Raw genomic sequence first — 72,089 nt, forward strand, 5'->3', positions numbered from 1 at the left:
AAGTAATATGCACAACAAATCTCTAGGATACCCTATGCATTATGCATATGCACAATAGTGGATAGAGGTGGCTTCGCAATTTGAACTTCCTCTTTCCGAGAAGGAATTGGAGGATTGGTTCATGGACACCTTACAACCAATGTTTATGAAAGAATGGTGAGTAGCATATCGACAAACTTCTATGACCTAGTTGTCGTGGGTGTAAAAGTTGAGCTTAGCATGAAAATTGGCAAAATGATGGTTGTTACTGGAACCTCTAACAACAACAATGTCAAGAAATTTTTCGGAGGTTTTTAGAAGAAAAAGGAAGGGGAAACAAATGTTGTGTCAGTCGGTCAAGGAAGAAATCGCTCGTGGAGGAAGCAACGACGATAATTTTCCCGACAACAACCAACTTATCCAATTAAGTATGTACAACAACTGTATGTGGCAGAAGTCACACCGGCTTTCGGCCAACCATAAGCTCCTGTCTATCAACATGTTCAATAAGCATTAGTATATTGATCCGCTGTCGCACACGGGTCAAAAACAAGTTTAAAAGTGTAGTAAAACGGAAGCGACACTCGAATATCGTATCACAAGGACTCTTGAATGTTATAACCAAACGAATGAAAATAAGGGGGTTTTTAAGGTTCAAAACTTAAATCGATGATTATTAAAGGTAAAATCAAAATTGATAAATAAGTTAATCTATTGTATCGATTTCCGACTTATCATCGATTCTTATAATTTCAATTCCCTAGCGGGTTCAATCTCATTCGATTACAATATCCACTGACAAGCGCAAATTGGTATTATATGATGTATGTTTCTAATTTCCGAATTAAGCAAACGGATTTAAGCAGACGCGAATTAAGCAAACGCGACATAATCAAACACGATAAGGAAAAAGCTACGATAACGTGATTATAATTAAGGATCATACAAACAATCAAATTTAATCAACTCTATCCTATAAGAAACAATCGAATTAAGCAAACGAAACTAATCAAATTAAGCAAACGAGTTTATAGGAAGAATTGAAAAGAAATTGAAATTAATAAAAACCTCAAAGTGGAATTTGAATACAACAAATCAACTCTTTGGGAATCAGCTCTCCATGAAATCTTCTAAGCAATATTGTATCATCAAAATTCAGAATTCAGATTACTATAGTAGTGAAGGACCTAATATAATAAAAGACAAATTTGGGCCATTATAGCATCCGACCCGAAAATTATAAAAGATGGTCGAAACTAACTATTTTAATTAAGTCTGGAACTTCAACGAATTATTCGACCCTCCTTCACTTAGGATCAGCTTTTGACTTCAACATGGAACTTGTAGCTCTTTCTCTTATCTTTCCAACGCATATTAGGACACATCAATCCGACTCTTATAGCCCAAGTTATGATCTGCATAGTGATAAGGTATCAAATAACTATTTATGCTGAAAATAAAGTACGAAAATAAAATAAAGGCAAAAATAAACTTAAATATTAAAATACACTAAAATATTAAAAGTAATATAATAAACTATATATTTGACTAAGTACAATAGTAGAAGAAAATGCATCAAAATGCACGGATCAAATTCCCCCACACTTGAACTTTTGCACTCCGAGCAAAATTATAAATTCAAAACTCAAAACAGAAAAATGAGAATGAACAAAACATGCAATTCCATAGGTTATCAAAATACAAGGTGCAAGCAAAATTCTAAGTCTAAGCTTTAAGAATATGGTATTAGTAAATAACTTTTTGTGACATTCAAAGCAGATAGGAAAACAAGTTACCAAAGAGTACATCAACCGTAGTAAGATCCTCACAGGATATAATTCACTCAACTCTCAAGTGTTTAGATTAACTGTTTACACTCAAAGCACAACATGAAAATTAGTACTACCATAAGATTGAAAATACTCTAACATTCACAATTGAAATACATGCACACAAAGATCAAAAGGACTTTTATTTGGTTGTAACGTGGTCAAGGTAAGGGTGAGATAAATCCTAAGGGGTACTAGGCTAAAATTCAAAGAGACAAAAGAGACTTGAAAGAAATTGCGGGAGTTGAATTAACAAAATATTTCATTCACTTCAACAACTCTATATTAACTGTTTTCATTCATATATTTTTTTCTCCTTTCTCTTTTTTCTTCTTCTTTTTTTCTTTTTCATAAGGAGTATGTATCGACATGTATACATCCTTCTATTTTTTTTCTTTCATTTTTTTTCTATTTTCTTTTTCTATTTTCTTTTTCTATTTTTCTTTTCTTTTTCTACCAACTTCTGAAATATTACAAACATAATCATTCAACCCCACACAACTCCAAACAAGACTCTTTCAATCCTTTGAATAAGACGATAACATTGTTTTTCACTTCTCGGTTTGTAATGAGTTTTAAAAAAACAAAAAAGGATAATAGGCTCAAGGGGGTTTCAAACAAGGGATGATATTATTTCGGGGTTGGCTTTTTGGCTAACTGGCTAAAAAAACAAAAAACAAAACTGTCTTTATCATATCAGTGTACACAAGTGAACAACAGCATCAACAAGAGTCAATTCAAGTTCTAGAGACTAACATACATGGGTGAATCACACAAGAAAGAAAGAGATGGATTTTTGTATGTTATCCATATAAGGCTCAAAGCTCACAAGGTTAATTGATCTACCACAAATGATGTACAATTCAAAGTTTAGTCCTATCTATCATACTAAAAATGCACATCAAATTTTTCACATCACACCACAAGACTTTAGTCAAGAGAACTAAGAAAAATACTCATAATTGTAACTCAAAACCCAAAGGAAAAAGCATGCAATTTTTTTTTAAGAAAGCAAACAAAAACCAAAATAGAGAAAAACTGGAAAAAAAAATAAAGAAAACAAAACAAATAAATGGTTCCCTCCCCCACACCTAAAACATGCATTGTCCTCAATGAAAGACCATAAATATAAAATAAGAGTGGGAGAAAGGAAAGAACACACCCGAGGAGTCAAGGCAGATAAGTGATTGCATAAGCAGCCTTTCCCAAAGAGAGCTCTTCTACAGTTTCTTCTTCCAAAGTTGGATTCTTATGGAGTAGCTTTGGGTAGTGTCCATTGACCTTGAAATTTTGATTAGTGCATTTGTCTTGTATTCCAGGATCAAAGAAGAATCTTTGATAAGTAAAAGTGTTGAATGAGAACGTGAAAGTGATCTCCTTTTTCACAACATCAAGAATCAAAGGATTACGGGGCTGCCTCACTATTTTTATTACATCTTTAAGTGAGATCCTATGCATATATATGGATGGGCTAATATCATGAGTGTCGGCCAAGGTCCATCTAATTCCCTTCTTATGTTTCTGCTTAAGTTGAAGCTTTGATGAACAATATGGATCCTCGGGAAGTGGTTTAGGCTCTACATAATATGGTTGTTCAATGGATGATATATTTGGGACAACTGGGATGTCAAAAGCGTCAACTACATAAACAACTTCGTTTACACTATCACCCTGCAAGTCATCATCAATCTCAGCATAAATGTTAGTGTTAGTACAATCATCACATGAGTAAATATCATCAAAATCAGATAAAGTTAGAAAATCAGCTGAAAACAAATCAGAATAAGCTTCATCAACAACTTCAGAAAGCAACTCTATTTGAAAAATATAATGCTCTTCCTCGTCAATCTTCTTATTTTTCAGTACTCTTTGTGGGAAAAGGATTGGTGGTACATACTCTTTTTCAGCCTCAACAACAACAGAAGGTTCATATGTTGCACTGACAATTTTTTTATTTTTTTCTGGGGCTGGTTCTATAACCTTTTCGGTCCTCAAGGAAATTGCACTCACATTAGGGCCTTTTGGATTAAGTACTGTTTGGGCAGGTAGTTCGTTTGATCCTTGAGCTTGTTGCATGACACTCATTGAAGTGGCAAGTTGTCCAATTTGTGTTTGCGAAGTCCAAATACTAAAATTTGGTCGGTGCTGAAATTGGAGACTGTTTACAACCATTTGCTTGACAAGTTCCTCTAGTGAAGGTTCAGAATGTGAAGAGGTGGTTACTTATGGAGGGTTATATGGTGGTGATGGTGGAATGGGTAACATCAATTGTTTCACTAAAGAGGTAAGTTCATCAATTCTGGTTTCTAGAGCCTTGTTGGAAGAAGAAACCTGAATCTCATTCATACCTTTTTCTTGAACCATAAAATTATCCCTTGTTGTGAATTGTTGGGAGTTAAGTGACATATTCTCAATAAAGGATTTGGCAGTAACATGATATTCAATACACAAGGCATTATAATCAACATCAGGGGCAACAAGTTCTCTCAGAGTTCTTTGGTCAGTCATGTTAAACTCAATAGAAAAGAAAAAAAAATCAACAAACAATGAGAAAACACAACTAATTCAGTAATGCAGCAACAAATAGAAAAATACCGACAATGTCCCTATTAAGTAAAAACAATTGAAATACGAAAAAAATGATTAAAATAAAATACAAAAAATACAAAAACACAAAAACTAATCTAATAACGTCAATTAAAATTTTTGATAATTTTTTCGAAATTTTCTGAAACTATCAAAACAGAAAATAAATCACAAAAAATAGAAAAATAAGGAATTTCGAGTTTTTAGGACGGCTTCCACTATTTTGTTCATAAATAGAGACTTTTGATCCTTGATTTTTTCCTAGTTAATCGACAAAGAATCGGAAAAATTTGAGACAATTTTCTTAAAAAAAACAGATTTTTTTTATCCTAAAACCTAAAAAGACCAGAATGCAAGAAATTTAGGGCAAAAAAATGCTAAAACACAATACCTAAGATTATAATAATGATTAGACTATAATAATGATTAAGATCTACAAGAGTCCCCGACAACGGTGCCAATTTGATCCGTTGTCGCACATGGGTCAAAAACGAGTTTAAAAGTATAGTAAAATGGAAGCGACACTCAAATATCGTATCACAAGGACTCTTGAATGTTATAACCAAACTAATGAAAATAAGGGGGTTTTTAAGGTTCAAAACTTAAATCGATGATTATTAAAGGTAAAATCAAAATTGATAAATAAGTTAATCTATTGTATCGATTTCTGACTTATCATCGATTCTTAGAATTTCAATTCCCTAGCGGGTTCAATCACATTCGATTACAATATCCACTAACAAGCGCAAATTAGTATTATATGATGTATGTTCCTAATTTCCGAATTAAGCAAACGGATTTAAGCAGACGCGAATTAAGCAAACGCGACTTAATCAAACACGATAACGAAAAAGCTACGCTAACGTGATTATAGTTAAGGATCATACAAACAATCAAATTTAATCAACTCTATCCTATAAGAAACAATCGAATTAAGCAAACGAGTTTATAGGAAGAATTGAAATTAAATTGAAATTAATAAAAACCTCAAAGTGGAATTCGAATATAACAAATCAACTCTTTGGGAATCAGCTCTCCATGAAATCTTCTAAGCAATATTGTATCATCAAAATTCAGAATTCGGATTACTATAGTAGTGAAAGACCTAATATAATAAAAGGAAAATTCGGGCCCTTATAGGATTCGGCCCGAAAATTACAAAAGCTGACCCAAACTAATTATTTTAATTAAGTCTGGAACTTCAACGAGTTATTCGACCCTCCTTCACTTAGGATCAGCTTTTGACTTCAACATGGAACTTGTATATCTTTCTCTTATCTTTCCAAGGCATATTAGGACGCGTCAATTCGACTCCTATAGCCCAAGTTATGATCTGCATAGTGATAAGGTATCAAATAACTATTTATGCTGAAAATAAAGTACGAAAATAAAATAAAGGCAAAAATAAACTTAAATATTAAAACACACTTAAATATTAAAAATAATATAATAAACTATAGATTTGCCTAAGTACAATAGTAGAAGAAAGTGCATTAAAATGCACTGATCATATATCAGCATGCACGGGTTGCGCATGTGTATCAACACACTCATGTAGTGCCAGCTTATCAACAGCTGAGGGCTCAATCTCCGCGTTTACAGAATCCTCCTGATCAAAATAAAGGATAAATGAACAGGGTCTTCTTTGATCCAATTCCTATGACATATAATAAGTTGTACCCTTCTTTGTTGCAAAAAGGGCTAGTGGTTCCAAGACCTTTGGGTCCTCCACCTGATCATCTACCAATGTGGTTCAATACAAATGCTCATTGACCTTTCCATGAGAGAGCTCTTGAACATGATCTAGAAGTATGTTTTGCATTGAAGAGCAAGGTATAAGAATTTGTGAGAAGCAAGGTTCTGTCATTTAGAGATGTTGGGACCAACGTAACGAGTAATCCTTTGCCTACACATGGTGTTATTAATGCCATTGAAGATACATATGATGTTTGTGTGATCCAAAATGTTAAAGATGTTAAAACTCTTTTGCTAGCATTCCATGCAAGATTGGTGGGAGCTAGCATGGTTAGTACTTGCCATGATAATTATGAAGAATGTGACATTCATCCAAGAGGGTGTAAGGTGGTACCAGTTGATATTCAAGACCTGATGGATCAAGGTGTTTTGCAAGTTTGTGGCCTTGCGAAGAATGAGGAAGTTTCGGTAATTGAACCTTGTTTCAGTTTGCCAAAGCTTGTTGAGATAACCTATCAAATAAGGGATAATGTCTAATCAACTAACCATCCATCTCTTGTGGTGGTTTGTATGCCTACCCCATTTCCATTTGGGAGCACCAAGGTCGTTCCTTTGAAATACGACATAACTATTGTGGGTAGGGAGCCTGAAGATGTTGAACGTGAGAAGAGCCTGGAGGATGTTAGTGTCGATGTCACAAACATTGCGGGAACGAGTAGACTGACCCGTAGTGGTCGAATTTATACTCCCGATTTTAATATGACCTCTCAAGCATGAACAAAGGAAGCTACAATTGCAGTTCCTGCTAAGGAATAAGAAGTAGTACAATCTGGTGAAGCTGTTGAATTTTTAAAAATGACAAAGAAGAGCGACTACAAAATAGTCGATCAAATACATCAAACACCGTCGAAGATATCTATCATGTCCTTGTTGTTGAAATACCAAGCTCATATGGATGTTCTATTAAAAGTGCTTGCACAATATCATGTTACATTAGATATAATGGTTGGCCAATTTGATGGGGTGGTCACCAATATCACAACTTGCAACACTTTAAGCTTCAGTAGTGAAGAGTTGCCTAAGGATGAACAAAATCACAATTGTGCCTTACATGTGTCTATAAAATGCAAAGACAATGCTCTATCTAGAGTATTAGTTGACACTGGGTCTTCACTCAACGTCATACCAAAAAGGGAACTTGCTAATTGTCTTACCAAGGATTAGAGATGAAACCTAATGCACTAGTGGTAAAAGCGTTTGATGGGTCCCGGAGGACAGTAATTGGGGAGGTGGATCTACTAGTCTAAATCAGCCCACATGTATTCCCAATCACTTTTCAAGTCATGGATACTAATCCTGCTTATAGTTATCTTTTGGGATTCCCATGGATACATGCTATCGGGGCAGTAACTTCTACTTTTCACCAAAAAATGAAGTTTGTCGTCAACAACAAGCTCATAACCATCTCAGGCGAAGAAGATTTCATCGTCAGTTAACTTTCCTCCTTTCAGATACATTGAGGATGATGAGGATTCCATGGAAACTTCTTTTAGGGCACTCGAGATAGCCAATGCCATGTTTGTGGAAACTATGGACCCTATTGAGAAGGCCAATTCGTCATTTGCATCTTTGAAGAGCACAAAATCAACAATTGAAAGAGGAAACCATGTGGTTGGGGACAAGTCATTAATATCAGCGAGAAGAAGGATCGTTTCGGTTTGGGGTACAAGCTTTCTGCTAAGAAGGAGCCCTGGTCCCTGCAAAGGACCACATACGAAACATCCAGGAAGTGTTCTTTAGTACAGGTTACATCCATGGAGATTGAGTTAGTGCCATTAAATATGACACCGCAGAGGAAGAAAATTCAAATTTGGTGTACCGTCGTACCGGTGTGAAGTAGCCTTGATAAATTGGGAGGCAGTTGAGATCCCAGAAGTCTTTCCTGTGTCAAAGTAATTGTGTTTTCCTTTGTTTTCAAATCCTTAGCTCTGCCCAAGGCTAATGGATCATTTGTAGGGCCACTTTAAATTTCAAAATATCATTATGATAAATAAAAGGCATTTCTTTTTCAAATTCTTATTGTTCATTTATTATTTTTCCTTTAAAAAAATGGCAAGCTATTCAAAAACTACAAATTTTTTTCCTTTTGGCATTTTAATTTCCACTTTTTTCTTTCCAAAAGTAATCATTCAAAAACGTATAGAATAATCAATAAACCAGTTGAATATGATGATGCTACTACTTCTTATAACTTTGAAGTCATATTTACCAATAAGAAGAAGAGAGTGAGGAAGATTGTGACATACCGAAGAGATGGAAAGGCTACTCGAGCATGAGTCCAAAGCCCTTCAGTCACATCAAGAGCCGGTGGAGACAATCAACCTTGGCACAGAGAAGAGAAGAATGAGGTTAAAGTTGGGACTACACTCGGGGCAAGCATCAAGGAAAGATTAATCAAGTTGCTACCAGAATATGTGGATGTATTCACACGGTCATACAAGGATATGCCAGGTATAGAAGAACAAAACCCAACATGGCTCTGAAGATTTATGAAGAGGTCAAATGTCAATTGGATGCTAGTTTCATAGCAGTTGAAAAGTACCTTCAATAGGTAGTTATAATCGTTCTAGTACCTAATAAGGATGGCAAGGTCATAATGTGTTTCGATTATAGGGATTTAAACAAAGTTAATCTGAAGGACGATTTCCCTCTGCCACACACTGACACTCTGGTAGACAATATTGCTAAGTTCATTGTCTTCTCCTTCATGGATGGATTCTCAGGTTATAATCAGATCAAGATGGCTCCAGAAGATATGGAAAAGACCACGCTCATTACCCCTTGGGAGACTTTTTTCTATAAAGTCACGCCCTTCGGTCTCAAGAACTTATGGGTAACCTACCAAAGAGCGATGGTCACTCTCTTCCATGATATGATACACAAGGAAATTGAGGTTTATGTCGATGATATGATCTCTAAATCTCAAAGTGAAGAGGATCATATGGACCACTTGCAGAAGCTATTTGAACGTCTCCAAAAATTCTGACTACGGTTGAACCCTGCTAAATGCACCTTTGGTGTTCGATCAGGAAAGTTGTTTGGCTTCATCGTTGGTCAACGAGGAATTAAGGTGGATCCTGACAAGGTTATAGTAATACAAGACATGTTTATTCCACATACTAAAAGATAATTCATACCTTGGACGATTAAAACTACATCTTCAGGTTTATCTCCCATATGATTGTTATGTGTGAGCCTATATTCAAGTTGCTTAGTAAAGATCAAGAAATTGAATGGAATTCTGACTTCTAAAGAGTTTTTGAGAAGAATATAAATTATCTACAAGAGCCTCTTATTCTGATTCCACCTGTTTAGGGGAAACCACTCTTTATGTATCTGACTATGCTTGAAGAGTCAATGGGATGCATGTTAGAGCACATGACGAAACTGGTCGGAAAGAACATGTTATTTACTATCTGAGCAAGAAGTTTTCCAATTGTGAAACTCGATATTCACTCTTTAAAAAAAACTTGTTGTGCTTTAGCATGGGCTGCTCGCCGTCTGAGGCAGTATATGATTTGTCATACTACTTTGTTGATCTCAAAAATCGATCCAATAAAGTACATATTTGAGAAGCCTGCCTTAACTATAAGACTTGCTCGTTTTCATATGTTGTTGTTTGAGTATGGCATCCAATATGTATCCTACAAAGCTATTAAAGGAAGTGTGTTGTCTAACTACCTTACACACCATCCAGTCAAAGATTACCAACCACTGAAATATGACTTCCCCGATGAAGATATTATGGCCATAAAGGATTATGAAATCCCATAACCTGAGGAAGGACTCGAACTAGGATCTCGATGGAAGCTCATATTCGATGGTTTCTCCAATTACACGGGGCATGAAGTGGGAGTTGTTTTGATGAATCCAAATGGTGTTTATACTCCTTTCACGTCAAGGTTGTGCTTTGACAGCACGAACAATATAGCAAAATATGAGGCATGCATCCTGGGTGTTGAAGCTGCAATTGACCTTCGAATCAAAATCCTTGAGGTATATGGTGACTCAACTTTGATAATCTATCAAATCAAAGGCAAATAGGAAAATCGCGATGCCAAGCTGATCCTGTATCACGTTTATGTCATGGAGTTGATAAAGTATTTTGATGACATTACTTTTCATCATATCCCGAGGACATAAATCAAGTAGTCGGTGCTCTGGCGATATTAGCCTCTATGTACCATGTTAGGTTCTGTAATGAAGCTCCTATTGTTCTGATAGAGCAGAAAGTTGAGCCTACCTATTGTCAATTGGTTGAAGAAGAGGTTGATGGTAAACTTTGGTTTCATGACATCAAATGCTATCTGTGAAACCAGTAGTATCCAACAAATGCTACAACCCTTGACAAGAAAACTTTGAGGAAGCTAGCATCCAAATTCTTCCTGAGCAATGATGTATTATACAAGAGAAACCACAACATGGTTCTGCTCAGATGCGTGGATAGACACGAAACAGATCTGTTGATCAAAGAGACTCATGAGGGATCCTTTGGAACCCATGACAATGGGCATGCCATTACAAAGAAGATCTTAAGGGATGGTTATTACTGGTTGACCATAAAGTCTGACTGTTTCAGCTATGCCAGAAAGTGTCATTGTTGTACCCCAAAATTTTCGCTCCCTTTTTCATCTCTTCATTCAACCCTTAACTTGGGAATTATATGTATACATTCATGCCTCTTTCATATGCATCATTCATCCATTAGTTAATCACTATAGATTCAAAGCTTTTGGCTTGCAAAGCTAGGGTTTGTGTGTGGATCAAACTTCAAAAGTATGGCTTGGTTATTCATCTGATCATATGAGATGTAAAACCCTAATTGCCTGATCTTGGAGGTGGGGATTCAACAAGACCTTATCAAGGAACTCCCTAGGGCCTTCAAACCCTAATCTTTGATGATATGCTTATGAAACCTTGTGGAGTTTCTTTGGACCTTGTATTAGTTATCAAAACCCTAATTGGGGAGGTTCATCCATTGAAGACTTGTCTATGAAGCATCATGATTGATTCAAAGACCTTGGTTGAAGGGTATGCTTCATGTAACCCTAATTAAGGAGGATTTGGTCTTAAGGCTTGACTTTTCATCTGGATGGCCTCCAAACCCTAATTGCATCCCCTTCTTCACCTATTGTGTGTTTGGTACCCTTGCTTGATCACTGTCCCCCATAACCTCTTATTTTTGGTCCATTCATGTTTGTTATTTGGTTGGTTCCATTCATTTGTGCTTAAGGCCATTGGTCCCAACTCAAGTCTTGGGTTTATCACAATCATTTGCTTCCATTCTCATGGCATTTCATCTAGTCATATCTTCATTTTTAGCCCATAACTTGTTCATGCCTTGCTTGGTTTCAATGCCTTGGTGTTTTTGTTCATGGATATTTAGTTAGGTCATACTCATTGTCCACTTTGGTGTTGGCTAGGGTTTAAGAATTCATATAAGTCTTATATCATCTATACACTCACATTGGTTTAAGTCATAGTCCATTCACATTCAAGTCTTGCCATGTATCATTCATTCAAGGTTTGGTTTCATGGGGTTATGTGGTTGGTTTGTGCAAAGTTCATTGGCCATATCATATAATTCATTTCATGCCATGGTTTGATTAATCCAATTTAAAGTTAAGTCTTGATTCATGTTCATTACAAGTCATTTCAAGTATCCATTCATATTCAAGCATCAATTCCAAGCATAAAAGTCATTCAAATACAAGTATCAATTTCATTCAAATGATCACCACAATCCATTACAATAATCATTACATGGGAAATCATAAATTTTGGCAACTTTGACCAAGTGTGACTTTGGTCAACAGTTGACTTTTTGGTCAACTTTGACCAAAGTCAACTCACATCTCCCCTAAACCTAATCCTACTTACTTCATGCTAATCTTCCATTTCAATCCCATGACTCATTGTTGCTTCATGAACAAGTTAGATACAATGGCCATGTTTTAAACAAACCAAGTCAAAACTATAAAACCATGAACTTGCCAAGTCAGGAATGTAAGCTATGCTGCAGAATGAATGATGACCAATTCCACTACTCAATGCATTGCTTCAAGCTGGTCCAGATTAGAAACTGCAAATGGCAAAAAAAGTCAAGGCAAAATATGTCCAATTGAGTGCATTGTTCAATCTGTCTATCACTACCAACATTGAACATGATTGATGAAAACAATGCAACCATGGGGATCATTAAATCAGTTTGCAATCTAGGACTAAACCCTACAACATCTCAGAATCAACCAAACTGCCAATCAAATTGAACATCAAATTGCAAACCTAACTATGCAAACTTGCATCACCATTGAGTTTACAGCACACATGCTAAAGCTAAACAAGTCAGTATGGAAAATGGTCATGGAGCCAGAACCACACCTTGCAGAACCATCAATAATGTAACATGACACAAAAACTACTTGCTCAACAGTTCATACAACATTCATGGAAAATACCAACCAAAACAGTAATAGCAGGGCACATCAAACCAGATAATGCACAACAAAGACTTACCATTGAAGCTCAAGGCAATAAGCCATGTGACTGACCTGTAGCAGAACAAAGTCACACTAAATCAGATAACAATCCATCAATGCTAAAACCTGTCATTTCATACCATTTACACCATACAAGCCCTGCAAAGCTAATGAACATGAATAAGTCTGCATCCAAACCATCAAACCAGCATGAGCTTTGAGCAACAAGTCCAAGCATCCAAGAAACCCTACCCTGGTTCAACCATGGAACCAAATGCATTTATGCCAGCATGAGCTTTGAGCAATAAGTCCAAGCTTCATTTAAGCCACTTAATCCTGCAAACCATATGCATTCTAAGTTGTGAACAACAACACAAAGTGATAAATCATAAACCTACTACAAATGACTTGTAATTAAAACCAAAATCTCATAAGCCTTACAAAACCATGGATTTGCAATGGTCATTCCTGTCCTATACCATTTCACAACACAAAATCTGTTACTACCTGACATAGTCCCTGAATCCTGCAATCAAAGGCAAGGTTCAACACATGATAACAACATGACAAAGCACCACAAGGTTAAACTCAGAAGCATCACAATTGTTCACACACCCTACATAAGCAGAACAAAAATCACAATTAGCCAAACATAACCACACTTGAGTTAACCTATATTTGCAAGTCATGTTTAAGCTCACTTGTTCAACTTGTAAATGAGCCAACTAAGCCACAGATCATCATTCAAATTGTAACCTGCAGTGGCCAGTCAGAAGTAGAATTGGACTTGAACTCATTCCCACTCAATCCATTAACTAACTAACTGATTTCTAATTCCCTAACTAACTGAGTTGTCAGTTAACTCAGTGAGTTGATCCCAACAAACTTCAAGCTTAAATTCCAAGCCTATTCTAATTCGAGCCTAACATATATTTAATCATCATCATCATTTCAGCACCTTGGAATCATTAGCCTCAAGCTCAATTCCCAAACTCCATTAAAGCTTCACGTTGAAGCTTCAAGAAGAGAAAGCTTAGCCACTCAACAATCTCAATTCGATCATACTACCAAGATTCAGAAGAATAAGAATTGGTATGGAAGAAAAGAAAAATCAAAAGAAGAGATATACAAGACTGTACCTGTTAAACAAGTAATTTTCCATCTTCATCTTCTCCGATCAACACTCGTCGAAGAAAGTCTCAACTTTGGAGGTAGGTTCATCCTTATTATTTCTTCGCATTCTGATTACCTTGATATACCTTACATCAAGCTGATGCAAAGCCCTATCATGAGGAGCTTCGAATCTTGTTCATGAAAGTGTAATTTGGGATTGAATTCTTAGAGTTCTTGAGGACATTGTTTCGGTTATAGACCTAGGCTAAAACTTAGGGGAATTAGAAGGTAGATTCATGATCAGGAGGTGGAGACGGAGATAAAGATAGATGAAATTTTCATTTCTGGTATCCACCGCCGCTAGAAGCGATTTCCGGCGTGGAGGCCTACGGTGGAATTCAGGTGAGTTGATTTGAGACAACTTCAATGATGAGCGCGCGTGTTAACACATTCAAATCCAGTTGATCATTTGCCAATTAACGCCCCTTTCCTTGGGTTGCTTATGGATGGGCCTCAGTCATTCCAGCCCAATGTAAATTGTTGTCTCACATCAACTTTGCACATACACCCCCAGTCCAAAGTCAATTGCAGTGGGCCTTGAACCTTGAAGGCCCATGCACCAGATTTAGTTATTTACCCTATTTTCAAGGTCTGCACCCCCTCTTGGCCCATTTTTTAATTGCCTTTAATTTCTCTTTCTAATCTTGCTTTGTTATTTTTGTTAATTGTTTTTTAGCATTTTAATTTTGGTTAATTAGGCTAATTAGGATATTAAAATTAGGATTTAATTTGATCTAGAATTTAGAAGTATTTAGGATTAGTTTCTAATTAGAAATTAATTAGCATTATTAACATGTTAGATCATAATTATAAATTAGGATAAAAAATGATTAATTGGATTAATTTGTCTTGGTTAGAAATAATTAGGATGATTAACCTTTAATTTGATTTAACCCTAGTATAATTCTCAAATTGGACATACCATGTAAAATGACATTTTTGCCCTTTTAGGTTTATTTTGGTATTTGGGCCATAGAAAGGCATGCTCCCTTAGAATTTTTGACTTAGAATTTTTTATCATGTTTTGATATAACATGCATGTTCCCCTTAAGATTAGCCTGTGAATATAATTATAACCATTAGAGTAAGATTAATCATATATCTCAAATTAACTCAAACCCTCAGATTCAAATTGATCAAAAGCAATTTTGATCAATTAAATCCTTTGACCTTGTATAACTCCACAATCCATTAAAGTGATCAAAAATCACTTGATCACTTGATAGGATTAATTCTAACGCCGTGGATCCCCAAGCTTCAAGACCAGTCTTTCATGCAAGATATCCTAGTCACATCGAGCAACGAATTATACAAGATAAATCAAAGGTCAACACTTGATAAATACGATTCAAATTGTACGCCACGAGCCTTAAGTAATAAGGAATGATGAGACGGAGTTTATTCTATCCTTGTCTAAAGTGATTCTGCATACAAGACATAGGGCCTAGCTATTCAGAGAATTCGCCCTTGTTCATAGACTTTAGTGCAATGCGAATCGAGTAAGCTACCAAGTCTTTTTCATACAAAACAACATCAACACAAGGAGCAACAACGAGGATTCTTCTCCCACAACTTGTCAGTTATGAGAAGTATCATGCGCCATGAGCCTTAAGTAATAAGGAATGATAAGACAAAGTTTATCCTACCCTTGTCTAGAGTGACTTTGCGTACGGGGCGTAGGCCCTAACTATTCAAAGCATTCGCCTTATTCTTAGACTTTAGTGTGATTCTTATCAATCAACTGTCAAGTCTCTTCATATTTCACTATCAATCAATCATTTCTTTTGCCTCAATCATCTAGCTTTCAACCCTAATGGGCTAAATTGCAAAAGCTCTGATTTCCTTATTTCACTATAAGGATACGTAGGCAGGAGAACCCAGATTCTTCGCGAGTTACCCTATTCATAAATCCTTCATTCTTTATTCATTAAATTAATACCATCTTTTTGAGATCAACTATACTTCTCCTTGGACTCCATGTACATCCTTTTAGGATAACATTCGACAATCCACCTCATGAATCAAGAGTTGTTTGGATCGTCCCCAGACATTTAATTCATTCTTTTTTGGCTAAGACGTCAGGTTACTCTTCGGTTCAGAGTCTATCTTCTTCATGGATCCAAGATACCATTCTTCTTTGATCTCAAACGGTTTGTTCCCTAGCCAGTGATATATTGTTCCTTGTACATAACAATACTTTCTTTTGGGCCCCACATATACCATTTTAGGGCGACATAATGGCAGTCCACCTTGTGAATCAAGAGTTGTTTAGATCGTATCCAGACATTTAATTCACCTTGTTTTCGGCTATACCATATAGTGGCAGCCCGACTAGTCCACATATCGGTTAATGTCAGTTTTACTCTTTAGTTCCAAGTTCACTTTCCACTTGTAAGTTCCCTTGATACCATTATGTTGATACAAGTTATACTTTCCATCACTTTCATTCCTCTTTATTTTCGTGGTTCCACAAACTACAATTGCTCTGACTTTCTCATTGCACAATGAGAATACGTAGGCACAAGGATGTGAATCCTTGGCGAGCATATTCCTAATTATTCCCCATTTCGCCTTAGGCCACCACTCATATCTTTCATGATCCATTATCTACCTTCAATCATTGAACCGCTCACCCAGTGACATACTATTTCTTTGACACTGAAATACACTTTCTTTGGGAATTTCATATATACCCTTTTAGGACGATATAGCGGCAGTCCACATTTGTGCCTAAAGTTGTTTGGCTCGTACCTAGACATTTAATTCCTTCTTTTTTAGCTAAGACGCCGTTTAACTCTATGGTACAAATCCCATTTCTTCTATGGATTCCAATACACCTTCCAATGGTCATTGCTTCATCCTATTTGCCATCCATTACTTTACCAAATGGATAGAAGTTGCCTCATACGCCAACTTGGCGAGACAAATGGTCACCCATTTCCTCAAGAAGCAGATTATCTTCCGCTATGAAGTTCCATGCCGGATTATCACAGACAATAGGGCGAATATGAACAACAAGATGATAAAAGAGTTATGTGAGAGCTTCAAGATTGAGCACCATAACTCTTCCCCATATTGTCCGGAGATTAATGACACTGTTGAAGCCGCTAATAAAAATATCAAGAAGATCTTGCAGAAAATGGTGAAAACCTACAAGGATTGACATGAAGCGCTACCTTTCTCACTTCATGGATACCGGACCTCAGTCTACACTTCAACAAGGGAAACCCCATTCTGCTTGGTGTATAGGATGGAATCAGTTATCCCAACCAAATTAGAGATACCTTCAATGAGAATCTTGATGGAGATCAAGCTAGAAGAAGTTGAATGGATCCGAAACAGATTTGACCAGTTGAACCTCATTGAAGAGAAACGTATGACCTCTCTGTTCCATGGACATTTGTACTAGAAGCGCCTCAAGAGGGCGTTTGACAAGAAAGTCCATCTTTGGGAATTCAGAGAAGGAGATCTCGTGCCAAAAAGATTATGCTTATACCCAAGGATTCACGTAGGAAGTGGACTCCTACTTACGAAGGCCCATATGTTGTAAAGAAAGCTTTCTCCGGAGGTGCCCTGATTCTTAAAACTATGGATGATAAAGAGCTCTCACACCCCGTAAACTATGATGCAGTCAAAAAATACTATGCCTGACAAAACCCCACTAAGTTGAAAACCTGAAAATGCGACTTAGGCAAAAATGGGTATCCCGGTACTAAAAACCCGAAAGGGAGGTCCAGCCAAAAGTTAGGGATAAATAAAAAAAATAGCTCGCTAAGTTGAAAATCTGAAAAGGCGACTTAGGTAAAAATGGGTATCCCGATGGACTGAAACCCCGAAAGGGTGGTCCAGGCAAAAATTAGGGACAAAAGGCAAAATATCAATCTAACTGCTCCTTTCGGAAGCAAGGTGTTGTGGAGTCATGGTTATTAGGGATTGTAGTGGTTATTGTGATTCAATGTAGACCCTTTCCAATTTATGTTTTCAAAATTGTAACATTCCATGGAGTTATTCCATTTGCGTGCTACCATCCTTGAATAAATACAAATTGTTTATCAATTATTGGCATTCATGTCTTTCTCTGTTTTTCTTTTTTATGCAAAATGTCATTTGTTTGTTAATAATGAAATTTTGAATTTAAAAAGAATTTTTAAAATATATTGAAAAAACACAAATTTGCTTTGACATATGTGAGGATTAGAAGGAGATCATTTGTCTCTCGAAAGTCTCAAGGTTGTAAAAGCACTCCTAGATCACCACAACAGGAATCTCCATGGAGCTCAACCTATCAATCCTCTGGAATGACCTCTTATTTGGTTACAATTGTCAAGCTTGGTTGATTCTCCCCTGACAACATCTATCACACATACTTGGCCGAGTTATTGATGTTGAGGAATCAAAGCCTCCATAAACAACCTTTATAAACTCCTAATATGCATCGTGTCAGCATTTACATATCATGATCATTCATAAAATAAAATTCCAATCATGCATAACCGAAGTGTAATTCACACTCATCGAGTGTTTTTTCTTAAAATCAAACACAACATTAAAACTTTTTTCTAAGCAAACACGAAAGAAGAAAACTGTTGGAATCTAGCACCTCGGTAGAACCCTCGAATGATCAGCCCTGAGGTACACGTTTTAAGTTAGTCGTTCGTTTTTTTCTTTCGCTCTTAAAACACTTAATAAACTTGGACTAAAAAAGGACTGTTGGGATCTAGCATTCCGACGTAACCCTTGAACAATTGATTTCGAGACACACGTGTTGTTCTTATCAAGCGTTCATTGTCCATTAAATAATTTTCTTAAATATCTTGAATGAAAAAGGACCGTTGAAATCTAGCATTCCGGTGGAATCCCAAATGTTTGATCCTGAGGCTTATGTCTTGTTCTCATCAAACATTTGTCATTCACCTAAAACACATCCAACCAATCAAACTCTTTTCTCACCGCCGTGCGATTAATCTTAAAAACCTTTTTCAAAACGAAAGATATTTCATCTTGAGATGGTGCAAAGCAATGCTTCATCCACAATTGTGTGAGTTGAGATAAGTGGCGTTTTCCCGTGAATGTTGATTCATAAATCCATTCAATATGGTGCAAATGTCTGCTCCTCACCTGTTTTGGATAAAACAATGTTTTCCGTCGATTGATATAAAATGGATTTCGCTAAAATCGACTAACAAACAAACATTTTCTACCCATAACTACGTAGCCTTGAGTTCTCCATTGCACCCATAGATATGTAGGAGCAAGACCCATAATTTTGTCAGGCACATTAATAAAAAACCTTTTTGCGTCCCCTTTCTTTTCTCTTTACACTTTTAATAATTCAAAGAAAACAAATGACATAAGCTAACATTCAAATCACAAATCTAACTAAGAAGTTCCCATTGAGTACAACGGACGTGAAAAGTGTTAATATGTTCCCCTTGCGTAATTGACTCCCGAACCTGAATATGGTTGCGACATCCATGTTCTTTTCAAAGATTTTATCGATATTTTTGTTTTACTTCATTGGAATAAATAAAATCCGGTGGCGACTCTGTTCAAACGCATTTTTCCGTGAACATCCGATGCGCTTCGTGAATGATCGTATTTTTCGAGGTACGCCACCCGCAGTTTGAAAAAATCCACGTATCCGAGCCCATACCCATACCCACGTGGGCACCAATATTTGTACTTGTGCTCGTATTCTATGAGTAGCTAAGTACCCATACCCGTACCCGTTTACCCGCATTTGTGATAAAATATTATCGATCAATTATAATTTATCATGTTATTTTAAAATTTTGACAATATTAAAAATAATTCAAAGATGTTATTGTTTAGTTAACAAATAAACAAACACTTCTTTGAAATGCATACAAGTTTAATACATATGTATTCAATAAAATTGATAAACATATATGTGTTTATAATAATAAATATAAAATATATATAGTGTGGGTATGAGGTGGGGCGGGTACTAAGGTATCCGTACTCATACCCATACCCGCGTATTTTAATGGATAATTCCCCGTGTCCATGCCTGTACCCATTTTACGGATTTTTACCCTACCCGTTTTTTGTGGGTGTCTTATGGGGATGGGTCAAATTGTCATCCCTAGGTAGATCTGTGCATGTATATGTTTACAAAATCATCTCAAATCATAATTTTCACCAATAAATTAATCTTTGTAATTTCAGATATTATTGTCTGTCTGAGAGAAAAAATAAATTTAATTTTTAATTTTTTCCTTCACAATAATTTTGTCCCATATGATTTTCTTTGTAAGAATTTTAACGAGTTAGTTTTACAAAAAAAAATATATTGTATTCTTTTTTTCTTCTAATACACACAAAGTAAATTCACTTTATTGGATTTTAAAAGTTCCATACAATGTGCTTATATAGACAAGCAAGTGACAACATAAGGAAGTATAGATAGACAAGTATATAACAACCATAACTAACTTGAGCAGTCACTATCATGTAATCTCCCCCATAAGTTGGAAGATAGGTAGTTGATAAATATGGTTAGTCAACTTATATTATAATATTTTATTTCAAATAACACATTCAAGATTTTTTTTAAATAACTAACTTTTTTAAAAAGAAAACTACTGAAATAACCAACATTTCAAAAAAATTATCAAACTAATCACTTTTCAAACATTTTTTTTGTCACATAGAGGATTCACCACTATCTGTGACGAATGCTTTTTAATTTGGTCTTATGCGTCATTATCTGTGGCACATGCTTTAGTGTCATGACAATGACAATGGCGCATGCATGCAAGCATTATGAGTATATGGAATCCCTTTTGGCTTCTATTTATAAAAAAATGCAACATAGGAGTTATGAGGGATTATGCATGCTCATAATGCATGCACCATTGGCATGATATTAAAACATGTGTTCAAGCAATGAAGTCTAAGATCAAATTAGAGTGCATGCGCCACAAACAGTGACACATCCTCTATGTGATAATTTTTTTATTTAAAAAGTAGTGTGTTTAGTAAAAAAATTAAAATGTTGATTATTTGATTTTTTTAAAATTGGTTAATTAAAAAAAATCCACACATTCAGTCATAAATCAAGTAAAGTAAACATAAATATGTTAAATTTTTTAAAAATAAATTCCTTACATTTTTTAATCACATAGTTTCAAATACATTTGATTTTTTCTTGTGTAAAAAAAATTATATTAAATTTTTTTATGTGAATTTATGTAATGCTATTGAGATCATGTATTAGAAATTTTTTAAGGATGTATACATAAGGGTTTAAAAAAATAATGCACAATCCAATAACTTGAAATATATATCATAATTATTGAGATGATATTATAAAAAAACCTAATTCTTAAATTTCATAATAATAAATAATAATTAATAATATAAATTTGTGGTATGAAACTAAATAAAGAGTGAGAAATAATAGTTTTAAATTATATAATTATATACGAGAAATGTAACATACTTTTAAAGTTTTATTTAATTCACAATATGTGTTAATAAAAATGAAAGTACACATACAAAGTTTTATAAATTTAAGTCTACTGTTATCATATTATAATGAAAAGTTTAATTTTATATTTATTATTAGGGATAAGTATATGTAATCAGATATAACTCTTTTTTACCTATATTTAGTTTATTAGTAATATTGATAGTGTCAAAATTAAGACGGCATTATTAAATTTTATGATAGTCTTATATTTGATTATTTTTTACAAAATAATTCAAAAATTATTTTACCATCTTTCAATTAATTTTATCTCGTATTAAAATAAATTAGTTATCGGATTAATATATTTTTTAATTTAAGATACTTTTGTTATTATAATTATTATAGATAAAATATATAATTGAAAAGGTGTAAGTAGAGTATTTTGTATTTGTCATTAGATAAATCATTATAATTGAAAATATTTTCTATTTTCCCTTAAATTTTGATTAATTACTATTTTTTATAATGTATATCTTAAAACATTTATTATTGTCATTAGTAAGTTTTGTAAGAATTTTAAATATTTTTATTATAATTTTTTTTTGTCATCATATATTTTATTTTATTTTTGAATGGTGTCATCGATTTATATTTGTATTAGTTCTTTTGATTTAACAAAATAGTATTATCAATTTTTAAAAATATTAGACTATAAAAGAAAAAGAAGAAAGAAAATATATGAATTAGGTAGAGATAAATATGATAATCTTGAATGATATAATGAAAAGATAATGAAAAATTATTAATATTAAATTAAGAAGAGATTAATTGTTATGCGCTGTCAGTGTAAAAAGTTTTACACGGTCAATGCATCACAATCATCCGTTTGTATTACTTCTTAAGTGGTTAAAATAAAAGTCAAACATGTTAAATAAATCAATGGTTGTGATTAACTCACCGTGTAAAAAATCTTTCCACTGTCAGTGTATATAAATTAAATTCAATTAAGAATTTAAGGGATGATTGTTGTATTTAATTATGAATAAATTTTATGAGGATAAATAATAATAAAATTATTGTAACATATGTTTTTTAAAATAGAAGTTGAAGTAATGAAGAGCAATTGTGCAAATTTGTTGACAAATTTAATTTTAAGAGTGACACTAGGGGTGGACGGCGGTCGGTTATGGGTGGGTTCGGGCCCGAAATAGCTAACCCGAGCTAATCCACGGTTGAAAAAGTTAAATCCAGTTTCATCCAAAACTAAGTTCGATTTTATCGGTTGATGGATTATCGGTTTATACGGTTCATTCGGTTGGGTTGAATCGGTTTGGACCAATAAAATTCTAACATGAATTCTATCATTCCTATAACACTAATCACATGAATACTCATTAAACTTCATTCTATATAATTAAAAGAATTAATAAACCATAAACTATTTTCATTATATTACATTTTCATCATCATCTAAGTGATAAAGTATTAGCCTTATATTACAATTACATTATCATTCAAGTAATAACCTGATATATTATATTACAAGTTCATTATAAGCCAAAATATTCTCAACATATTTAAGAAAAGTTAACTACATCACCATCACAAATTGGTGATGACTTGAGAAGAAGAAGAAAGCTGAAGATCACGGGTCCTACAACTTGTAACAAACATGTGGATTTGGCTAAACAAACCTGTGGACTTGGCTAACTTATTGATCAAGTAACTAATTAAAATACATTTGAAATTCAGCTAATTAACTAACTCTAATACTCCCCCTCAAATTGGAGGTTGAGGATTATTATCTGTTTGCTTCTTGTTGTTTGTATTGATATTTATGAGATATGAAATGACACCTTGCCAACTGAACATACTTGGCTGTGTTGCAACCCTTTATACCATAATCAGCATGTTGCTTGAGTAAAAAAAAGGTTATACAAACTTTGCCCATGATCAAGAACTCATAATTAAAGTTCAATCCTCCAAACTGATCAAATTAACTAATCTGCCATTTTTTTAATAACCCTGGCTAGTCTTGTTAGTGTTGTTATCTTTCCAGAGGAGGATGCAGATCAACAAATATATAATATAGATGCAATTACATCACTATCTTGCATGTATGCATTAAACAAATTACTTATCTGTGCCCCCAATATTAGACAAATATATATTTTAAATCCACAACAGAAACATTATCAAATATGTTATAACAAATGCATAAATCCACTAGAGTTCACTATTTTATAAACTGTAACATAAGAAGTACTGTAACCATCAAAACTGAAAATCAAAGTCATACATACTACAATAACAGAAAACAAACAAGGGTCTATATAAAGGAGTACTGAAAAATGAACCTAATATGAGATCTCCTATAAGGCTAACAACATAACTTCTGAATCCAAATACAAACCTTCCTCCCTACATATCATCTAATAGTTCTGTGCATAATCAAAGCTCAAAGGTTGACCAAATGGAGCCTGCAAAGAAAAATAAAGGTATCTTAGCAGTTGCATTATAGAACATCTAAAATCAGAGAATTTAAAAAGGAAGTGAAAAAACTATTCCATGCCCGGGAGGCAAATTCATACACAGAAAAATTAATCATCCATAAAGTGATTCCTTTAATTGGACAAGTTATTCAACTTTGTTCAAAAAGAAAGTGTTGATAGAAAGGGAAAATAACAATACAAGCCGATTCTTTATTAAATGCATATGCTTCCCCTTACAGATAACCACCAGATCATATCAAAAAATCACTAATATTTGTGATTAGAAGATAGTTAAATAAATATTTCAATTGTTTGTTTTTTTATTAATAAAGCAAAGGTCACTAGGGGATCATCGGGTGCCCTTTTTAGGGAGTACACGCCTTAGATAGAGCGCTTGTTGTGAATATTGGCGCTATGGTGGGATGATAAATCCTAATTTTCTACATTTTGAAGCAGCGGCGGCAGCAAATCACAGTCAAATAGCAGCACAATTGCCCTTTAGAAAGGCTGTTTTGTCCTTTTCCAATTTAAATTCATGTTGCCCTACCTCTCTTCCTAGTGATTCACCAAAAACAAAGACATGGAAGAGACAACTCTATTCTACTTTGCATTTCTATAACTGCAAAGATCAAAAGTAGCATAAAAACTGTCTCTGGCGACGGTGGAGGCATTTTCTGGCATGTTCAAGTTCAGGTTCTCTACACTTTCTCGGCTTGGTTTATAGGTTCTTACATTGTTTTTGACATTTGTGAATGTCAAATGCAAAGACCAACCAACACCCAACCAACACAATAGACACACTGCTCTGATAGTGATTTTAAAGACTCACTTGTTATTTCAAATGTTATATTGGGCTATGATTTTGAATGTAAGCGATAAATTATAAGGTAAATTATAAGTATTGAGTATGACTACTGTTTCAATCAAAATGGTCAACCCAAAACACACAGGTAATTTAAGAAATTATTAGATTTATTGCAAGCATGTCATGGTATTTGCAGCTAATAATACAGAAATCACTCAGCAAACTCAACATGGTAAAAACATTAAGTGAAATAAATGTGGTTTACCTGGTAAACAACATGTCTAAATTGGTCATATGAATGTGCATACATCATTGTAGGACTTGGCCACTGTAGGTAAGCACCATCTCCAGATGTTGGGTTCAATCCTGGGGTACAAAAAGGGCTCATTATCGGGGTTGAAGGAGGTCCATATCCAAGTGAAGCCTGAGTTTGTGCCATTTGACCCAACTGATTAAAAGTAATGTCATACTGAGCAAATGAAGGTTGAGCTTTTGGCAAATTAAAGGGCACCAAATTAACTGCGGAGGCTGAGAGACTCCTAGCATACCTGAACCAATAATTAAATTCAATCTAATTAGTAAGCCAACTAATATATTTAGACCCTATTTGGAATCAACAACTTAAATAAGTGCTTATGACATAGGTGCCTATCATATAAATGTTGATGTATAAACTATTTCTATAACAAAGGATAAAATAAAGTCAAACAGTTCCCATACAAGTTATAAGTTGCTTTCATAAGCAATCGTGAAAGCTTATGGGTGTGTCATAAGTTGTTCCCATAATCTATCCCTATAATGCACTGACACAAACACGCACACAAGACACGACACTAACACAACTACACCGATAACAATTTAAGAAAATGAATTGATTGAATGCAACATGTGTCACCGTCGTATCTGACACCAAACACACCTTCAATCACTTGCGTACAAGTTATAAGTTGTTTTCAAAGCAATCATGAGAACTTGTGGGTGTCTCATAAGTTGTTTCCATAAGCTATCCCTATAATGCACCGACACAAACACGCACACAAGACACGATACTAACACATCTACACTGATAATAATTAAAGAAAATGAATTGATTGATGTAACATGTGTCTGTCGTGTCTGACACCAGACACACATTCAATCAAAAGTGTCAAGCTACATCATAGAGCTCTCCTAAACAGTCTCATAAGTATCTGTGTCAATAGATAAATTCAAATAAGTCAATCCCAACCAGCTTTTAAAGTTTAAATCAGTACAAATGCATCGACTACAAGATAACCACAAAAAAAAAGAAACAGAAGATGTCTCTAAACATTCCATAGTAAGTTTTATAAATTATATAATCAAGAGTTCCATTTAAATGCAATCAAGATAAAATAAACTTCATTCTTGGCTCTTCCTCTTCTATCTCTCACATGAAAAGATAGCTTTTCTTTTTATTTTCACTTATACAAACACAAGACAGTGCAGCACAATCAAATGAAAAAAAATGTTGCACTTGTAATTATGATACTCGTTTTCAGAAAGTTGTTACGGTACATAGATAAAACTCACCTTCCATAGCTACGATCATAATCTGGATCACTTCGATCCTTTTCCCTATCTCTGATAATGGCAACTCGAGGATAACCATTATCCCTCACACTAAAGGAAAACATCAAGTATGTATAATTAACAACATATACTTCCAGTAAACAAGTTCATTCAAACAAAACCTATAAAGATAGTTATCCAACACATAGATTCCTTTTGGGAAACAACTAATACCTTCATGTGAGGATATTGGTTGATATATTATCACAAAAAAAATAATTGTTGAGGATATTAGCTGATAGATAAGCTGATTATCCATAATAATCAGTAGCCCAAAATAAGGTCATTTTCACAAATGACTCCAAAAAACAAACTGAAACGAAACACAAAAATATATTAATACATGTAAAAAACATAGATATAAGTAAATCAAATGAAAAATACAAAAATCACAACCATCATCAAGTATGTGATTGAGATGAACCAGCAACTGGTTCATTTCCGTTTCCAACAGCATCAGATCCATCACCAGATGTTGATCCACTAGTAGAGGGACCACCAAATTCTGCATAAAATTAAACAGAAACCAAATAATTAAATCAAAACCAAAGCCAATACATTAATACACTAAATACTCATACTCAAATATTTACATACCTGAAACAATAGTGGCGGATAACTCAAATTCTTCATTTATATTCAAGTCCTTGAATTGACTAAGTGTAGGTTTCAACCAGTCTTGTGCACAAATCAAAGCCTCTGTCATTTCAGGGGTTAGTGAACTTCTATATGTGTCTAGAACTCTGCCCCCGGTACTAAACGTGCTTTCAGAAGCGACAGTGGATACTGGACTAGCTAAAACATCCTTCACCATTTTTGATAAAATAGGGTATCTACAAGAGTTTTGTTTCCACCACATAAGGATGTCAAAGTTAAAATCATCGGCACAATTATCATCTAGATACCTCTCAAGATCAATTTTTTTATCTATTAAATCTTTTTGTTTAAGGTGCTCTTTAAAAGCTTCAACCCTTGCAAAATGATATGGAACTTCAACATTAGGAACACCATCACCAAATGAACCACCCTCATTAGGACTAGTAGAGGGTCCATGTTGCTTTTCATGTATACCCTTGTACCAATTGAATAGTTTAAACAACTCCTTTTTTATCACATTAATCATATTAGTAAAAGGCACCGACTCGCCATTATACATATCATTAAAACACCACTCTACATATCCTAACTTGTATCTAGGGTCAAGAATCACACCAAAATAAATAAACTTGTTGATGTTTTCAATTTCCCCCCAATATTTGCCATACTTCTTCTTCATTTAATATCCCATTGAGGCTAAAATTGTGTTCAAGTTCATGGATGATCTTTTAAGCTCACAATGTATTGAAGCTAGTTGGTGGAATGACTTATGAAGGGATACTTGTTTTGACGAAGAAAATTCCATAGTAGCATCATAGAAAATTTTGAAAAAACTTACTAGACACCTAACATTCTCCCAATCATTAAGAGTAGGGGGGCCAACTAATCCAAAAAATTCCAAATAGCTAAAATCTTCACCTTCCATTTTCTCAAATGTTGCTTGATACTTTTCAGCAGCATCTAGCATCAAATAACATGAGTTCCACCTTGTCGGAACATCTAGACAGAGACGTTTCTTGCAATTAATTCTAGCAAACTCAATACATTCTTTGAACTTTGCAGATCTTTGGGGTGATGACCTAACAAATCTAACAACATTTCTAATGGCTGAAATGGATAAATCATTCTGTTTTAAACCATCACGAACCACCAGATTTAAAATGTGTGCACAACAACGAAGATGAAAGAAAGATCCATCACTCATTAAACCACCCATATTATCAATCCTCTTCTTCAAATAAGCAACAACTACATCATTAGATGTTGCGTTGTCCACAGTGATTGTGGACACATTCCTTATTCCCCATTCCCTTAAAATCTCTTCAACTTTTCTACCAATTGTCTCACCCTTATGATTAAGAACTAAACAAAAACTTAGAATCCTATTTTCATACTTCCAATCATTGTTAATGAAGTGTGCAGTTAGGGTCATATAACTAAGATTCCGAATGGATGTCCAACAATCAGTGGTTAAGGCTACCCTATTGCAATCAGATTTGAAATAACCTTTCAATCTTGCTTTTTCATCAACAAAAAGTTGAAAACAATCCCTCGCCACAGTTCTCCTTAATGGAATAGTTAATTGGGGTTGTAATTGTTTGCATAACAACTTAAAGCCTTCCCCTTCAACTACCCTAAAAGCATGTTCATCTAGGATCACAAAGAGAGCAATAGCCTTCCTACAAGCTGCCAAATTAAATCGTTGGCTTGCGGCAACCAATCCACCACCCTCTCCACCGGCAAAGGAGAGGGTAGTTTGAGTAGGATCATTTTGTGGCATCTTGGTACATAATTTTGTATGAGCAAGCATGTTAGATGTCCCATGGGTTTTTGGATCACACAAATATTTCTTATGACAGTGTTTGCAAGCAGCTACTGCTTCAATTTCATTAGGCAATTTAATAAAATGGTCCCAAGCAGGAGAGGATTTCCTAGGACCATTAGCATTTTGTTTTCTCTTCTTTCCAAGTGGAGGAAGTCCAACAACATGAATTTCATTGGCAGCAACATCAGTTGCACTAACACCAGATGTTAATGAAGAAGGTTGGTTTTGAGTAACATTCTCCATTACTGAAAATTAATGAAGATTATAATCAACACACAACCAACATCATCAACTCGTTAAGTGTTTATAGGCTTAGTTTCAAAGTTTGTTACATTTCCTTTCTCTAATGATACTTTTATGTGGTGAAATTTATTGTTTAATTAAGTAAACTTAGTTATATTTTGTTTATTGTTGTATGCATTTTCACTTATGATAACAATAATGACTTAAAGGACCTATTACCTTAAACTTTTAATAAGGTAGCAAACAAAATATTCAACATGATATATCGACATAGGCATACAAAACATACATAAAATAAACTAAACTTACTGTTATTATGCGAATTTCCAGCTCCTTGTATTTCTCCAGCTCCTTGCATTTCTACAGCCTCTTCCATATCTCGATAAAGATAAAACAAATGGAGTTATTAAAACAGTATATAAAAGATTAAAGCTCTAAAAACATAAACAACGATCTAACCTTCCATTAACTCAAAGAACTCTTGAAATTACAAAACCTGAAAATACAAAATCTGAAATCAAGAACAAAGAAAGACTTAGTGTTTAGAAAGCAAATACGAACACAAAAGAACGTGATTAAGAGGGATAAGGATACAAATGATTCTCTGCTTAGTGATGATGAAGGAGGAAAGGACGGTGATGACGGCGGAGGAGAGACATAAATAGCGATTTTGTTTTACTTTTGGAGATGAAGCAAGGTGACGGCGCTAAAGCTTTAGGGTTCAGAGGGGTGGACGGCGCTAAAGCTTTAGGGTTCAAAGGGGCGCTAAAGCTTTGGAGGAGAACTCTGATTTTGTTGGGCCAAAATTCTACTGGGTGTCATAAAATTGGGCTGGGCATAAGTTAGATAATTAATATACAATCGGTCGGGCTCAGATTTTATTGGGCCAAAAAAACAAAACCGAACCCGACCACACACACCCCTCTGAACCCGTTTGCAACACCCGTCCAACCCGTCAAACCAAATTAACCCGCCCCGAAATAGAATCCTGCAACCGGCTCGGTTGGTTATTCTCGGGTGGTTTTTTCTTGTCCACCCCTAAGTGACACTTAGGATTTTAATTGATCTGACAAAAGTAAAGTTACATGGCCTACGACATGTTATGATATACTCTGTTGTTTTAGATTTAATATATTATAATAGATAATAGATATGAACGTGCGTCTATTTTTTATATAATTTCTATATTTTTTAAATTTTATTTCCTTCCTCCCACACGAAGTGATTCATTTGTAATAATTTTTTTTTTTAAAATGACTAATCCATTTTAATTTACAATGTAATTATTATTTTTTTTCAATTCTACCTTTAATCATTATTATTTTCACCACCTCTAATATTTGATAATGAGTATTTTAATAAAAACATCATTTTCTCTTTCGTTTATTCATTTTTTTTAATATGTGTAAAATTGTCAATTGACCGACTTATTTTAGAACAATATTATCACATTTACTCTATGTAAACTTAACTTATATTTATATTTAATAATAATCTTTATTGTAATAGAAAAGAAATAATAAATTATGAATTTCAATTAAAGAATATAAAATGAAAATAAAAATAAAAATTGTATTAAAAACTAAAATTAATATTTATTTTCGGAAAAATATTTTTTACAAATATAATATTTATTTTAGAATATTGGGAGTATTTTTTTTTCTTTCCTTCAACTCTACCATCCTACTCTATTGTTTTTTATTAATTAATTTCATAACAGAGATTTCTTAATAGAAAAAAATTATTTTTTAAATTATTATTTCCCCCACTTTTAAATTTTGCTTACCCATTTCAACTAACAAACTATTTATTTTAGGAATATCCAAAAACATATATATTTTTTTTAAATAGAGAATTTATGATGATTATTGTGACTTCTTCTAAGAATTTTTTGTAAAGAGAAAAAATATTTAAATCCACAAAATTAACCCTATGTATGAAAATGTAAAAAAATCATCATCACTTTGAGTTCATTCATTGATTCTTCCCAATCCCATCTTCAAAAGTTTTGCTACCATTGATGAATTGATTTCAAATCCCAATTCTTCAATGCTGTCTCAGTAATCAAATTCTACACTCTAAGCTATGGATATGGCTTCCGTCTCTCTCACCTTCTCTTCTTCCATAGTTCCCTCTCCAATTCCCCAACCCAAATGCATCAAAACCCACACAAGACCTAAAGTTTCAACCTTTCGTATTACCCGCTGCGCAATTTCACCTCCACCCTCAAAAACCGCTTCCAATTCCTCCCCGGTTGTCAAAAAGAAACACTGGAAACAAGGCGAGTTTCCTGGGTTTTCCCAATCTGAAGGGAGAACGAGGAGGAGCCCAATTAAGAATCTCAAGAAAAAATTCGACAGAAAGAACAATGCTAAGGCGTGGGTTAACACTGTTACTGAAGCTTTATCTGAACGCATGGACAAGAAACAGTGGCTTCAAGCCCTTCAGGTACATAGACTCGGTTTTGCTGTCAAATTTCAGTAATTTTGTATGTTTGACTGTGGGTCATGTTTGGATAAACAGCTTAATTAGAGCTTATAAGTTATAGCATAATCACTTATCCGTATAAGCTATTTCTACTGTTAAAGATGAAATAAGGTGAAACTGTTTTCATAACATATGTTGTTTTCATAAGCTTATGGACATTGTCATAAGCTTATCGCAAATGTTTATGTCAATAGATAAACTCAAATAAGTCATTTTGTATCTAATAAGACTTCTAATAATTAGTAGTATTGTTTGGATGATTGGTTTGATTCTACTTTGTTAAATTACTTGTTCATTTGAGCAGGTATTTGACATGCTCAGAGAACAATCTTTTTACCAGCCGAAAGAAGGGACTTACATGAAACTCATTGTGCTACTTGGAAGATCAGGTCAACCCCACCGTGCCCGTCAGCTTTTTACTACAATGATTGAAGAGGGTTGCAGCCCTACTCCCGAACTATACACGGCGTTGCTCGCTGCGTATTGCAGGAGCAACATGATTGATGAGGCCTTTTTGATTCTTAATGAGATGAAGAGCCATCCTCTTTGTCAGCCTGATGTTTTCACTTACAGTACGTTGATAAAAGTCTGTGTGGATGCTTTCAAATTTGAATTGGTTGAGTTGTTGTATGAAGAAATGGCTCAAAGAGGCATCATGGCTAATACTGTTACGCAGAACATTGTTTTGAATGGTTATGGCAAGGCAGGGATGTTCGATCAGATGGAGAAAGTTCTGTCGAGTATGCTGCAGAGCACTGATTGCAAGCCTGATGTTTGGACCATGAATACGATCATTAGTGTCTTTGGCAATATGGGTCAGATTGATATGATGGAGAAATGGTATGAAAAGTTCCGTAATTTCGGGATAGAACCAGAAACACGCACTTTTAACATCTTGATTGGTTCCTATGGAAAGAAAAGAATGTATGACAAAATGTCATCAGTTATGGAGTATATGCGAAAGTTGCAATTTCCATGGACCACCTCTACGTACAACAATGTGATTGAGGCGTTTGCAGTTGCAGGGGATGATAAAAACATGGAGTATACATTTAATCAGATGCGTTCTGAAGGTATGAGAGCAGATACCAAGACATTTTGCTGCCTTATCAATGGTTTTGCAAATGCAGGGCTATTCCATAAAGTGATTAGTAATGTTCACTTGGCTGCGAAGCTTGAGATACCCGTGAACACTGACTTTTATAACGCCGTCTTATCTGCATGTGCGAAGGCGGAAGATTTGATGGAAATGGAGAGGGTTTTCACGCGTATGAAAGATAACCAATCTCAACCGGATGACACAACTTACTCAATCATGATCGAGGCATATAGAAAGGAGGGTATGAATGACAAGATATATTATTTGGAGCAGGAAAAGCAGATGATGATATCTAGTGATGATAAGATAGCGAGCCAGCCCGAAGATGAAATCTTTAGTTGATTTGTGGTTATTAGTCCAGACCGCTAATACATATGTATTCTTCATCTCCTCTGTCTTGAGCAGCTGTTTAATTTCGTTTTGACGTGGATGGAGTGATTAGTTGCTGAGTTGCACTCCAGCTTCATTTTTCATGATGAATGGCTGCATTTCCTGCCTAACTTCTACTTGTTTGTTGTAAAGTTGAATTTAATTTTTGTCATCCATTTTACTTACAGAGAAGAAATTTAAACATCTGCGTTTTTAGTGTATCAAGTTCATGAGCTGATAACTGCTGGCTTTACTAGTGTCCTGTGTCAAATTTGAGCTCATGTTTACATTAACCCCATCTCATCTTGTCCGAAGGAAGCTATTTGGAAGGTTAAATTTATTGGTTGGCCTCCATTTGGTAATTTACATAATTGTAAAATATCTAGATGATGGTATTATAGCCAAGGAAGCAGAAACACTTCAAAATAAAAGCCATCTTAGTTGTATTTTACATTTTTTTTCATTTTTATGCTAGTACAGATAGGTATGATAAGTAGATACAAGTATAAAAGTTTATTAAGTGTTCAATTATTCATATTTACTTATAAAATCTGAAGTGTATTGGCTATTGAGTAAAGCATGTAAGTATTTATTTATATGTCTATCTTCATGTTGGGTCATATAATATTTAAAATCTATCATATTCCTGTGTTCATGTCATATTGTACATGTATAATCATGTTTGTGTCATGGTTTCTAGAACTATTAAATTTCCAAAATCATGTTGAAGAAGATCAACCAGTTTAGAGTTTTGACAAATCTTAATGTCGAACCTTGTATATCAAACTATCATTAATGTGTTAATTGCATATCATATAATCATCAAAGTGTCTCTCAATGTTGTAGATCCAATAAAGCTAAACAAATCTGAACTTTTCCTATTCCAAACTACAATAAAATGATTCATTTATAAATCAAATTCCAAAATAACAATTAAAACAATGAACAATTTCAAATCAAAACCCAAAAATACATGATAGAATAACCCAATCTACATCATTTACTACAAAAACAAAAAAACAAAAAAAAAATGTATATTATGTATAAACAATTGCAAGAGAGGTTTTCTCAATGATGTAGCCTTGTATTCCTATATTTCTATACATGAAAATTGTAGCAACCAAACTGCAGAAGAAGCAATCTGTAATATCTTGTTTCTATCTCTTTTGGTAGTTTATTTTCCCTATACAATATGCAAAGAGGGATGCATAGATAATTGGGTAAGCAATGAGCACCACAGCCACAACACTTAATCTGTCATGCCTGAACCCATAGTAATCCTTTAGAAAGGAACCAACTGATTTTTTGTCTCCAAATATGAGTATTTCCTTGTCCATGTCTCCATACTGTGAAGTTAATAGGCCATTCAAGGACCAAGCTGTAGGGCAAATCCAGTAGCACCAAACCCACCATTTAGGAATTTTCTGCACATAATAATCATAGTTACTTAACTGTATATATACACCTCTCCAACCCGAAATTCAAACCTTGGTTAGCCAAACTTAATTATTTACAAATTTAACAAAATCCTTGTCATATTAGAACCACACACAAATATTATTTAGGATGCAGCTATGATTCTGTTCAATCCAAACAAAATCAAGCCACAACTTATTGTCCTATATATTATGCTATAAAAACTAAATTAGGAAAAGAAATTTGTGGAGATCAAGGAGAGACTTACAGGTCCTGGCATGAGGAATCCAGAAAAGAGATTGAATATGGTGTAGACTGCAGTTGACAGTACTGAAGCTAAATCCAGATTTAAGCTTAATGACATTACCAGCATTCCAAGATACACAAAGTATAGAAATGTGCAGAATGTGGTATAGAAGTACCAAAAGAGCTTCTGAACTGACCAATGGAAACCTATCATTGGATATGTGATAGCCACATATAAAATTGCTTGCACTAAGATATATGGTATTTCAATAGCCACCTACATAAAAAAAAACATAGATTATAACATTACTGGTTTTATTATAAAATAAATACCACTTGAATTTGCTTTGAGCAGCATCATACCTGTGCAAATGAATAAGCCATGGAAGAATACATTCCTGCAAATTTTTCTCGATATAGGACGGAGCGCTCAGTTGCCACGTACGGTAAAATTGTTGAACAGTAATTTATTCCCAAGAATATTACAGCAATATACATTGATCCAAACACATTGAACAAATCCTGCTGAGTGTTTCTTTAACCATAAAAAAAAACACATGTCAGTACTTGATTTAAAAGCTACTCTAGAACCATGACACCACTAAGAAACATGAATGACAAATGTTTTCTTCTGATTTAAATTAATGAGTTTGGGTTCTGGGCAAATTATATGTAAGTATAAGAACGCAAACTCACATTTCCTTCCCTTTCTGCCAAAATACCGCCCCAAATATTATTGCTGCAACAATCATGAACACAAATCGTATTAAATTGTACTCGGGACTTCTCCAATAGGACAAGTGTTGCTTCCATAGGCATGCCATAAACTGCCCCAAGTTATTTTGTGGGAAGCGAGTTGAAAAATGCAAGTCTTTAGAACCTGGTTCTGGTTCACTTATCTGTCTCACCAATTCAAGGGTATCCCTAGAAATAAAAATAGTAACTCAAAACATGAGATAAGTGCTCTTTCAAATGTTTGATCACTGGTCACTATCATTACAGCTGAAACAGTTAGTACATATAAAATACGAAAGAAAGAGAAGATTTTTGTCTGTATTTTTTCTATGAAAATGAATGATAGCCAACTCGATGCTCACCGGTGAAGGTGCGACTCTTTATATATATTTGCAAAATCTATTTTAAGTTCATCTTCTACAGATGCAGAAGTAGCTTCCAACATCCAGGTTGCAGGATTATAATTGTCCTTGATCTTTGGAACTCCCGGTATACTCTGATGGACAGTCAAGTCAATTAGATATAAATTTGAACAATTCAGGCCAAGGAGTGAAGACTAAGGCACAGTTTTTTGTCAATGTACATTGCAAGAAAAGAACTTTAGCAAATAAGATGATCACATGGATCTGTCCAGAATCTAAAACACTAAATACTTCGCTTCAGGTCTGAGCATACCTGAAAATATTCGATCAGTCTATTTGAATGATGGCCTAGCATTCCATTATATATGATCTTGCCTCCAGATTTCATTAGAATCAACTGCATGAAAAATAAATATTTTTTATTTGTTGATCCATATGTCATCCGTACACAAATATACAACAGAAAGTACTTTTGACTACCTCATCAAAAGTCTCAAATATATCGATGCTTGGCTGATGTATGGTGCAAACTGTGGTCCTACCGGTGGCAACAACATTCTTCACTGCACGCATAACTACAGCAGCAGCTCGGGCATCCAAACCTGATGTAGGTTCATCCATAAAAATTATTGAAGGATTGGATACAAGCTCTACTGCTATTGTTAGTCTTTTACGTTGCTCAGTAGATAAGCCACTTTGACCAGCGATACCAACTAAATTATCCTTTATATCATCAAGTTCAATTGTTTCAAGAACTTCTTCAACAAATTTCTGCAGAATAGATACACACAGAAAGTTACAAAACGCATCTTTTATATGAAAATGACAGACAAACCACGGTATAAATCCCATACCCCTTTTGTAGCTGAATCAATCTCGCTTGGCAACCGCAACCAAGCTGAATATCGAACAGATTCTTCTACTGTTATATATGGAGAATGTATGTCGTTCTGCTCACAGTAACCTGAAACTCTTGCAAATGTCTTTTGCACTTTAGGGTACCCTCCAATTCTTATATCTCCTTCAATGATACCTCCAGTTTTTCTTCCTGAAAGGACATCCATGAGTGTTGTCTTCCCTGCTCCACTGACTCCCATCAATGCAGTAAGGATTCCTGGCCTAAACGCTCCCGTGATATCGCAGAGCAATTGTAGATTTTTCTCATTTGAACCGTGTTTTTTCATCTCCTGCTCAGAAGAGTAAATTTCTTAATTGACAACCTTGTCAACAATCTACATAATCATAATAACAACAAGAACGTGATTATGAATTTTACCGGAGGTGTGTCAACAAAATACTGAACATCCTTAAATGCTATTGACAGTGGCAAAAAGGGCAAGACCATTTTCCCTGCATAACCAACCATGCAAAAGATACCATAAGTCGTTACGATCTGTTTGAAAGAAAGAATTCCTGTGATATAAGTTACCATAAAGTATCATTTTTCTACCTGTGCTTTGAGCTTCCTTGGATGTGTGGGTAATATCAACTGCTACTGACTTATTTTTTAATTCCACTTCATTGTTTTTTTCTCCTCTTTTTAGTTGAGGCAGCCTCTTTTTCGAAACTAAAGCTCGAGATTGCTTTGGCTCTGAATGCATTTCCCATCAAATCAGTGGATTGAGCAAAATAAAAACAATTGCTCGATATTTTTCCTTGCAATATCATGGATAGGACTCACCTTTTAAGTAAGTTAATGCTACTATAAATAGTATATCAAATACTACTGCGAAACCAAGTAATGCTCCAATTGATATCCAGAAGAAGTTGCTATCAAAGTCTAAACCACGACTCTTGAGAACCTCCCTTCCAACGGTGATGTTTCCCTCTTGAATCTGAATAATAATAATAATGAAAATAACAATAAGAATATAGATATATAACTGGAGATTAATTTTGATACACCGTCTGTGTAAAACGTTTTACACTGTAAACAAATTATAACCAGTTATATGTGTGACTTCAGTAGTATTTAGAATAAACGTCAAACGTTTGTAATGATCATCCAATTATGATTCATTGACAGCATAAAAAATCGTTATCCTGATAATGTCTAGGAATTAAACCCATATAAATGTATATTGTGCCCTATCATGAAACCAAATAAATCATCTTAGAAGGTACCTTTTGCCAGCGAGGAGCAAGAAATTCATTGAGTGTTATTCCTATTTCCCCATATGACATGGGAGAAACCCAAAACCCCCACCTCAACCACTTTGGTAACGACGCTGCAGAGAATAAACTACATGATGAGTAACTTGGTCATTAGTAATTTAGTACTACTACATGTTATAACTAAGACTATATAAAGCGTCTTACGTCGAGGAAGAATAAAGCCTCCAAACAAGAACATAAGTACTAAGACCAAAGAACCAACAGTTGTAGCTGCAACATCAGTTTTAAACACTGCGGCAAGGGAACGGCACATAGAGGTTGATGACATGTGCAGAGCGATAAGCAAAAGGAACTGGCGGAGGAACCTGGTCCAACAAAAAATATGTAAGAAAAAACTTGCAAAAGAAATGAGAAAAAGTTTGACTATATTTACATGCCTTGTTATTTCTGGGCTGTAGCCTATAACATAATATGTTATTGATGTCCAAACAAGAGAATCAAGGACTGAAAATGGAATCTTTAGTATGGCAGCTGGAAGACAGTAAGCCCAAGCTGGATAGAGATAGAATGCTTTCTGCTTATAAACAACGGGGAGTCTAGTAATAGTCATTATCAACTCGGCAACTCCATTTGTCATTAGGCGTACAAGTGTATAGTACAATGAACCTAATAAATAGTTTGATCCTAACAAGTCCACGTCAAGTTGTGTGCGCAAAAAGACCGTCATTGTTATGATTGCAGTGATTGTAAGCTGCAAAACATGCGAAAAAATAAACATGTTAGATTTTAAATGTTCAAGTACGACTTAGCTGAGTTGAACTGAACTTGAATTTGATAGTAACCTGCACAGTTTTGAATATATAGATAAATGAGTTTCGTTTCATGAGAAGAATCTCCCTCTTCATACAAGCTTTAAACAAATCCCATTTTCCTAAGGAGTACTTGCTATATGATAAAGAACTTTCATGGGATTGAGATTTATCATATGGTTGCGAGAGCTCATCATCTAACATTCTTCCCCAGTAACTTGTTTTGAAAATCTGAGAGAACTCATCCACTGAAACATAACTGTAAGGAATATCTGTGCGGTACCAGTATTGCCTTTGATCCTTCTTAGAGGTTACCTGCACATGCATGAAATTTGTAACTCGTGAAACTATGAGTAAAATCACTTGAACTTTGGCGCAATGGTAAGGGACACAGTTTCCATTTCTACCTCTTGAAGAAAGTCTGCCACTCCTTTTCTTTCAGGGCACCAGAAACCGCAATCCTTAAAGAACTGGAGTGCTTGACTGCAGGGGCCATGGTATACTATCTTTCCCTCTGCCATCAATATAAGATCATCAAATAACTCAAAGGTTTCTGGTGCTGGTTGGAGGAGTGAAAGCACTGCTGTTGCATCATTGATGTGCACCAATTGCTGGAGACATGTAACTATTTGAAAAGTAGTGGAGCTGTCTAACCCAGTTGATATTTCATCCATAAAAAGTGCTTTTATGGGACCTACAATCATCTCTCCTGCAGTATGATTTGGAAAAAAATTGAGTATATATATTAAGAAAATATCTATGAAGAATATTTAGTATGTTTGCAGTCCAACCACAAGTATCATTAGCCTTAATTTTCACTGCTCTAGTAAAGAGGCAACGCTTCTCATGTATATTCAGCCAAGAGAAGTAACTTGTAAGTACTTCAAGTATTCACAAGTTCTAAGGAGATTATTGAGTCTTGAATTTTCCTCTCCGCGACTCTTAAAATTTTGATTGGAACTAACTCAATCCTACAAAATTGCTTTTAAGGTGATGGTTGCTCACACATTATCAGGTCACATGTCATGCATTATGGGACTCTCAACATACACCCTCACGCCCAAAACTGAGCATTTGGAGCGTGACCTAAGAGGCCGATAGCAGGAAGCCCAACAGATCTTGTATCAGCTCTAATACTGTCTTCATATTTGAGTTGGGCTAACTCAGCTCTATAAATACGACTTGTAAGGTGATAGATGTCTCTCACTTGTAAACCCATTTTCAAGCTATATCTCATCCAGCGCGGGACTCTCAATAGTAACAAAATGACAAGAAAACATTACTTAATTTTCAAGATACCTGTAGTTAGCCTTTTCTTCTGTCCACCTGAAATGCCTCTATCTAGTGCATCTCCAACCAGAGTGTCAGCACAGATATCCAATCCAAGTATCTACAACATCAAAAGTTGAATCCACGTGTTAAAAAGAATAGAAAACATCTAAAGTGAGAGATTCAATAACTTTGTGCTCTAACTCAACCCTGCTTTAAGCAGATGTACCTTTAAAACATATTCCGTTTGAAGATTTTCGCTTTGTCCTTCAACAGAAATAGCCTGCAAAAGTCTGTGTTAATTTCTGTCAACTTTTTTCTTTCTAATTATGACATATAAATTCTCCATACTACAATTACCTTCATATAAGTATCAATATCCGGGTCAGGGAAGATTCCTTGTTCTTTTTCTTTCCTAGTGATTTCAGTCATTATATCTGCAATTCAAAGGATACATATGAATGCCTACTGGTATTGTATTAGTTACAACTTATATGGATAATCTAGGATTGAATAAGCAAGAAAGATTACCAGCTCTGCTTCCAACCCCCTGACAACGTGCCGAGAAGTCAATAGTTTCCCTGACTGTCATCTCAGGAATGTGAAGGTCATACTGGCTTATGTAAGCTGATGTTTTTTGAGGAACAAATTCATCTAGTCTGTGACCATTGTAACAGATTTCTCCAGAAACCTAAAGTTAAGTAAAGAGGTAGGATACCACAGCGATTAATACGTAGAATCTTTATTGTTTTGAAGTTATGCTAAAAAAATCATTTAAACTCAATGACTTTGCACATTAACTTTATTCTATATTACTGTGTTTAAAAACTGACCTCGAGAGATTGATCTAGTTTTCCAGCCAATGCCATTAGTAAGGTAGTTTTCCCACAGCTAGGTGGACCCAGAAGAAGAGTAAGCCTGCATTAAAAGCCATATTTGATGAGTTAACGTTTAGAAATCCGGTCCGTTTTTTTATTTTAAGCTTCATCATTTTGTTTTTTCTGTCAAATAACCATATCCATGCCGGAGTGTCTTATGGATCCTTTTCTATTTGTGATTGTGAATACCAAATTAATGTGAATATGAGTGCATCCTTGTAAAATATTCACTTGCCTTGCCGGCTTTATGATGCCACTGACATCTTTCAGAATGCCCAATTTGGTTTCTTGAGAACTGCATGATATAGTCTTCACTAAATCCTGTTTGAATCACAAGTTAGTTCTGTTTGCATGTACAAATAAGATGAGGCAGTGACAAATGTAGGTTGTGGTGCATATAAATAGAAAGAGAGATGGAAGGAAGCATACTTACTGAAAATAAGCTAGAAAAAGAATTCCATAGAGTAGGAAGTGGCTTCCCTTGAACAACCTCACATTCTGCTTCTACATTCAGGTTCTTGTACCTTACCTCCACACTAGGTAACTTCACATTCACTCTGAAAACAAACCAATCTATCAGCCAATTCTTCAAAATAATCCACTAATATATACTGAAAAGATAACCCCCTTCCTTCTTTTAACTGAGTGCCATAAATGTAACAAAAGTGCTTATCATATAAGTGCTTATGTATAAGCTATTTCTATAACAACAGTTACAAGTTATTCCGAAGAATTTATTATGGAAATAAGCTAAAAACAGCTGGTGCACATGTCAGAAGCTATTTTCATAAGCTCTCTCAAACAGTCTCGTAAGTGTTTATGTGAGTAAATAAGCTCGAATAAGTCAATCAATCTATAGTACAAAATCTACTCAATTCCAGAATTGGATGCCAAAAATATCATAATCATTTGTGAATACTCCACTCAAACAAAATGTCAACCCTAATTTGTTAGTAAAACAAAAACAACTTATTTTGCAGCATGATCTAGTCGAGTGTAAACAAATTACCTTTCCATCCTTTCTCTAAGTTTCTGCAACAAGTTGAGATTATCATTCTCAATATGCTTGATGAGCTTATCAATAAACAACCGCTTATCAACAGCTCCAAGTTTAGTAACATCAACAACCCTTTTACTACTACTTCTTTGCCATCTACTACCACTTTCCTCCTGAGTGATTTCATCAACAAAAGAAGTTTTAATCCTTTTGAAAGTTGGTAGTTTCTCTATAGCAGCCCATTTAGATTGAAGCTCTTTATCTTCCTCCACAAATGAATCTGCATCTCTGTCAAAAGTCACAACATGACCTTGATTTCTTCCTCTTGGAGTTAACTCCATTACTAATCTTAACTTCAATCAGCAGCTACTGAAGTGAAGCTTTTAAACTGTAATAATCACAAACATGTGGCGTGCAAAGATTGAAATGATTGTTTAGAGATTTTGAAGGAGGAAACAGAATTTGATTGTGTTTGAAAGTGGTTTTGAAAAGCAGCCACTTCTTGAGAGTGACTCTTGATTAAGAAACAAAACCAATTTGGTTATAGGATTGTCAAAGGTTCACATGAAGAGAGAGTTGTTTGGTTGTTAGATTGGAGTTTGTTTATTTTGGTTCTCTGCAAATTATTATTTTATAATTTGTTCATCTCTATTCCCTTCATTGACTCTCTACAACAAAGTCCCTATGGTGATTTTTTTTCTTCATGCAAGCTTTATTTTATAATATCTTTTTAGTTTAATTATTGTTTTTGAATCTTTCAAAATGATAAGAGATTGGTGTGCCCATTTTAAATTTTATTATTTTTGGTTTTTCATTCAGATTTTTAATTAAAAATAATAATATAATATGTGATAAATAATTTGATAATTTAAATAAAGTAATATAATTACATTAGTAAGAAAAAGATAGAGGATTTAGAGGAGGTGACAAAAGTGTGTGGGAGATGAATTTAAAATTAAGTCTAGAATTGATTATTCATAATATTAGGATCAAGTGATGCTAGTTAATTTTACAGGGAATTATTCTTTTTAGATATTTGTATGTCAATGTTGAAGATGTCATTGATGGGAAGAGTTGTTAGTTAAGATAAAGCATTATCGAGGGATTGTCCATGAAGAGAGATGTCAAGGGTATTGAATTAATGCATCTTCAGACAAAATTAAGGGATTTTGAGAGTGAGTTTCTTCTATTTTGATCCTGCATGAGTATAACCAAATTGTTTTTACCCAAAGAATGTGTCAATATAATCATATGAAAGAAGTAGATATTTGATTTGATAAAAAGTTGTGAAGGACGGTTCTTCGTGGTTGGTGAAAGTCCTTTTTTCTAGTACTTTCAATGAGTTGTAACTTTTTTACCGATTAGGATTAGGAGCTTGAGTTTGTACTCGACGGCGGAGGCTATCTCATACACTTTTGGGACTTCTAGGTTCAATCTTGAATGTTACAATATCATATATCGAGAGACAATGAGATATATGGTATGGACTATAATCTCGGCAAAGTTTTGGATAATTTTAGTGTTGCGATTCCAAATTTTGACCTTAACACCCTCTTAAAGCACATGTTTTAGTGAGTGTCTTTTTTAGTAAAAATGTTCAGAATATAGACACAAAGTTTGATATGGCCATAAGATAAAAAGTAATTCTTGATTGTTTGCAAGCAACACATGGTTATGAATTTCTCATTGTTATTCCTATTGATGGGTTATGCCAACACGTGTCACCATTAAAGTATCTTATTATCCTTATATATCATCTTATGATTATCTTATTTCTTATTGATGAAGTTTTCTCTATTTGTTACAAGATGTGTTTGGATACATTTGAGAAACATGAGGTTCATTGCAAGGAGCTTTCAGAATTCAAATACCAACATGACTTTATTAGGGAGGTCATATTTGAAATATTTCGACACGCTAGACTATATGTAAAGAAAAAGATGTTTGTGAATTTCTTTACTGACCCGCGTGATTGGAGATCGACACTTAGGTCAACAAATATTCTGATGTACGATTGGGTAGGAAGAAAATATGCATGTGTGGACTTAACTAGAGTTTATCCACCTGTGGGAATAAGGATCAGGTGTTTTATCATAAGACAGACAACCCTCAAAGTCGCTTCAAGTAAAATAATCAAACATGAGAAAACGTGTTTTGACAAACAACATATTTTCATACCATTTGCGTTTGACACTTTTGATTTTCTAACACTAGAGACAGTAAAGTAAAATCGAATAAATCTTCGACTGAAAATCTAAAAATTCATACATAACAATGTTGTGTCTCGTAGGTCAATAAATATAATTTTAGAAAAATATAGTTTCACAATCCAAAATAGATTAATCGCATTGTTCCTGATTTTCATTCTATTTTGCATTTTATTTTGATAAATCTTTATTTTATTTATTGACTTAAGGTGCTTGAATCATTTACCACATGGATGAAACTCATTTTTGGTGTAAGTTTTATTTGTTTTATTTTTAATTCATAGTAATATAGTCATGAGTTATTATTTTGAGTCAATGGTGGTAATTAGAAAAGTGTTTACACAGTAATTAGATTTTCATATCTTTAACTTTTCTCTTTAGTGTTTAAGCATATTAATATATTAGTTTTCATAAGCGATAGACCCGGATTTGTCTCTCCCAAAAGCACTTTTTCTTAACTTCGATCTTTAATTTAATCAACTTGTTTTGGTTCTAACTAACTTTTGCTTAATGTGAATTATTACGCCCAGCTCAGCTATATTAATTTTCGTTTTGGAGAAAAACACCAAAAGAATATTTAAATAATAACGTTTATAACCCAAAAAGTTGTGCTGTTTATTTTTTTAATAATTGTTCCACAAAAGATCAAATTAAATTAAAACTAGTTTATACTTATCTGTGCATAATTACCTTGCCTACCCTTTCATCTTGAGTAACGCCAAAGTTTGATGAACAAAATTCATTTGAAATTGTAGCATGCAATTGTTGAATGCTAAAATATTCAATGGCGGCTAATTGAATAAAAATAAAAATGTGATGAAATAATTAATATTTTTAGGTTTTTGTTTCAAAATTCAAATTCAAAAGCATGACTCATATACGGTTGAAGAATTTGCTGTACTTAGACTACATGATGTGAAAACACGTGATCTTATACAACGTATTACACACAAAAAATCTAAATTTATACGCCACTAAAATAGAAAAAGGAGAAGAAGTTTTTTTTTATAATTTATTTATTTATTTATTTATTTATATTATATTACGTATGCGTGGGGTACCCCCAATAACTAAGAATGATTTTTCTTTCTTTTAGATCTGTCTTTTTCTTTTAGCCTCCAGTAATTAGTATTGTATGGGCCATGCTGTCTTGCTTTCCATATGTTTTATTCTTTAATTGCAATTCTTAATTAAACTTTTTCTTTTCTTTGCTAAACAACTTGTTACAAAATTCTCAATTAAAATTTATGTGTACGGAACACGTGTCAAGAAAACTATATAGTACAGTCTTGAATTCAAAATGCGGCTATATAAAGTATTTGACATTTTAATTTTAATTTCTCAAACAACAAATACTTTTTTCCATAGTAAAATATTTGAAAAAAATGTTGCGCTTTAGAGTATAAAATCGTTAAAAGTAATTCAATATCCAAAATTAACCTTATCATGAGATGCTCTTTTTGGCCTTAATCACTATTTCATCTCAGCAATTAATATGTAGCCAAGCACTGCAATGTGTGGTGTTACAAAAATTGTAACACTCTAATGTGTAAAAACACTAATTTAAAAACCGACTTGAATCGGAAATTGACGGGTCAAATTGAGAATCAGGGAAATCCATTTTAATTGTTTACAAGATTGATTATGTAATCAAATTAACAGAAGTCGATATAAGTTTTTGTAAATCAAAGATGTTTTGGGTCAGGTGCAAGGCCTACAAAGAATGCCCAATAACTAGTGTTGAAGAAAAAAATGTGCATAATAAATGGACCTTCCTTATTTCAAGGAACACAATTACACCTTTCATCACATCTTTGATCGTTGGATCTAATTGAATGACAACCTGCACAAGACGTTGAATCAAGCATGGAAGGTTTTAACCGTCTATACTATATAAAGACCAGCTTGTATCATTTCAAATATTCAATTCATTTCAACTCTAAAACTATTTTTCACTCATTTATTGACTTGGACGTTGAAGTGTTAATCTTGCAGGTTCACCCCCTCTCCACCACACCGAAAGTCTTATCCACCACATCAAAAAAATGATTATGTTGGAAATCCCTCAAAATCTATGGAGAATTTCAATCAATCTTGATGAACAAAATTGTTATCACCCACATAATAACAACGAAAAGAAAGAACAATGGAGAAAGAAAGAAATTAAAGAACGATGAAGGAGAAGAGTAATAAAATTCTGCAGACTTTCTCTCTGCCCACAAACTGTGAAACACTTCTGATTCACTTTGCAACTGCAAGATACTCTGAATTACAAGTGTTGTGAATACTTTGTTCACCTCTTTTTCAAAAATAAGGGTCACTCCCTCTATTTATAGATTTTAGGTTAACTTTGACCTCAAGTCAAAGTCCAAAACTGTAAAAGTCCAAAATTATAAAAACCCAAAATAGTTAACACTACTCAACACATTAAGTGGTTCGACACTTCCTTGCTCTGTCGAGCAACCTGCTTCCACACAAGGAATTACAATTCAAGACACCACTTAATTCATTGTGTATAAGCTATCTACATTCATCATAGCTCTTAGCCTTCTGAACACTTCGACTTGCATTCCCTTCGTCATGATGTCTGCAATCTGATTCTCAGTTCTGCAGTGTTCCACATTCATCTTCCCATCTGCTACCTGCTCTCGAAGATATTGGAACCTCGTCTCGATGTGCTTGCTTCGACCATATGCTATCGGATTCTTTGCCAGATTGAAAGTTGACATGCTGTCAATCTTCATGGTAATTGCTCCATGACTCTTCGTTGTTATCTCTTCAACCAGATTCATCACCCATGTTGCTTGACATGCACAAAGAGAAGCAATTATGAATTCTTCTTCGCACAACGATAATGCCACTACTGGCTCTTTTCTCGAACTCCAAGCAACTGGTGCACCACCTAGCATAAACACATAACCAGCTGTGAATTTTCGATCCTCAACATCACTACACCAACTTGAGTCAGTGTATCCCACTAATTTGCATTCTTTTCCTTCATCAGTTGCAGGAAACAAAATGTCATAGTCGAGAGTTCCTTTCAGATACCTTAGTATCCTCTTCGTTGCTGCTAGATGTGATACCTTTGGCTTCTGCATGAACCTACTTACCATACCTACATTGTATGCTAAGTCAGGCCTTGTGTGACAAAGGTACCGAAGTGACCCAATAAGTATTTTGTATTGGGTTGGGTCTACATCATCTTCATCTGAATCTTTTGACAGTTGTAATCTGGGCTCAGCCGGAGTCGAAGTTGGGTTGCAATCTTGCATCTCAAATCTCTTGAGAATTTCACTTGCATACCTTCTTTAATGTATCATCAAACCTCTACCACTCTTGTATAACTCGATGCCAAGGAAATATGAAATGTCACCCAAATCTGACATTTCAAATTCCTTGTTGAGATCACTTTTGAAGTCTTCAATCTCCTTCTTGCAGCTACCTGTTATCAACAGGTCATCGACATAGAGGCATAGTATAAGAAATTCACTCTTGCTTCTTCTTACATATACTCCATGTTCATATTTGCACTTTACAAATTCCTTCTCCCTTATAAATCTATTTATCTTCTTGTTCCAAGCTCTTGGAGCTTGTTTAAGTCCGTACAGGGCTTTATGCAGCCTGTACACTTTTCTTTCTTCGCCATGTTTCACAAACCCAACTGGTTATGCAACATAAACTTCTTCTTCTAAGGGGCCATTAAGGAATGCACATTTCACATCCATCTGACACATCTGTCAGTTCTTCATGTTTTCTAGACCAACAACCAACCTGATTGTTTTGATCCTAGCAACAGGTGCAAAAACTTCATCGAAGTCGATTCCTTCTTTCTGAAGGAATCCTTTCGCCACAAGTCTCTCCTTGTGTCGAGTCACTTCTCCTTTGGGATTCAACTTCACCTTGTATACCCATTTCACATTGATTGCCTTCTTGTCTTGGGGAAATTCGACAAGTGACCAAGTGTTGTTGACTTCGATTGACTTCAGTTCTTCGTCCATTGCTTTCATCCACTTCGAATCTTTCAATGCCTCAACTGCATTGACAGGTTTGACATCTGCATAGAAAGCATAATATACCAACTCACCTTCTTCATCGACCATATCATCTGATGTAATCACATATTCTTGCAATCTTGCAGGCATGTGTCTTGCTCTTTGAGGTCTGCTTGTACTTGCTTCACCTCTGACTTCTTCCTGTCGAACTTCTCTTTCGACTTCACTAGCTGGTTCATCACAAAATATTCTCGCTGAATCTTTCTTGACATTCTCAGTCCAATCCCATTCTATAAGCTCATCTATGATCACGTCCCTGCTGATCACCACATGTTTATTCACTGGGTCGAACAACTTGTATCCTCCAGTCGAATGATATCCTATCAGGATCATCTGACTCGACTTGTCATCAAGTTTTCTTCTCAACTAATCTGGCACATGTCTATGTGCTATGATCCAAACACCCTCAGATGACTCAAGCTAGGTTTGACACCAGACTAACATTCTTCTGGCGTGATTCCTTATATCTTCTTCGTCGGACATCTATTCAGGATATATGTCGCAGTCGACACAGCTTCTCCCCATAATTCTTTGGGTAGATGCTTGTCTTTCAACATACTTCTAACCATATTCATGATGTTTTTATTCTTCCTTTATGCGACTCTATTCTGTTGTGGAGTGTAGGGTGGCACCACCTCATGCACAATCCCTTCTTTCACACATAATACATCGAAATCTTTCGACACATATTCTCCACCACCATCAGTTCTCAAAATCTTGATCTTTCAACTGCTCTGTCTTTCGACCATAGATTTAAACTTGGAAAATACCTCGATCACTTCACTTTTCTTCTGGATCAGGTAAGACCACAGTTTTCGACTGAAATCATCTATGAATGTAATAAAGTATTTGTTACCTCCAATCGAATCCACCTGGAAAGGACCACATACATCAGAGTATATGAATTCAAGAATTGCCTTCGACCTGCTTCCTGCATCCTTATTGAAGTTGTTCTTATGTTGCTTTGCCTGCACACATTCTTCACATACTTCGTTTGGAATATCGATTTCTAGTAATCCTGAAATCATATTTCTTCTCTTCAAATCTCTGATGTCTTTGAAATTGATATGGCCAAGACTGTAATGCCATATCCGTTCATCTCTGTTGGTTGTTGTTGCAAGGCACTTATGCTCCATCACATTTAGTTCAATCTTGAAGGTTTTATTCTGAGACATTGGAGCCTTCAAGATCAACCTTCCAATTGAGTCGAGAACTCTCATCATCTTGTCTTTGATTGACACCTTGTAGTTTTTTTCGACCAACTGCCCTATGCTGAGCAAATTACTTTTCATGCCTGGTATGTACAACACATTTGAAATTACTGACATCTTGCCATCTTTCTTCATAATCAGAACATCACCAACACCTTTAGTCGTTAGAGTGTTGTCATTTGCAAATTTCACCATGTTCTTCATTGAGGGCTTTATGTTGACAAACCAATCTTTCCTTCTAAACATGTGTGATGATCATCCTGAGTCCAAGTACCACTGGTCCTTGAATCTTTATTCTTCTTTTGTTGTAACCATCAGCAACGTCTCTTCTTCTTCATGTTTTTCCAGCTTTGCATAAGTTTCTTGATTCTTCTGATTTTCTGGACAATCACTAGAATAGTGAACATATATTTGACAATTGTAAACTGAATGTGACTCTTGTATGGCTTTTGACCACCACCTCTTCCTCTACCTGCAACACCACCTCTTTGGTTGCCTTGGTTCCAGGGTTTTCTCTGATCTGACCAGATTCCTTCTGGCTGATTTCAACCAGTCGAATTATTGTAACCTCCTCCGCCTTTGTTGTCATTCCAGCTTCCTTTGCCTTTTCTTTCTTTTGTTGATTGAGCCTGCAAAGCCATATCACTCTTCGACTTTCCTGCAGCTCTTTCAACCATTCTTTGTTCATGAGATTTAAGCGTCCCTTGAAGCTCTTCCTTTGTCAATTTTGACAAATCTTTCGACTCTTCTATGGCTACTACCACATGGTCAAACTTTGGAGCCAACGACCTCAAGATCTTTCCAACAACAGATCTTGATGTAAACATTTCTCCACATACCTTGATTTGATTCACCAGTTTCGTAACCTTAGTGAAGAAATCAGTTATGCTTTCATTGTCTTCCATCAGAAGCAGTTCATACGTTCTTTTGTGAGTTTGTAACCTCGCCTCTTTCACCTTTTTCGCGCCTCCAAACGATTTCTCCATAATTTCCCATGCTTCTTTTGCTGACTCTGCATCACTAACCTTTTCAAAGTTATCTGCATCAACACATTGATGGATTATAAAGAGAGCTTTATAATCTTTCTTCTTCTATTCTTTATGTGCAACATTTTCTTGACCTGTCGCGGTTTCTGCAAGCGTTGATACTCCTTCCTTCACAAGATCCCAAAGATCTTGATAACAGAACACAACCTTTATCTGCTTGCACCAATTCTCATAATTGTTATTCTTGAGAATCGGAATATTTGCTGGAAAATGCTCGTTTGGATGATTCGTTGCCATGGTGATTTTCTTCCCACAAATCAATTAAACTGGAGCTCTTGATACCAAATGTTGGAAATCCCCTAAAACCTATGGAGAATTTCAATCAATCTTGATGAACAAGATTGTTTTCATCCACACAATAACAACGAAAAGAAAGAACAATGGAGAAAGAAAGAAATTAAAGAACGATGAAGGAGAAGAGTAATAAAATTCTGCAGAGTTTCTCTCTGCCCACAAACTGTGGAAAACTTATAATTCACTTTGCAACTGCAAAATACTGTGAATTACAAGTGTTGTGTATGCTCTGTTCACCTCTTTTTCAAAAATAAGGGTCACTCCCTCTATTTATAGATTTTAGGTTAACTTGGACCTCAAGTCAAAGTCCAAAACTATAAAAGCCCAAAATAGCTAACACTACTCGACACATTAGGTGGTTCGACACTTCCTTGCTCTGTCGAGCAACCTGCTTCGACACAAGGAATCACAATTGAACAGATTCTTCGTATCTGAGCTTTATTCCATCACTTCATCACCTATCTCTAGTTTCCGAACGAAACTATATCCCATCTTTGAGAATCAACTATTAATTCCATCCATTTATCCATGAAAAATCATTGTCTTTTCACCGAAGATTCATATTATTGATCTTCTTTTCACAAAACACTGATCTCTTTCTCGAACCATTGATCAAATATCAAACTCGTAAAGCCACGGTGACGTCAAAGGTTAATAGATATGTCGCTCAATATCACGCCCCTACTACGGTCATTGAAGCTAACATTGTTCCACCTCATTCTCCAATAGAAGAAGATCTAGTTCTAGTGATTATATCTTAGTACAATAGCAAAACTCTTAAGCCTTGGTAGAAAGGATACTCAAGATTGAAGAGAGCCTGGAGTGAGCTCCTTCGAAAACTAACACTACAACACTCCAAAATTTGATTAATTTAATTAATCAGATTATTAGTATTATTTATTTAATATTGGTATGTGGTGTATTTTAATTAAATATGTATGTTGATTTGTATGTATATGTGGGGCCTTAATGGGGTGTAGTGAGAGTGTTGGTAGGGTGATAGAAGGACTAGAAAGACTAAAATAATTAAATAATTAGAATTAACTTTGAATTACTAATTAAAATAAAATAGAAAAAGAGATTTGGGTGTAATAATAGAAAATTAGAGAATATGGGAAGAGTGGTGAAAATTATAACTTGCATTGGGTCATAATGCAATTTTTAAGAAATTTAATAATTAGGTTAGAATATATTGTAGTTAGTAAAGTTTTCGGAGAAAAAGGAATACGTAAAATAAAATTTTAGAGAAGGAAGAGGCTAGGGCTAGGAGAACCTCCATTGATAGAGCTTGAAGGTCGTTTGCTGGAAAATCTAAGGTAAGGAGGGGATTACTCCTAATATGATGTATATTGTATGAACTGGGTAGAGGAAAATCCTTAATCTCATTAGGTTTTTCTCTATTTTTTCCTTTTTTGTTGAAAGATTGATGAACATGCATGAGATTCTGAAATAGCATGGATTATATGATGTGTTATGTGATTTTGGGTGTTCATGTTCATGATGTTTGTATGAATTGGTGTTCATATGTAGGTAATGATTTTGATGACTAAAGCATGTTAAATCCATGATTAATCTAATGAAATGCATCTTCATTGAAGGATAAATGACATGTTGTTGTTCGACAACATTTTCCTGATTGTTGTTATTCGATTTGAGGTCTGGGAAGGTAAAATTAGAGTTATGTTTTGAACTCCAATGAAAAGAACACCATGTTTGTCATGTGTTGCGAAGCGCTGATGGGCGTCAGCTATCTGACGGGTAGACCGTCATGGCCCCCAAGCACTTTATTATGAGGTGATCGTCATAGTGATGACGTGTAAGGTGACATGGGGGTGACGGGGGTCACTAGGTGACGGGTAACCCATTATGCTGCTAGAATGTGCATCGTTCGCTCATTTGCTTATGATTGTGTGTTAGTTCCTATTTTTGGTGTTGTGTTGTCATTAGGCTATTATTTGACCACTGTTTGGAGATATTTTTGTGATATTTGTTAATGAATGCTGAATTAATCAATTATTATGATGTTGTACATAATTGTGATGACTGTATGGTGATTATTTGGTGATAATGCATGTTATGTGAATCATGCATCATGGTGTACGGACTTCGGTCCAGTTTTAATGTGCTTTGGTCCGATGGTGTGGATTCATAAGCGAGTAACTGGTTCCAAATGAGAATAAGTGAAAAGTTACTTATGGTGATATTAGTGATTTGGTGTGCTCTGGTCCTATGGTGGGGATTCAGGAGCGAGATGGAGATGTGTTGTCCATAATGGTACCGCATGCATTGTTGAGTCGTGGTGTTGAGTATATTTCCATTCATTATTTGCATATGTATTGAATAATCATGTTGATATTGGTGATTGAGAATGCTTTGGTGATGTATGTGATTAATTTGTGTTGAAAATTGTTGATGTTTGTTTAGGCTACCCTTGCATACTTTTGCGCTGTTATATATTATGAGTGTATTCTCACCCCTTTGTTGTTTGTATGGTTTTATGCTCCTTCTTAGGGTACAGACAAGCAGGTAAATGTAGTTGCTTAGTAGATGAAGGATGTCGTTGAATATGTTCTTCTTTTCCTGTTTTATGTGATATTTAGAGTTTTGTTGCTATGATATGTAACACTGTTGTCGCATTACGCGAAAAACCGGCGGGAAAAAGAAACAGAGCCGCCATTGTGCGTTATTTATCCCAAAGGAGGGAAAGGAAACGCTCGAAGTAAACCTGGAAAGGAAATGGTCTCACAACCAGAGATTGATAGGATCGGGAGTCGGTTATGCGAAGGGAAGGTATTAACACCCCTACGCATCCGTTGTACTCGACGGGATCCACGCTCAAAAGAGTAGAAGAAAGGTTGCTAAATAACTGCTCAAACACTGCACACAACTGGAGACACAGATGAAAGACGGAGGAAAGGGACTCGGCAGGATATCGCATCCTGGGCCTACGTAGTTTGTTAGACACAAACATCAGAGTCGACTTAGTTCGGGGATAGGGGAAACGTGCTCGCTAGGATGTCGCATCCTATGCATACGTATCTTCTCTAACCAGAGAAAGAATCAGAGCACTCGTAGCTCGGATAACGCATGCCAAACAAAACGCTAAACGGAGATGCTGAGACGTCAAAGCAAACACACAACTGGAAACGGAATGTCAATCGCTGGTCTTACATCCAACTCCAGACACACAAAGCAAAACAGGAAACCGACTGCCAATCGCTGGACTTATGTCAGACTCCAAACACACACACACACACAGGAAACCGAATGCCAATCGCTGGACTCACATCAGACTCCTACCAGAAAGGGATAAACAACTCACACAAAAAGAAAAGAGAGCGAAAGGGCGCCCGGAGAGATCAGCTCATCTCCTGCCTACGTACCTCATCTGGTATGAGGATCAGGGCGACGTAGTTCCCCTTAACAGGGAAAGGACTTCTATCCTAACCAGAGACTAGGGAGATAACAAGCTACTAGGGAGACTACGACTCGAGCCTAGAAGTTGTCATGCATACGATCCCTATGTTGAGGTCTCTAATCCTAACTTGCACAGGAAGCAAGCTAGCCTAAACTGCACATCAGCAAACACAAGCACAAGAGAGCAAGCACACACACTATATGCAAACAAGTGGCTCATACAAGGCTGGGCTTTAGTCAAGGGGTCAAATCAACCTCGACAAACAAGCCAACTAGAAAGGGGTGTTTTGAGCTCTTAACCCTAACATTGAGAGTTAGGGTGAAGCAGATGAAGTGGCGATGAGGGTTATGCCTCATAGCTCTTATCCCTGGCCTGGGAGAGCTTTAATCAATAGAAAGTGTGGGAGTTCAGAATGAAGGAACTCTTCTCCACAAATGACTGACTCTATGGACAAGATTTTGGGTTTTTTATTCAAAGTGCATCAACACATGGTGTGAGCAAAGTGAATGAGACAACTGAATAGCAGGGGATGGATTGCACATCCCTTCCATCTGCCAATTGCCTCTTCACTTAGGAGGTCTTTGAATGTACAAGGCGCAAAGATAAACAACCACAAGCATTGCCTCTTAAGGAGGGCTTCAGACAAGTTCCTGCCAAAGTAACAGCAGGTCTTCCAGACTACATGAAGATCAAGGATTATACCTAAGTGGTATGCCAACCACAAGCAAAGCAAAGTTCAAATGAACTCAAAGCAACTTAGGTACCTGTGTAAACAACTAAACAAATCAGTACAGTATTTTAACAAACAGACAATAGTCAACAACAAACAGACAATCCCAATCAGACAACAATGGTGCAAGGCATAAGGTAAACTCAAGTGAATTATCATCAACCTACAAAGCAAACAAATGTTAGCAATAAATAGCAAATATCAACATTCACATGGTGAAGCAACATCAACCATGGAGATTAGGTGCTTGGTCCTGAAATTCAAAGCTCACATGTAAGTACAAACCACTAGGTCAAAGCCTAGGGTCAAAGGTGAAGAAAAAATTCAAAACAGGAGCTAATATTCAACACAATGCAACTTCAAACACATATTAACATGTCCTAAAAAGGACCAAAACAAACTCATCAAGCAAAGGCATATAATGTGCAAGAGAAGTCAAAGACAATTTCAAAGCTCATATTTGGACATTGAGAATGAAAATTCCAAATCAAAACAGAAATGATTCAAATAATTCTGGAAAAATTCATGAGCATTCAACACATCCAATACAATCATCATACAAAAATCAGAAGCATCCAAGTTCAAATGGCAGGGAAATAAAATGGCACAAGTTAGACATCCAAATGTGTGACACAAATTGTCACACCATACAAACATGTGCATAAAACAGAAATGACAAATGGGAAAAATACCAAGCCAAGCCTAAAACATCCATCAACATATCAAGAATCATCATGCAAAATTTCATGGCAATTGGATTAAAATCAAGCATTTCATGATAAGATGAATGGAGAAAGGTCACAAATGTACACATGTTCACAAAGTCTAGCACAATCCATAATCCAGCCATGCATAACTTCATAATTTAACATCATAAAATAGAGGACATCTCAAGGATCAAGTAGCAAAAAACCAGGGATTTTTTGGAGCATTTTTCAATTTATTATGAATTTTTAAAGTTGGATAAAAATTTGAAATCAAAATAATCATGTACATGGAAAATATGGAGGGAATTGGATAAAATGTGAATGTATTTGAAAAAATGATGTGCGCCAGGATCGAACCGTGTACGAATTTGAAAGAAGCGCGCGCCAATATGAAACGCAGCCGTTTTGGGCAAAAACCCTAGCCAAAACCAGAGTGGACGCAAAACCGTCGCTAAGCCGTCGCTACATCGTCTTCCTCGCGAAGACGATGATGAACAATATGAGCTTCAACATATTTTTCCAGAATTTTCCAGAATTTCAAAAATCATACATCATTTATAAGCTCTTTCAACCAGGAATTCGGATCAACCAATAACTAATCCTAATTCAACATGAATAGAGAGAATCGAGCAAAAGAAGTTTGGTGCACAAAACTTTATTCACACATATCTCAGTCAATAATGCATCATTTCATGTGAAATTTAGCTCAGAATCATCAGTGTCATACGGTGAACTGACTTGGGGTATTTTGCTTTTTATCGTAATGTCGCGGATAGCAAGAGTCGCCACCGACTTTTCTTTTATCCAATAAGGAAAGGTGGAAAAGAACAGGAAAGACCTCAATAGATTTTGGGTTCGGGAGGTACATTATACAAAGGGAAGGTGTTAGCACCCTTTGTATCCATGGTTATCCATGGGCTCTTAATTGCTGGATCACTTATATTTTTGTCTGAAAAGTGTTCGTGAATTGTTTAAAAAATGTTTCAAAAAGAGAGTTTAACTTTGTAATGATTCTCGTATGAATGTATACAAAGTATTTATCTCGTTTGATTTTGAAAACGGTTTAGAAGAATGTAACTTGGTAATGATTCTAGTATGAATGTATACCAAGTGGTGATTTTCTAGGATTTGCAAAGTGTGAGGGGTGGGAAATGTTTTAGGTTATGATCCAGCAATTGAGGGTTATACCTTCCTAAGGTCGTTATGAACTTACTAGGGTTTCCTATCCTTATGAGGGTAAAACTGTCCTTACTATTGAGAAGTAAGTAATTTTACCCTTTGGATGTTTAAGGGTCATCGTAGGGTCATCGATAGGTCATTGAAGGCAACAGTTGTAAGGATACCTTAGCATTCGAAGGGACGATCATCATTTAACCGTAGGCTACACCGAAGGGTCATCGAGGGACGAAATCATATATTCGAAGGCAACATCCAAGGGACTATGATTTATTTTATGATGATTTAATCGAAGGGTCTTTGCTAAGTGTATCCCTACATTCGCGGGACATGACCGTTATACCGTAATACCGTAGGGCCGCAAAGAGAGGTCCAAAATCGCATGTTTAAAGGTCATATTTTAAAGTCAATTAGGTGATTAGGATGAATCTCCGCATTAAAATCAATACATTAAAATTAATACATTAAACTTAATACATTAAAATTAATTAAGCAATTTAGGGTGGATCTTCATAAGGGTATCCCACAAATAAAGTGGAAGGCCTAAACAGCACTCTTTTCCTGGGATATGTGAACCTTTACAACATTCAGCAAACGGGTCAGAATACCAAATAGGGTGCAATCAAGAGTTGCACTAAAGCAGTAATAGTATCAGGTAAACAAAGCATGGTTATAATAAAACAGGTCGGAAGGGCAAAGATCAAAACAGAACGAAAAACAGCGGCATCCGCTACAACAATTCAAGGTATCCAGGCATACTTAAGTCTACATGCAGAACCTCAAATATATTTATGAATTCAATTATGGTATCACATGGGAAGAAAGCGGCGATAGTAACGCAAACCTGTTTGCAATTGAATTGCAACCTTGAATTGGCACTCTTAGGGTTGATGCCGGATTGAGTTGGGCGGAGCCGCCGGCTTTTCCTTCAGGGTTTCCTTTAGGGTTACCCGGAGTAAGTTAAACAGTAGTCCGTAAGGTTAGATTCGGTAAAAAGGTACACAATAGTTTCCGTTGTAGAAACTATTGTGCGAAAAGAATTAACCAAATGCTAAAAAGGAAATGGGAAATTGCAAGGGAAGTAGTGTAGAACTCGTAATAAACAACGCCTAAGCTGCTGGAAAAGAAACTATGCAAAAGCGAAAACGGCAAAAGGGAAAAAAATGTGGAAAAGCCCCCGGGGCCGTGAGCGTGGAAAAACCGAGGAACCTTTTAGGTTTTTGAAGTAGCTATTTATATTGGTGTTGGTAACTGCTTTTTGTTTCCCCAGGGTCTTCAACGTGGCTAAATGCATGGCGTGGATATAGGACACAAACTCCTCAACGTCTCTTCAAGTCTTCTGAGGGCGTTACTTGCGCCAAAAAGATAGTGGAATGGTGTGACGCTCGTTACACCATGTGTGACGTCCGTCACAAGGCTGTTTTGTGTGACGCTCGTCACGCCCCCCTGTGACGTCCGTCACAGGCACAGCATTGGTTTCTTGTGCGCTTTGGGCTGGGCTTTGGCCTTTGGTTCTTTTTCTCTCCTTTTTGCACCTCTTTTCCTCCATTTTTACTTGTGCTTCCAAATAAGCCACCTGAGACAAATAGGAAGAAAATACCGTGTAATATCTAACAACATAAAGTGAACTGAAATAAATAATGATAAAATTTAATTGAATTAGGTCCTAAAATATGATATAATTTCATGTTATCACTAGGCGAGCGTGTAGCGAACAGGCCAGTTTGGGTCATTCGTGAGCTGGGCCTTCGTTCCTTTAAGATCAGTGTCATAAAAATAAGTCGGAGTGCCCTGAAAAAATGTCTTGAAATATTAATGGGCAAATTTTGGGGTATGACAATCAGCAAAGAGAGATCTACAAGAACATGCTAATGAATTGCAAAATTATGAGGTTCGAAAACTTGACCTCTTGAAGAGCAGATTCTTGAAATGCACGATTCCAGGCCTTGAATGATCCAAATCCAATCCAGAACACTTGTAATGATGTTTGATGAAGGAAAGGAAGCTTGAAACCGTGTAGATCTAGCTTATCAATCAACTTCCATTCTTGAGTTCTTGCTTGAATTATGCATGAATTCTTACCAAAATCAAATGATCCAAAGCTTGATTCTCCATCTACTACACTCAATGATTCAGAATATCAAAGAAAAATGCAAGGTTATGTGAAGAAATTGCAAGTTTTTGTTGAGAGGAAAATTTTGATATGAGATGAAAACTAGATCTAAAATGGTGAAAAATGATTAAGCCCCCCGAAATTCTGTTAGGTTTAAGTATTTATATGCTCTCTTAATCACATTGCTAATCCACACTTAATTTGGTTAATTGAAATTAGGCAAAATAAGGTGTTTTGACAAAATTTCAAAAATGCATGGTGCATGTAGTAAACCCACGTGAACAGTGTCATGTGCTTGATCAAAGTCACTCAAAATCATTTTTTAAACACATTGGCAATGGTAAAAGGTTCCCATGATGCATCAATTTTAAATTTCCAAGTTTCCCTCCAAAATAAGCATGGAATAGCAAATGATCATATGATGGAAATTCATGCAATGTGATGAATGGTTTGGAAACTTCATGTCATGACAAGCATTTTAGAAAAAGAGGCACCAAATTTGGAGTTATGAATCAAAAGTTATGTCCTCTTGAAGTTCCATGCACACTTGGAAATAATTGGATCATATCTCCTCAACCATTCATCAGATGCTCATGATCTTGGACTTTTTGGAAATGGGAGAGAAATACCTTCAACTTTCATGTTGGACAAAATTTAATTTGAAGCTTATTTAATGTTGGAAAGTCAAGTTGAAGTTGGTCCAAAAACTTGCCATTTTTGGAAACTTGAAATTATAGGTCACTTTCCATTTTGGGAAACTTTTGATCTGGCTTCAAAATCTTCAAGGTATGAGTTTGATATGATGAATAAACCTCCTTTGGACACTAATGAAGTGTCTCAACCCATCTCTCCACCTCCTAGCCCTCAGTTGACTTGCAGTTGACTTTTATGGGTCCCAGATGACCTGAAACTGCACTGTGGACTTTGAGCCTCTAACACTTGGTCAAGTTGCTTCAAAATGAACCTTGGGTTCACATAAGCTCTCTAAAACAACCATAGGGCCTTTTTCTCATGGAAATGCTTGCTCCTTGGTACTGATGAATTCTCCTGATGCCAGTCTTGACTGATGAGATGCAATGTACTATGCAATGTTAATGTAATGTCAATGTGATGTCAATGACCTAAAAATGAAATGAATGCATGAATGGGGGGTGAAATGTACAGAGCAAGTTTATGTTGTGTTTGAGTGACACCTTATATGTGTAGTTGTTTTATATTCGTGTTATTTCATGTTTCGGGGTTTAGTGTGTTACATAGTATGACCACGTGCGAGGCGACTTCATATCACAACCAAGGAGTCATACCACAATTGACTTTAATATCTGATGTTTCATTGTACGCGGTAATCTCGAGATCGCAAGGATGTAACTCGAATCCAAAAGGATAAGTGGTAGTCATACTCCACCAAAAGTTTTTCATCCTTGTAGATTGTCAGCATACCACTCTGAGAGAGAGAGAGAGAGAGAAGAAAGGCACAATGGAGATAAATCATCCTCTGAGCAAAAAAGGGACTCTTTCTCCATACATATTCTTGACAGCATGATCCTGAGGTCCCTTGAAAATCCCCCAAAGCTAGAAAGTTACGATGGTACGGGGTACACGGACGAACATGTCAAACATGTAGACAACGAATTCGATTATTACCACGTCCAAGGAGTTATGAAATGCAAGTTATTCACATTAACCATTAAAGGATCTAGTATGACCTAGTTTAAAACCATCCTAGGCAAAAGCATGGATTCATGGAAGGAACTTTGTGACTCATTCACTTTTTAATTTACCACTCAAAATTGACAACCCACCACCGTAGCCATAGTCAGTAGGATCACACACAAGAATAAACAGACCATACGAGAGTACATAGATCAATTTACCAAGGTAACAGAGGAAGTATAATGTATATATTATGGATAAAAAATTGGATATTAAAAAAACTGAGGCCAAATTGCATGTTTCAAGAAAAACTAAGGCTCAAGAGACCTACTGAATAGGCTCCAGCCTTGGATCAACTACTAGGAAGAGCTCTTAGCCAAAGAGAAAACTAGGGAATAATAGATCTTGGATATGACCGAGCATCATAAAAAGACACTAACCATCGTAGAGACGACAGAGACTAAAGATCGTCGTGGGAGAAAACCTGGCAGGAATGCACAAATACTAAATTCAAATAAGGTGAGATCAAGAACCTCTGTCCAGTTAAAGAGTCATCTAAGACAAATAAGTCAAAATAATGTTATTTACATAAATGTCACGACCACAACACTAATGAATGCATCCACCTAAAAGATATAATTGAAGATTTGGTCAAAATGGGACTACTCACCTGATAATACCCAGGAAGGAGGTCAGAGAGAAAATCGAGACTTAAAGAGAGGTCATAAGGGGTTGGATGAGTCTCCAGGGAAGAAACGATCATCTCAGCCAGAGAAATAAAGATAGTAGCAACGAGGAAGATGAAGATCAAAAAGGGAGGAAAAAAAGGTACATCGCTTCCATTACTAGAGGCTTTCCCATAGAAAATACCATTCCAATGGGACAATGAAGATTAAGATTACTGAATTATTGGAAATTAGCAAAGAGGGAGAAATAACTCCTGGCAGGAACCCATAAAGGATTATCCTCATATTCATATATAATGTAAAGGTAGGCGGAATCCCAAACTAGATTTCCCCATTGGTGGTAACGATTACCATGACCAACTTTGATGTATCCAGGACCCTTATTGATAGGGGGGCTCTTGCTACATTGTGTACGTAGAGCTTTTAGAAATACTTGGACTAAGAAGGGAGAAGTTGTGGTTGTATGAGGGATCCTACCTACAATTCTTTAACGACATGTAACTGACCCATGGGGGTATATTGAGTTGATGGTTACCCTGAGAGAATGGAGAGTCACCAAAATGATCTGTTGGACAAGTGACTTCAAGTGTAACACCCTACTTCCTGAATCGACAAATAATAGAATAAAACAGGTATAACACTTATATCCTCCAAAGTAGGATGCTACTCAACAACAATTAACTCATATTTGAACCACAAAATTAAAATCAACTTGTTTGATAAGCAGCGAAAAATTAGAAAATGGTTGGCATAAAAGCCTCAATAACCAAAAGTTTGGAAAATGGTTCAATGTTAAAAGCAAATGAAGATATGCAACATGAAACAAATAATAGAACAAGTTGTCCCCTCTTGTTACATATTAGAGTAACTCCAACTATAGACTCTAACAGCAAGCAACTAAAGAGGAAAAACATTATGCTCAAGCTTAAGCTCCTACTTGGGTATTTGATCATCTGTACTTCGGAGGAGCACAGACGCAAAAACACAAAAAGGGGGAGAGAATATATTCAAATGATAAATGATGCATAAATAATTAGGATAGATTTGCACACTATAAAATCATCCACATATTAGAAATGCACATCAACATCATGTATTCACATCTCACTCACATCACAGTCAAACTCACACAATCATACAAGAGTATTCATAAATACACAAACATCTCATTTTCATAATTATTATATATTGCAAAGAATAGCTAGTCCGTTTAATGTATCAAGTGTGACTTAATCATGAGATCTCATTAAACACGAGGACACTATTAAAGTATCTATAGTTGAGCTTTGTTATGAAGTGGGATAACATTAAATCATTAAGACTATTATGTATATAGACTGATGATCACATCTCATAGATCATGGATAAGGAGTTATCAAGTCTTAAACATATGTATGAATATTATGAGTAATATTTATACTGGATTGACCCGCTATGAGAATACTACATAGAATATTATGCAAAGTGTCATAAGCTATTCTCATGGTGATAGTGGTGTATACCACCCTTCGACCTAAAATCATTATGGACCCTAGATGTAGAGTCGAGTGCTTTATTACTGATCAAACATTGTCCGTAACTGGATGACCATAAAGACAGTTGATGGATACTCCACGAAGCATGTTAAGGGACATGAGTGGCCTAAATGGAATTTGCCCATCCTGCATAACAGGATAAATATTTAAGGGCCCAATATTGAACTAGAAAAGGATGATACGGTCTATGCCTTGTGTCCAATATAGACATAAGAGAAAAAGGGTAATTGTACACACAAGTATTATCACAAAAAGGGATTTGTCGTATCACATGACATTTTTGTGTCTTGGGTAGCAGTGATGTGTTTCTAGATACCGCTTATTGTTTATTATGTTAAATACATGACTTAATATAATTACCAATGTCGCGAAAACCTACAGGGTAACACACAAAAGGACGGATTGATGAGAGATAGAGTAAATAAGGAACACCGTAAGGTAAGGTGCACTTAAGTGAATTGTAGAACATCATAAGGTATGGTGAACTTAAGTATAATACAAAATATGGTAAGGTACCACGCGCTTAAGTGATTTTAGGTATACCATAAGATATGGTCCACATACACTTAAGTGGGCTTTTTAGCTTGCAGCCCACACAAGTGGTTATATAAATAGAACCCTTGTGCAAAAGCATTTCACTTGATGAAATTTTATTTCTCTCTCTCTCTCTCTCACTCAAAGCCTTCATTCGTAGCAGCTAGCACTGAGACTGAAGGAATTCGTTTGTGTGGACTGAGTAGAGGCGTTGTCACCATTCAACGCTCGTGATCACTCCTTAGATCTGCATCAAAGGTTTCAATCGCAATAAGAGGTAACTGTTTCTATCAATAATCATGTCCATTCATAAGGATCACCAAAGGAAAATTTTTAATTTCCGTTGCGTTTTCGATCGCAATTTTCCTTCATGAAGAACTCCAGCTTTCCCATCATACTCATCTCTAACTCAGCATGCATTGTCTTTGAAAATTCTTGGCAAAGGAAGGCATTAGTTGAACCAAATATAATATCATCTACGTAAACTTGGACAATTAAGATATCATTCTTAAGTTTCTTTTTGAAGAGTGTAGTGTCAACTTTCCTTTTCTGAAAGCCATTTTCTAGCAAAAAATTACTCAGTCTCTCATACCAAGCTCTAACAGCTTGTTTGAGTCTATTAAGTGATTTCTTAAGTTTGAAAACATAGTCTAGGTGGACTGAATCCTCAAACCCAAGTGGCTCTTTGACATACACTTATTCATAAATAACTCCATTTAAGAATGCACTCTTAACATCCATTTGTTAAAAAATAATGTCATGATTAATAACATAAGAGAGCAGTAACCTGATTGCTTCAAACCTTGCAACTGGTTCAAATGTTTCAGAGAAATCTATACCTTTTTTGTGGTTGTAGCCTTGAGCTACCAGTCTAGCCTTATTTCTTACCGCTTCTCCTTGCTCATTGAACTTGTTTTTGAATATCCATTTTGTTCCAACAATGTTCTTCTACAAAGGTTTGGGTACTAGATCTCAGACATCATTTCTTTGAAAATTATTCAACTCTTCTTGCATTGCCACAATCCAACCATCATCAGAAAGTGCTTCATCAACATAAGTGGTTTCATTCATGGAGATTAGTCATAACATTGAATGCTCTGCTCTAAATGCAGACCTTGTCTTTCTAAAACTATCTTTGTTTCCAAGAATTAACTCTTATGGATGAGAAGACTTGTACTTGAAAGTCTTCTTGATTTGTGATGCATTTGAGGAGCCATCTTGAGCTTATTTAGAATATTTAACCTATGGATGAGCCTCTGAGGTTGGATTAACTTCTGGACCACTAGATTTTGAAGTTATGATAACTTCTGAACATCCAACGTCTAATGAATTGTTAGCTTCTGAACTTCCAGCTTCTGTACCTATAGCTCCTGATGTGTCTTCAGATACATATATTTTTTGAAAAAAAATTAAACTGGCTCTAAATATGATTATTAGGCTCTTTGTCATCAAATTTTATGTGTATTGACTATTCATCCATATTGGTCTTAGAGTTATACACCATATATTCCTTTGAACGTTCAGAGTATCCTAAAAAGATACCCTTATGAGCTTTGACATCAAATTTCTTCAAATAGACTGTATTGTTTAAGATGTAACATGTACATCAAAACTGATGAAAGTAAGAAATGCTTGGCTTTCTTCCCTTGAACAACTCATATACAGTCTTGTTCAGAATAAGTCTAATATAGATTATATTATGAACATAACATGTTATGTTTACAACTTCTGCCATCAAGTACTTAGGTAAGTTATTTTCATGGATCATAGTTCTAGACATTACTTGTAAAAATTTATTCTTTCTCTCTACGAATCCATTTTGCTGTGGAGTTCTAGGAGAAGAGAACTCATGGAGAATTCCATGTTTTTCACAAAAAAAAATCAAATGGCTCATTTTCAAATTCACCACCATGATCACCTCTTACCTTCAAAAACTTTATTTCATTTTCTATTTGTACTTGTATGCAGAAGATGTTGGACACATCATATGATTCATACTTGGTTCTAAGGAATTAAACCCAAGTCCTTCTGTTATACTCATCAACAATGACTAGTCCATATTTATTCCTATTGATTGATGCAACACTAACAGGACCAAACAAATCAATGTGAAGTAGTTCTAAGGGCCTGGAGGTAGAGACAACGTTTTTAGTTTTGAAAGAAGTGTTACTAATTTTTCGACTTGCTAAGTTTAGAGATTAATCTCCAGTTAGCATGACCTAACCTTTTGTGCCATAGCCACTTCTCATCACTCACTAATAGAAGGTAGAGTACCTTCTGATCAACCAATTCATGAAAATTAATTTAATAAACATTTCCTTTCCTCCTACCTTTGAATATTATGAACTTGTCAAATTCATTCATGACTATGCAGTTGTTCTTATTAAACATGACTTCATAACCAATGTCACAAAACTTACTAATGCTCAGTAGGTTATGTTTAAGTCTATCTCCAAGCCAAATATTATTAACTGAGATAGAGGAGTTACCAGTAGTACCCATACCAGTGATCTTTCTTTTCTGATTTCCTCTAAATCCCACAGTTCCTCCCCCTTTCTGAGTTAGGGGTTTTGAACATATGCCTTTCTCCTGTCATATGTCGTGAGTAACCATTGTTCAGGTACAATGTGTAACACCCTTCTAAAATACCCCAAATATTTAATTAAAATATCAGTATATCATCAGAGTAATTATGCCATTTAAGGGTGTCACACAATATTCCACACCATTCAACAATATAACGGTCATATGCTCTTTTATTACTTCAAAACATAAACATTTGCATAAAACGCAGCGGATGTAAATTTCATCAATCATGTAAAACATTACATGTAAAATGGTTCTCAACCAACAATAAAACATTTCAAACAAGTTAAAACAACCCATCCCGATGTTACATCTATCAGAGCACGACCCACTAAGGAGACTACACTAGACTCCAAGCATTAACTTCTACTCAACTCATTGCTCGTTACCTGAAAAATAGTTGTAAGGGTGAGTTCCTCAATCAATATAATAAGCATTATAAAACATCATGTCATGTTAAGTAATTTAACACATTAATCACCCTAATCACATAACACATTCAGTAACGGTACATCAACTCAAACATCATATTCACTACCGATGCAAATCATACTCATACTCACTATCAACACAAACACACGTATAATATTGGAATACATCCATTCATATTATACGCCATACACATTTTACGCAATGAGACTCCATGCATGCGGTACCGACTCTTCGTGAACATATAGTTCAACTTCACCGACCAAATCCAGGTACGGCTACCAAGCTCACTAGTCCCACTCATTTGAGACCTAGTGACTCACATCACTAATTCCTCACCATGGGAATTAGCTACCACCCCAAGGGCCATGCTATGCACGCTAATCACCTAGCATGCAAACATCAACAACAGTCCAAAATGACCAACATCACTAATTCCTCACCATGGGAATTAGCTACCACCATAAAGGCCACAATATGCATGCTAATTCACCTAGCAATGCAACATCATCAACAACAATCTACAATGGACCTATGCTCACACTCTAAGCCATAAAACAGTCCATACATAATTTCAGACATGATCAATACATTCACAACATTATGCATATCATCATACATCATCAACATATTCACCACATAATCATATCATGTCATACCACATAATCAATCACAGTATTAGCACACTCTACTAATACCTATACTACTCAAAACAACGGGAAATGATCCCCACTACGTCATACATCAGCTAAGTTACATCACTCAGCCTAAACAACCAAAAACTACACAACAACAGTTCAGAAAACCACCAGTCTGCCCATACGCGTATTGCCTATGCCCATACGCGTATGGCGCGTTTCCTCGTCCAACCCATACGCGTATCATCTGTCTCATACGCGTATGCTACGCGTACCACTCTCCCATACGCGTACCAACAGAGACAAATCTACGTTCAAAATATCATTTTCCTCACCCATACGCGTAAGGCCTCATCCATACGCGTATCAGCCATATCATACGCGTATTGCCTAGTGCCATACGCGTATGACCAGACACCAGAATTTCCAGATCTGCAATGGCTTTTCCTGCTACGAGATCTATCCAATTCAACCTTCCACAGTCCAAATTTTACACACAATTCATTCATCTCATCTAATACGAATCATACACTTTCGATTTCACAAATTGCTAACCTTTCTACCTCTAATTCCTACGAATTTCTTCAATTTTAATCCAAATTTCGTTCATCCCAAAAGTTCACAAATTCATCATACATCATTCAATCAGAGGCAAATCAATGGTTTCTCACTACCCATCACATATTATCCCATAATACCCATTAATCGATGATAAACCCCCCTTACCTGAGTTAATCCGGCAACTTTGAGCTTCAAGCTTTTTCGTTCTCCAACCCTTGCTCTCTAGCTCTTCCTCTTGCCCTTTTCCACTTTCTGTCTCTTTTTTCCCTTTTCACGTGAAAAAATAACCTTTTTACTAAATTCCAACTTTTATATTTCTAATAATTATTATTCCAATAATAATAATAATAATAATCCAATAATTTAAATTATTTAATTAAATTAATAAATATAATATTAACTTAAATTAAATAATTATCTTATTATTATCGCGGTGTTACACAATGATTGCTACTTTGCTTCTCTCTTGAAGCATATATGTAGCAAAAACAATTTGAAATTTAGGTACCCATATGATAAGGCTTAGCATTATTCAAAACTTTTGATTTAGAGTTTGTTGACTTGAATAAACCTTAGCATTAGGTTATGAACCTTTCAGAGCCTTAAATTCAGATATCCTAGGTTCTGGCTTCTTTAGAACCTTTGACTTTATAATCTTAGATTTTGATTTCTTCAGAACTATTGACTCAGCAACTTTAGGTTTTGACTGATTCAGAACCTTTGCATTCTCAGTACCAGGTGCAAAATAATATTCAAGCCCTTTCTGAACAGATATTGAAGAAGAATGATATGTTGGTTTACTCAAGGTTCCAAACCTTGAATTAAAAGGTTTCTATAAGTAACCAAAACCTGCCCCGTTGCTTTTACTTACTCCATAAACCATGGAAGAAAGTTTAGTTCTATTAAAATCAATTATGATAAATCCTTGAAGATCCATTTCATGATCATCAAGAGGTTAATCAGACACTTCCTTTACTAGATAAATACGATATTTCTCTAGAGATTCATTTTTACTTTGAACAAAATTTAATTCTTCCTTCAAAAGATCATATTGCTTTTTAAATATTTTCATGTGTCTGACTTTTTCTTGACATCTTCCCATGGATATTGAATGAAAGTAATAAAATCAGAACGAGATAGTTTAGAAAATACCTTATCCTTTTCCTCGGGATTTGAACCAAAACCTGAGTCATATTATGCTTCAGAAGATGTAAGATCCATCAAAGCAAAGTTGGCTTGCTCTTTATCCTTTTTAGAGTCTTCTTCATTGCCAAGTTCATCCCATGTTGCCAAGAGAATTTTATTGAACTTATTTATGAAGCTTCCCTTCTTTGACTTGTCCTTTTGCACTTCGGGACAATCAACAATGAAGTGACTAGACTTCTTGCAGTTGAAGCATCCTTTATTATCATCCTTCTTTTCTATGGAACTAGATCCTCGGAAGCCACTACTTTTTACAGAGAATATTTTATTCTTCTTAGCCAAATATTGAAACCTTTTAATGATAGAGGTCATTTCCTCATCATCTGAGTCATCTTCAGAACCTTTTACATGAAAAAAGCTTCGTCAGACTCCCAAACTTGAGGAGCCTTTGCAGTTTTAGTAACATATTTCAAATCCATAGGTTTTGGCTTCTTAACAGGTTAATCTCCACTCAACTCCATCTTATGGCTCTGGAGATTTCTGATAAGACTTTCAAGACATAATGTGTTTAAGTCTTTAGTCTCCTGGATAGTTTTCACTTTTGGTATGTATATAATAGGAAGACTCCTAAGAATCAAACAACAAAAAATTAAAAGTTGTTAAGAGTCCCACATCGGACAATATATGGCATGAACATGTGTTTATAAGTGGGGGCAGTCCTCACTCTATCAACCGGTTTTGTAGGGTTGAGTTAGGCCCGACCACATTTCTTAACATGGTATCAGAGCCTCGTTTAAGATCCGGTGGGCCACCTACTATGGTTTCCGCTATCGGGTCATCCACCATCCGGTGGGCCACCTACTATGGTTTCCGCTATCGGGTCATCCACCATCCGGTGGGCCACCTACTATGGATTCCTCTGCAATGGCTTTTCCTGCTACGAGATCTATCCAATTCAACCTTCCACAGTCCAAATTTTACACACAATTCATTCATCTCATCTAATACGAATCATACACTTTCGATTTCACAAATTGCTAACCTTTCTACCTCTAATTCCTACGAATTTCTTCAATTTTAATCCAAATTTCGTTCATCCCAAAAGTTCACAAATTCATCATACATCATTCAATCAGAGGCAAATCAATGGTTTCTCACTACCCATCACATATTATCCCATAATACCCATTAATCGATGATAAACCCCCCTTACCTGAGTTAATCCGGCAACTTTAAGCTTCAAGCTTTTTCGTTCTCCAACCCTTGCTCTCTAGCTCTTCCTCTTGCCCTTTTCCACTTTCTGTCTCTTTTTTCCCTTTTCACGTGAAAAAAATAACCTTTTTACTAAATTCCAACTTTTATATTTCTAATAATTATTATTCCAATAATAATAATAATAATAATCCAATAATTTAAATTATTTAATTAAATTAATAAATATAATATTAACTTAAATTAAATAATTATCTTATTATTATCGGGGTGTTACAACTCTCCCCCACTAAAAGAGTTTTCGTCCTCGAAAACATACCTCAAGTGAATAACTCAGGATAAGACTCCTTCATCTGGCTCTCAAGTTCCCAAGTCACATTGCCACCTGCTGGTCCTCCCCAAGCTACCTTCACCAAGGCAATCTCTTTACCCCGCAACTGCTTCAACTCTCGATCCTCGATCCTCATAGGTGATGTTTCAACAGTCAGGTTATCTCTCACCTGTACATCATCTACTTGGACTACATGCGACGGATCATGAATGTACCTCCTCAACTGAGACACATGGAAAACCTCATGCAAATTCGCAAGCGACGGCGGTAAAGCGATGCGATAGGCTACTTCCCCTATCCTCTCCAAAATCTGATAAGGACCAATAAATCGAGGTGTCAACTTCTTCGACTTCAAAGCTCGACCAACCCCAGTTATCGGAGTAACACGAAGAAACACATGGTCTCCCTCTTGAAACTCAAGTGACTTCCTTCTCTTGTCGTGATAACTCTTCTGACGACTCTGAGCATTTCTCATCTTCTCCTGAATCATCTTAATCTTATCCGTAGTTTGTTGAACAATCTCCGGTCCAACCACAGCACTCTCACCGGACTCATACCAACATAAAGGTGTCCGACATCTCCTACCATACAAAGCTTCAAACGGAGCCATACCAATGCTCGAATGAAAACTATTGTTGTAGGTAAACTCAATCAAAGGTAAATAACTATCCCAAGCACCTCCCTTTTCCAAAACACAAGCTCTCAAAAGATCCTCTAGCGACTGAATCGTCCTCTCAGTCTGACCATCAGTCTGCGGATGATATGCAGAACTCAATCTCAGCTTAGTTCCCAAAGCCTTCTGCAAACCTTCCCAAAACTTCGATGTAAATCTAGGATCTCTGTCCGAAACAATACTAGACGGAATACCATGCAAACTTACAATCTTCTCAATATACAACTCGGCTAATCTCTCTAACGGATAATCCATTCTGATCGGAATGAAATGAGCCGACTTCGTCAATCTATCCACAATCACCCAAATAGCTTCAAAATTCTTATTTGTCCTCGGCAAACCAGAAACAAAATCCATACTGATACTATCCCACTTCCACTCTGGAATAGCCAACGGTTGCATTAGCCCAGACGGCTTCTGATGCTCAATCTTCGACTTCTGACAAGTCAAACAGGAATAAACAAAACTTGCAATTTCTCTTTTCATTCCCGGCCACCAAAATAACTTTTTCAAATCATGATACATCTTCGTAGCTCCAGGATGAATACTCAAGCCACTACGATGTCCTTCCTCAAGAATACTCTTCTTAAGTTCGGTAACGTCCGGAATACACACCCGATTACCAAATTTCAAAACACCATTCTCATCAACTCTGAATTCACCACCTTGACCTTGATTCACTAAAGTCAACTTATCAACCAAAAGCATATCGGATTTCTGACCCTCTCTAATCTCATCCAAAATATTACTCGTTAACTTCAACATTCCCAATTTAACACTATTGTGAGTACTCTCACACACCAAACTCAAATCTCTAAACTGCTCAATTAAATCCAATTCTTTAACCATTAACATAGACATATGCAATGATTTCCGACTCAATGCATCAGCCACTATGTTTGCTTTACCCGGATGGTAATTCAAACCAAAGTCATAATCCTTCAGAAATTCTAACCATCTCCTCTGTCTCATATTCAGCTCTTTCTGATCAAACAAATACTTCAAACTTTTATGGTCACTGAAAACTTCAAATCTTGACCCGTACAAATAGTGTCTCCATAACTTCAGAACAAATACCACAGCTGCCAACTCTAAATCGTGCGTCGGATAGTTCCTCTCATGAACTCTCAGTTGTCTCGAAGCATAAGCTATAACCTGCTTATTCTGCATCAACACACCACCCAAACCCAACAATGAAGCATCACAGTAAACTTCAAATGATTCCGACGGACTCGGTAATATCAGAATAGGAGCAGTAGTCAACCTTCTCTTTAACTCTTGGAAACCTTCTTCACATTTTGAATCCCAAACAAACGCTTGCCCCTTCCTAGTCAACATCGTCAACGGTAATGCCAACTTAGAAAATCCCTCAATGAACTTAATAACCAGCCAAACCAAGAAAACTTCGAATCTCAGCAACAGACTTCGGAGCTTCCCACTCAGACACCGCTTCTATCTTAGAAGGATCAACAGCAACACCACCTCTTGAAATCACATGACCAAGAAAACTAACCTCCTCTAACCAAAATTCACACTTAGACAGTTTAGCAAATAACTTCTTTTCTCGGAGAACTTCTAAAACCA

At 35.6% G+C, this 72,089-nt stretch overlaps 3 protein-coding genes across 4 annotated transcripts; 1 reads left to right on the forward strand and 2 right to left on the reverse strand.

The window, feature by feature from the left end:
• Positions 1–27,399: 27,399 nt before the first annotated feature.
• Positions 27,400–28,788, reverse strand: LOC127135917 (zinc finger BED domain-containing protein RICESLEEPER 2-like). Its single transcript, XM_051062541.1, has one exon. It carries the CDS (start codon positions 28,786–28,788, stop codon positions 27,400–27,402), a length of 1,389 nt encoding a protein of 462 aa, XP_050918498.1.
• A 1,889-nt stretch (positions 28,789–30,677) lies between these two features.
• Positions 30,678–32,964, forward strand: LOC127138784 (pentatricopeptide repeat-containing protein At3g06430, chloroplastic). The gene is made up of 2 exons (XM_051065309.1): positions 30,678–31,236; positions 31,580–32,964. Exons 1-2 carry the CDS (start codon positions 30,874–30,876, stop codon positions 32,714–32,716), a joined length of 1,500 nt encoding a protein of 499 aa, XP_050921266.1. The 5' UTR covers positions 30,678–30,873; the 3' UTR covers positions 32,717–32,964.
• A 668-nt stretch (positions 32,965–33,632) lies between these two features.
• LOC127138783 (pleiotropic drug resistance protein 3) lies at positions 33,633–42,245 on the reverse strand. Of its 2 annotated transcripts, XM_051065308.1 has the most exons (24): positions 41,583–42,244; positions 41,007–41,130; positions 40,809–40,894; positions 40,529–40,613; positions 40,227–40,386; positions 40,056–40,132; positions 39,925–39,978; positions 39,726–39,816; positions 38,834–39,135; positions 38,460–38,741; positions 38,055–38,368; positions 37,822–37,982; positions 37,627–37,730; positions 37,184–37,337; positions 36,953–37,093; positions 36,779–36,852; positions 36,357–36,689; positions 35,983–36,273; positions 35,816–35,899; positions 35,503–35,636; positions 35,102–35,329; positions 34,769–34,940; positions 34,428–34,682; positions 33,633–34,167 (listed from the first exon to the last, which is right to left on the reverse strand). In XM_051065308.1, exons 1-24 carry the CDS (start codon positions 41,909–41,911, stop codon positions 33,901–33,903), a joined length of 4,302 nt encoding a protein of 1,433 aa, XP_050921265.1. In that variant the 5' UTR covers positions 41,912–42,244; the 3' UTR covers positions 33,633–33,900. The 2 variants fall into 2 exon arrangements, with proteins under 2 accessions (XP_050921265.1, XP_050921264.1); XM_051065307.1 differs by having other exon boundaries at positions 37,822–38,368; positions 41,583–42,245.
• Between the last annotated feature and the right edge of the window lie 29,844 nt (positions 42,246–72,089).

The sequence above is a fragment of the Lathyrus oleraceus genome, chromosome 4, assembly GCF_024323335.1.
Source record: "Lathyrus oleraceus cultivar Zhongwan6 chromosome 4, CAAS_Psat_ZW6_1.0, whole genome shotgun sequence".
In the NCBI taxonomy this organism is placed as follows: Eukaryota; Viridiplantae; Streptophyta; class Magnoliopsida; order Fabales; family Fabaceae; genus Lathyrus; species Lathyrus oleraceus.

Coding starts and splice junctions, on each gene's coding strand:
- LOC127138784 (XM_051065309.1), top strand. CDS start 30,874: ATGGATATGGCTTCCGTCTCTCTCACCTTCTCTTCTTCCATAGTTCCC. Junction 31,237..31,579: donor AGTGGCTTCAAGCCCTTCAG/GTACATAGACTC, acceptor TCATTTGAGCAG/GTATTTGACATGCTCAGAGA.
- LOC127138783 (XM_051065307.1), bottom strand. CDS start 41,911: ATGGAGTTAACTCCAAGAGGAAGAAATCAAGGTCATGTTGTGACTTTT. Junction 40,614..40,808: donor GGCATCATAAAGCCGGCAAG/GCAAGTGAATAT, acceptor CTTTTAATGCAG/GCTTACTCTTCTTCTGGGTC. Junction 38,742..38,833: donor TGGCAGACTTTCTTCAAGAG/GTAGAAATGGAA, acceptor ATGCATGTGCAG/GTAACCTCTAAGAAGGATCA.
- LOC127135917 (XM_051062541.1), bottom strand. CDS start 28,788: ATGGAGAATGTTACTCAAAACCAACCTTCTTCATTAACATCTGGTGTT.